The sequence below is a fragment of the Dipteris shenzhenensis genome, chromosome 1, assembly GCF_047967505.1.
Source record: "Dipteris shenzhenensis isolate YYH24624 ecotype China chromosome 1, Dip_SZ_1.0, whole genome shotgun sequence".
Classification (NCBI taxonomy): domain Eukaryota; kingdom Viridiplantae; phylum Streptophyta; class Polypodiopsida; order Gleicheniales; family Dipteridaceae; genus Dipteris; species Dipteris shenzhenensis.
This window is the reverse complement of record NC_141596.1, coordinates 63,020,316-63,092,404: the sequence shown is the minus strand read 5'-3', so window position 1 is coordinate 63,092,404 and position 72,089 is coordinate 63,020,316. Positions and strand designations below refer to the sequence as shown.

General features: G+C 40.9%; 2 protein-coding genes and 1 pseudogene across 7 annotated transcripts; 2 read left to right on the top strand and 1 right to left on the bottom strand.

Annotated features, from left to right (window-relative positions):
- Window positions 1-25,250: 25,250 nt before the first annotated feature.
- On the top strand, window positions 25,251-33,895 carry LOC147906181 (ABC transporter C family member 14-like). 6 transcript variants are annotated; one of them, XM_087376954.1, is made up of 12 exons: window positions 25,251-27,022; window positions 27,350-27,513; window positions 27,671-27,991; window positions 28,083-28,169; window positions 28,868-29,494; window positions 29,914-30,078; window positions 30,228-30,519; window positions 30,630-30,853; window positions 32,200-32,505; window positions 32,608-32,671; window positions 32,908-33,147; window positions 33,292-33,895. In XM_087376954.1, exons 1-12 carry the CDS (start codon window positions 25,456-25,458, stop codon window positions 33,393-33,395), a joined length of 4,161 nt encoding a protein of 1,386 aa, XP_087233080.1. In that variant the 5' UTR covers window positions 25,251-25,455; the 3' UTR covers window positions 33,396-33,895. The 6 variants fall into 6 exon arrangements, with proteins under 6 accessions (XP_087233080.1, XP_087233070.1, XP_087233062.1 ...); XM_087376944.1 differs by having other exon boundaries at window positions 25,251-27,129; window positions 27,241-27,513; XM_087376936.1 differs by having other exon boundaries at window positions 25,251-27,513; window positions 30,630-30,844.
- Window positions 33,896-36,367: 2,472 nt separating this feature from the next.
- Window positions 36,368-37,813, top strand: LOC147906180 (uncharacterized; annotated as a pseudogene).
- A 20,315-nt stretch (window positions 37,814-58,128) lies between these two features.
- Window positions 58,129-60,293, bottom strand: LOC147906179 (flavonoid 3',5'-hydroxylase 2-like). Its single transcript, XM_087376915.1, has 2 exons — window positions 59,149-60,293; window positions 58,129-59,062 (listed from the first exon to the last, which is right to left on the bottom strand). The coding sequence occupies exons 1-2, from the start codon at window positions 60,022-60,024 to the stop codon at window positions 58,400-58,402; spliced, it is 1,539 nt and encodes a 512-aa protein (XP_087233041.1). The 5' UTR covers window positions 60,025-60,293; the 3' UTR covers window positions 58,129-58,399.
- Between the last annotated feature and the right edge of the window lie 11,796 nt (window positions 60,294-72,089).

Below are 72,089 nucleotides of genomic sequence, written 5' to 3'. Positions count from 1 at the left end.
TTCTCACAAGTCTCTCTTGCTTTCTTCAGAATGGCAATAAAAGGCTAAGTTCAAGACAAAAGGTAAAACCTCTCGTAAATGGAAAAAGGATTTGCAATAAGACATATCACAATATTACTGGATTATCCCATGGTACATATTGGGATTTAGTCACCAAGGCAAAGGGCGGCAACAAATTTAGCATTCACGGTAATAGAGGAAGGTCCAAATCAAGAATCTCAACTGTCAGGGCAGCAGCAATTTTGCAAGACTTCATACATGAAAATGCTTTACCTCAACCCCATATATCTACCAAACTCCCTAACGGTGACGCGATCACTAAAATGCACCTTCCAATGGGCTTGACAAAGCTCGAAGTATTTGACTCTATTGCAGAAAAGCAAAGGCAAAGAGGGGATGCCGTAGCTTCTTCTCATACTTTGTATACTCTTTGGAAGAAGAACTTTGGATATGTTAAAATCCCAAGGAGGCAAAAAATGTCAAAGTGCAATGTCTGTGATGATTTAAAGCAAGCGATTGAGAGTGCAACATGTCCAAATCAAAGGGAATTATACAAAAAAAACCAAAAATCTCATCATGACCTTATTCGACATTCCAGACAGAAATATGCATTTTGGAAGGAGCAAGCTATTTCGCATCCCGATGACTACATGTGCCTTATTGTAGATGGCATGGATCAGAATACAACAACATTGCCTCGTTTTGTTGCCACTCCACCTAAATTACAAGGAAAGCACTTTCTAAAGACACATTTATGTGGAGTGTTAGTGCATGGAATTAAGTTCTTTGCAGATATATGGATTGATTCCTTGCATCTACATGATAGCAATCAAGTTGTAACATCTATTATGAAGTCAATTCGCAATGTACATGCAGAAAAAGGTCGCCTACCACCGACTTTGAGAATACAAGCTGATAATTGCTGGCGAGAAAATAAGAATGTACTCATGTTTGCATTCTGCTCCATGCTAGTTGCTCATCGAATCTTCAATGAGGTCGAATGTGGATTTTTGTATGTTGGGCATACACATGAGGATATCGATCAGGTTTTTAGCACAGTCTCAAGGGAGCTTAAATGCAAGGATGTGGAGACAATAGATGACTTGGTAAGAAGATGTGGCAGGCAAGTTGGTGGTCGTAAGGAGAGTACAGTATGTGAGAGGCTCGAAAGAATGTATGATTGAAAGAGCTTCATTCTACCTTTCATACAAACGGGTGGTGATGCATTGACAGATCATACCAATCCACACTACTTTCGTTTTTTTTTAAAAGATGAAAAACGTGTAATGCAATGGCAACAGTATTCTCATGATACAAAATTGGAACGTGAAGAACCTTACAGTCTCTTAACTTCAATTCCCAGCAAGGAAAGGTATCCAACATGGGCTCCTATACAAGAACTCAATGAGAGGTCTAACTGTGAAATAGAAGGATTAAAAGCATTTATTACATATAAAGAGGAAATGCTCCGAAGATATCCTGATTCGAAGCCTACTTGGAGAGAACACACTACCACTGTAATTAACAAGACATGAAATTTAATAAAGGACGTTGAGAGAATGCGAGGCTCAAAGGATGTCAAGGAAGAATGCAATATGTTTTGGCGAAATGTTCATAACGATTTGCGCCCAACTCCAGTCTTTGAAAATGAATTTGTATCATTACTCCCACGTCCATATTGTGGACCGAAGAAGAGAGTTTATGCCACAAGTAGATATAGAGGTCGATTGTTTTGTTGTGGTTCGGCCATCGGCGGATGATGAATATGAGAATGTGAAGTTTTGGGTTGCAAAAGTAGTTGATGTGCAAAGAGATGACCAAGGGAGAGCTACAACATTTACAGCGATATGGTATGAGCCAAAGGGCAGGAAGGAGAATATGGATAACAACACATTGTATACTAATTGTATAATGAAGGAGTGGGTCCCAAATGATGAAGCGGTCTCTCAAGTTTCGACGGAGACAATCATAGTGTCTTGGCATTCAAGGGCAAAGAAATCAAAGAAGCGCATGGGATATGAGGTAGAAGGAAAAATAAAAATACCACAACAAACTATTTTGTATATACACGAATTTTTAAGGATGCTCGCCATGGAAGAAGTAGAAGGAGACATCACAAATGAAGAATGTCCATGATTAAAGCTTTGTATTGAAGTCCATTGAAGGATTTTATTTGGGTACTAGGCAAGAAGCCAATCGAAGACAATTATAATCAGAGTCATCACCTCCTATGTCAAATGAGAGTCAAAATATGCACTGGATGTCACCCAAGGGTCAAGGCTTGCCAAGACAATAGGGAGTTAATGCAGATGGCACCTGGCAAGGGACTATCACATTGAGAAATAAGACAATGGGGAGTCAATGCACCCAAGGGGCAAGGCTTGGCAAGACAACTTGTGGGAGTTAATGCAGATGGCACCTGTATTTTGCACTAGATGTCACCCAAGGGTCAAGGCTTTGGCAAGACAATAGGGAGTTAATGCAGATGGCACCTCGCAAGGGACTATCGCATTGAGCAATAAGACAATGGGGAGTCAATGCACCCAAGGGGCAAGGCTTGGCAAGACAAGTGGGAGTCAAATTATGCAGATGGCACCTGGCAAGGGACTGTCGTGACATTGAGCAATAAGACAATGGGGAGTCAAATTATGCAGATGGCACGAATTGAGGCTCTTTAAGAGCAATAATTTAAATTGTAAACATATGTTCAATCTATATCATTTTGGATATAAAGACTCTAGCTGAGAGCAACGTCTCTCAATGTAATCATATAATAATAGCTATAATTACTATTATACCTCTTTGGTTCAATACAAAACTTGGGTCTTATGGCATCATATCTTTTTTCTATTTATTAAAAGTTTTAAAAATTTTGTGCATATTGTGAGTGACAATGTTATTTTCATGAAATATTTAAGTCTTCTTTCATGGATTTATAAATTTATCACGTCAAGGAAAAATATTAAAAATAATTAAATCAACAAATAACTTAGATATAGCTAGAATTTCTAATATAGGATTATTTCAAATTCTTGCATGTTGGTGCAAAAGTATAGATTGAAAAAACAATATTTTTATGTGAATATGATAGTGCCACAAAGTGAACTTTTGATTTGGGAAGAATATCTTCAGAAAGTAAAATTTTGATTTGGGAAGGATATTTTCACAAAGTAAAGTTTTCATTTGGGAAGGATTTTTGGGCTTCGTCCAAAAACAACAGAAAAAGTCCAAAATTAATGAAATAGGTGTTAAATATACAAATATACAAATATATAAATATGTATATCTATACATATACATACATACATACATATGTGTGTGTGTGTGTGTGTGTACCTACCTACTACTTGCCAAGACCTATCCTTTATTAAGAAGGGTAAGATTGAACTATGTCTTGTATATCTCAACGAGAGAGAGAGAGAGAGAGAGAGAGAGAAGGGGGGGGAGGCATAGCACTTTGCATTTGTAGTATATACATTTTAGCAATCTCCTCAATGTGAATACAATATACAAAGTACTACGTGTCAAATGCAAAGTGCTATGTTCCAGAGCAAGGGTACGTTCCTTTATCTTATAAGTTTTGGAGAGGAAACAAACGTATGGTTATGTGTTGAATAGGAAGTGCTATGTAATAAATGCAAAGTACTATTTCCTAAATTCAAAGTGCTATTCGATTATCAAATACAACAACATGTACTCTTATTTTCACTTCTTTTGAGCAAGCCATGGGAAAAGAAAAATGGGAGAAAGCCATGGATGAAGAAATGGATGCCTTGGAAGCAAATGCTACATGGGAATTGGTGCCTTTGCCTAAAGACAAGAATGCGATTGGCTGCAAGTGGGTTTATAAGGTGAAGCATAATGCATATGGTTCTGTGAACAGATACAAGGTAAGATTAGTTGTCAAGGGGTATGCACAGACATATGGCATTGATTATGAAGAAAGATTCAGTCCGGTTGCAAGGATGGCAACCGTAAGAGTAGTCATTGCTATGGCTGCATCAAAGGGATGGTCTTTACATCAAATGGATGTAAAGAATGCTTTCTTGCATGGTGATTTGCAAGAAGAGGTCTATATGGAGTAGCCATCAGGTTATGTGCATGCTATTCATCTTGAGTTTATTTGCAAGTTGAAGAAAGCCTTTTATGGTTTGAAGCAAGCACCCAGAGCATGGTTTGACAAGATAGGACAGTATCTTGTCACTATTGCCTTTCAGATTTCCAAGGCAGATTTCTCACTTTGAAGATATCCTTCATGTGAAAATGTTGTTGAAGCAGAAGTTTGAGATGAAGGATTTGGGAGAGCTGCATTACTTCTTGGGCATTGAGGTGATTAGATCCACAAGTGGGATATGACTCTTGCAGAGGCAGTATGGATTGGACATGCTATCCAAATATGGGATGACAGGCTATAAGCCTATTTCAATTCCTTTGGAGTAGAATGTGAAGTTGAGCGTAGATGCAGGTGAGCTTCTGGAAGACCCTACTATGTACAGACGCATAGTAGGAAGTTTGATTTATATGACTATTACCAGGCTATATTTGAGCTATGTTGTTGGGTTGGTAAGTCAGTTTATGCAGGCTCCAAGGAAACTGCATTTGGATGCGGCTAGATGCATACTAAGGTATGTGAAGTCCACATTGCAGTACGGACTATTTTATGAGACTGGGGTTCAGATACAGTTGCATGGATACACTGATGTTGATTGGTTTGGTAGTATTTCTGATAGACAATCTACTAGTGGATATGAGTTCTCTTTTGGGAGTGCTGCAGTCACTTGGAGTAGCAAGAAACAACCTACAGTTGCCTTGTCGAGCACAGAGGTTGAGTACAGGGGTGTAGCAATGGCTGCATGTGAGGTAGCTTGGTTGTGTAAGCTCCTTTATGATATGCATCAGTCTACAGATGGGCCAGTTGTCATTTATTGTGACAACATGAGCAGTACACACTTGGAAAATAAACTAGTCTATCATGCTAGGAGAAAGCACATTGTGGTGCATTATCACTATGTGTGGGAGAAGGCTCTAGTAGGTTGTATTGATCTAGTTTATGTCAGCACAAAGGATCAGGTAGCTGACATATTCATGAAGGCATTGGGCGCAAAGAAGTTGCGCAAGTTCAGAGACCTGCTTGGAGGTAATGATGGCTAAATGGGGGCGTGGTAAAGCAAAAGAAGAAGAAGAAAGCAAGGAGGAAGTAGAGGAGGAACATCAAGAAGAGGAACGCTGTATTAAGAAAAAGAGGGCATGTAGAAGGATAATTAGCCAGTCAGACTTTCCTTTAGGACAAGGCATTAGAAGCTATGACTTGTTGTCCAACCTTAAAGAAAAGGAAGCTCATATCACCTTTGGTCAATTACTTGCTTTGTCTCCAAAACTACGGAAAGAATGGGGAAAGCTAGCAAGCACAAGAGTGTCAAAGAAGAAAAAGAAGAAAAGTGTCATGTTGTTAAAAAGGTAGATATAGATGTTGGTGATGATGGACCTGTGGTTGATGTGATCATTGATGGTCAAGTGATTTCAGCTGTGTACATTGATGGAGGTGCATCGATTAATGTCATGAGTGAGAAGACCATGATAGATACTAAATTAAAATACTCTAATACTACCTCTCCTTATCGCATCAAATTGGCTGACAACACTAGGGTTAAGACCTTGGGAGTTGTGAAGAATCTAGAAGTGGATGTATGTGGAATTTCTGTGCCGACTACTTTTCAGGTGATCCCTACCAAGCCAGATGCACGTGCCGATCCATTGATTTTGGGAAGGCATTGGTTACGCACGGTGAAGGCTATTCAAAAGTGGGATACTAGAGAATTAATTTTGCAGGGAAATGATAAGAAGGTGCGGTACAACATCAGAAGCTGCAAAAAGGAAGTTGTCAAGGAGGAGTCTTCAACATCAGAGAGTTCGAGCTCTGACTTAACCGATGAAGAAGAAGAGACAGGGTGTAGCTCCGAGGAGTCCAGCTCAGAGGGTGAGGTGGAAGGAGCTCAGGGGGGTCACTTGTCATATGTAACCCTATCACGTGAGTTCAACAGATGGGTTTTTATTAATTCAATTACTTACAGAATTATATATACATAAGGAAGTAATTTAATACCCAAAGGTTAATATACAGAAGGGCATTTTATATTAAAAATTATCTAGAAGCTTGCAACATGTGACATGGATATTTGCGTAGAGTGGCTTATGTCATGGGACATTTTGAAATGCTAGTACTGGCATTTTCCTTTTGAAATGAGTAAGCGCTCCTCTTGCATTTTCTTGAATTCTAGAGAATTCTAAAAATCTTTTCTCTCTTTATTGCTCTTTTTGGCCTTTGCATTAGGATGAGATAAGGATACTATGCTTTCTTGAATTCTAGAGAATTATAAAAACCTTTTCTCTCTTTATTGCAAGTTTATTGCTCTTTTTGGCCTTTGCATTAGGATGAGATTATGATGCTATAATTTTCTCTCTTTATTGCTCTTTTTTGGCCTTTTCATTAGGATGAGATTAGAATGCTTGAATTTATTTTTTGAAGTTTTTAAATCTTGTCATTCTCTTTTTTTTTCTTTCTATCCACAGAGGGATTGCATTGAATCAATGGTGGAGGAGTATTTTGAAGTTTATGCCTCTTATACTTGATTTTCTTAAGTTCTACTCAGTCTATTTAGCACTGCCTTTGTAAATATCCTTCTGGCTCTCAAACAATTGATCTATTATTTAAAAAAAGATAGATAGTGAAGAGCCACTCCTATAATTAAATCCATTGGATAAAACCTATGAGAGTAAAGAAGTAAGGTATTTATTTTTAGATAGCCCTATTCAAAAGGATTCTCCCACTTGGAAAAATATAGGATCCATATAGCAACAAGGGATCAAAAGCAAAATGAGAATTTGTCATTGAGTGAGAATCCCATTATGCTTGAGGGTTTTTTATGCACTTGTGCCTAGAGTTGTAGATCAACAAGTACCATGAGCATCACTACCAGTGACAGTTTGAACTAGAATATGGTAAAAATGATGAATTCAAAGTAAATGAAAGAATAAAGCTATTTCTAGGTTAGGAGAACATAAGCCCTTGTGTCTGCTACATTGAGAGCTAAAGAAGGCTCTTATGTATGGTATCTTTAAAGATTAAAGAAGACCCTTTCTAGCTTCTTTAGACCGTATCTTTTCTTGAGGTATTATATACGCTATACAATGCCTAGAAATGTCATCTTGTTGTTTGCAGCATATGCTACACAATGCCTAAAAATGCCTAGAAATGGCATCTTGTTGTTTGCGGCATCTAGTGGTGGATTAGTTATTAGAAGGACAATGCTAAAATTTCCCCAAGTTGTCATGGATGTGGTTGTACATAGGTGTTAGCATGGCGTTGGAGCATAGGTCCTAAATGCAGTTATATTATAGTCATACATCCGATTAACACAATGTACAGTAATAATGAAACCTAGCATAATTTAACAAGAAGTAGCTAACCTAATGTACACAGGGTTGAGGGGGGCACAAGGAAACCTGTTGAGCCACCTCCCTTTCACCATAGCTAGGAGTCTTGGTGGATAGGAGGGCAACCACATGGCTAGGCGAGTTGAAGCAATGGATGAGCAGAGGTCAGTGTAAGGCAAAGAGAAAATGCTCGCCAAGAGGGCTACTATTTCCACAAGGCAAGGGGAGGCACAAGGTGTTGCTAGGAGGACTAGGAGAGAGTGGGGCAAAGGAGGCCAAAGGGCATCCAACATGGTTATATGCCTATGAAAGGGAAAAATAATTTTCACAAATATTTAGTGTGCGTGGAAACTATGGATTCCACCCATTACAAGCTATGGATCTTATGGGTTGGAATCTATATTTGCTAAATGCCTACTGCATCTCCATCCTCTTCCCTCTATTATCTCTACACCAATGATAATGTGACTCTTGTGTTCAGAATCTATTTGGCATCATCGATCACGAAGTTTCATTTCTTTGGCTAGGCCCTAGCATCCATTGCAGTGTTCCCCAAAAACTTGCAAAGCCTTACAATGAAACTACAAAGTTTTAGGTTTCACCTTACTTTTTTCTATTTGCAGGTTTATGGAAATTGTTCTTGTAAGTGTTTCATAGGTATTACACTTGGAAGATTAAAAATGCAAATTTTATGGCTTTTCATTCATAAAACATGCCTGTTTTTTAGTCGACTAGAATATAAATGGAGGTTTTTTAAATGTGCATGTTTTCATATATAAAAACGTAAAATTTATATAGCTTTAGATATATGGGTTTTAGTTGAATGAATTATGGTTTGTGGAGGAGGATCAAGACTTCTAACCTATAAGGCATTGCCACGTTTGGCTTAGTCTCCTCTTCTTTCATTAGTGTACAATTTGCCCCAATTCAGCACCTCCTCCTCCCTCTTTTGCTTCCCTGCTCAACCCCCCCTCCCTGCCAACCCCTCTCTCTCTCTTGTGTTTTGTAGCTCCTACAACCTCCCCTTCACAGTCTCTGCTCTCATCCAGCATTACTGGGTGCCCATATATTCTCCTCTCCTCACTCGAGCTCATGGTTCACCTCCCTTGGTGCCCCCCTTTGGATAGAACTTCTGCCGTATCTCCCCACCCTTTCTCAAAGCCCAATTCTTGCAGTCTAAGGAGGAGTGCCTTGAGTCTACTGCGTCAAGCTTAATGCAGTAGACTAGTCGATGAAGGTCCGTGAGCACTACTACACGGACTGCGCCCAAGTCAGGGTAAGGGCAGCTGCCTACGCATGAGGCTCAGGACTTGCAGCAATCGCTGGCAGGAGCCCGTGGAGGTCATCGATGGAGTTTGATTGCTACAGAGATCTACACAAGGTACAGGTTGGCGCTGCAACCCGTTGGCTATGTTTGTGTTTTGTCCATCGACTGGGTGTTGTGAAGGAGCATCGCTCGATTCCGCTAGTCCCCGTTGGCTGTGTTTGTGTTTTGTCCATCGACGCTAGTCCCAGTTGGCTGTCCTGTGAAGCTCCATCTCAACGTTAACACCTCCTCGACATGCATCTATGACAAACGCCAGAGTACCGCAGTGATGTGACAGACCATGGGCACCAACAACGCCTAGGCCATGGGCCTCTACAATGGTGGCCGACACGGCTGTGAGCTTCGTTAAGCTCCAAAGTGCCTCCTCTAGTCCATCTTCAATAGCCATCATGACATGACTATGAGCTCTATCGAGCTCCAAAGCACCTCCCTAGTCAATGACCAACGAATGAGCTTCAACAGCCATCACGATGGCCCAACACCACACAACGGCTCCTCCATGCAGTCAAGTTACTCCTAGAAGCCACCGTCTCCAACGATGACCAGCCTCCTATGACTCTCTATAGCTACCTCTCAGCTCACAAACGAGCTCGTCTCCAGATGTAGGTCGCGCGATTGGTCGAGACACAGTGGATACCTTATCTGCCACATGGCAGATCATCCACCCACGTCATCACGGTAGTCTTGCTACCACATAAGCATTGGCCATGAAGGCATCCTTATCCCCTTTGGCCATGTCCACTGACCTGGAGTACTGCCATGTCAGCACTTGGCCCCAGCTACCACATCAGCAATGTGCCTTATCTACCATGTGGCACGAATGCCACATCAGCTTGCTACCATGTTAGCGGCCCTGTATGCCACATCATTGTGATAGATTGCCACATCAACATCTCTGACTACCACACCTCTACCACATCATCGATTGACACTGCAATGCCATGTCATCAAAATGCTCCAGCTACCATGTCAGCACGAACCTGACAAAGACTCAAAACTCAACAGGAAGTGATCCATGCCATTTGATGGGCTTTTTTGGCTCTACTGCAGCTGCAGAGCTTTTTCAGCTGAGTGTGGTCTTTAACTTCTTTTCTTTTATTTGTATTTCTGTTGAGGAGCATTTGGAGAATAATTTCTCGTCAGGTGGTGGGTTTGCTTTCTAAAGTGTTCTTCTCGGTTTACTTAAACTGAGAAGCAATTCAAGGCTAATACGATCGGAGTTCTGTGGTTATGTAATATCATAAGCACTGGGTTGTTATTTAAACGTTGCCAAGTTATTAGCAGGCTGCCAAGACATCTAATAAAACATGTATTTGCTATACTTTAGCTTTGTAATGCTGTTTTTGCATTATTGGATATACAGGTACTACAAATTCTTCCAACTACTTTCTTCTGGTTTCTCTAAAAGGGGGTTTCTTATGTGTTGTCTTTCGTTTGTGCAGTGACGGTTGCTTTGGGGCAGCTCCTTCTTTCTCATAAAGCTTCAGCCGGAGTTCTAGTCAAGTGCCGGGCAAGTTTTTTGTACTTATTATGATGTTTTTTTCCTCAGTATCAGGTCTGTTTTTTTCTTAGGCCATCTTTGCTTCCTTTTTACCTCATATGATTGCAACCTGATTGCTGCATTTGTTTTTTTTTGAGAGCTTGAATCTATTCTTTGACCTGCATGAACTTTATGCTAAATAGTAAATGTAGAATTATTGATTCAACTTTCAACTGCTTGTTGTTTGACCCGAATTTTGCAAGCATCTAAGTAGTCATTGCATTGCAATATTTTACAGATTTACACCCAACCATGACTCAAAGACAAACAACTCTTTTTTCTTTTCCTGGAATGACCAGATTGATCCCTCCCGTGAAAAGAAAGAGTGTGAGAAAATCCTTGTCTAATGTAGCATCATCATCTCATGTGACATGTGACTCAAATCTAGAAGAGATACCAGGACCGGTTGAAGAAAATGATGTCTTAAGAATTAAAAATGCTTATTTGGCTTGGAATGATTCTTGGGCTATTTCTTTTGAATGGGCATTCTTTGACAAAAAGCTTGGGCATATTTTTTGTACAACATGCCAAAAAATGAGAAAATGTCGCAGTGAATTTGGCACTATTGGATCGGTGAATATTCAGCTTGGTGCGATACGATGTCATGCCGCTTCAAAACAGCACAAGTGGGCATCATACTCACAAAACTATGGGAGAAAAGCCCTCCATGAAGGTATCCAACGGCAATTAGGGGATGTTGATGCTGGAATTCTGAATATATTTCAAGAGAAGCTGTTAATTTTGTGAAGCGTACTCCAGATATGGATGATGTGACTTATAAGATCAAGAAGAGTACAGCAATAAGACAAAATCGACTCCGGCCTTGGCAAGCTCCAGAAATAATCGACCCTGAGAACACCAATTCTTACAGTAAAGAATCAGATGTGTTTGCCATGGGATACATGATTAAAGAGGTTATTAATTTTTATAAGGAGTGTAAGGAATACTACTTCAAAGAGGATTACACAAAACAGTCAGCATGGAGTGGCAAGTTGCGGCAGATTTATTTCAATGCAACTAACTATATGTTTGTGGAAAAACAAAATAGAATGACACTGGCCGAGATGAATAATCGACTAGCAAGATTTAACACTCAACCCCATGCATGTTTGCGGCCTGCAGTTGAGATGGTGCCTCAGTTTTATTAATCCGATTTTATTATAAAGCTACTCTTGGACAATTATGTTTATAAACTATAATGTTACTCTTTCAATGCATTTTGAATACTAGTATATGCATCTATACTATTTGAATTTAATAAAGTACTATAATATATATATTTTTTAAATTCTCAAATTTTTATCTTCGTGCTGTAACTTCTTGCATTTTGAATACTAGTATATGTGTTTATAGTATTTGAATTTAATAAAGTGTAAAGTGTCTTAGAATGTATTTTTTTTTTTTCAAAATTTGATATTTGTGTATTAGAATTGTGTATTAATTTGGGAAGAGTTTGTGTTTATTATGGTTAAACTCAAACCCATGAGTCATGCATACAAATTTTTATTATAATGATTAAATTTAAACTCACCAGTATGCACAAATTGGCAATCTAAATTTTGCAGGTCATGCACACACAGGTGGAGGGGGGTTATAATTAAGGTTCTCATTTTATTTTGAAGTACATCGGTCTCCTATCATGGCATCTTTTTTCAGGATTCAAGTGATTGACTATGATAATAAGGAGGAATTAGGTGTTGTTAGGGTGACAAGAGACACAGGTCATCCCACATTCTCTCATGTTCGTGAACAAATTGAAGGTGATGAGCTTCTATTGGAACCCTTTGAGTTTGTTGAGGACGAATATATAATAACCAAACGGCAAGAGGAACGATGGACAATCAATGATCAACTCTTAGTGCACATCAAGAGAAGTCTATGCCGCATAGAGGAAACTCCTTATCCATGTAAAAGACATTGCACTCAACTAGTTGATGACATAAATCTTGATGCCCAAGTGCACATGTCTTCAAAGCTTTCTAGTAGATTACTAAGCCCAACTATTCTTGAATGTTGGCAATGTGAATCTGATAGAGTTAGATCAAAGCTAAAGGAAATGGTAGTGTCAAGGGATGATAAGTTTGAGTTGCATTCTGAGGACTTCAATGGGGTGCCCCATGTGCGAATTTGGTGTCATGAGTGTAATGAACTTTATGGTAAAGGATTGATAGAAGGCAAGCATGCATCATACAATTGCTTCTCTAACTTCATGAGATTTCACATATTGGAAAGTAAAAAGCATGAGCTCAAGTATATGGTTGCTCGAGGACTACGAAAAGAAGATATGCCCAAAGTAGTGCATCAACCGACAAAGGATGACAAAAGAGAGATAGAAGATGCGATAGAGAAGATGAAATCTTTTATGTCCACAAATGAAGGTATTATTTGTTCCTTTATTCCTTCACTATGAGACAAATTTTATTTCCAACAAAATGTTCAAGTGAACCAGATGCAGCCATGTGCTGTGCTACTGCCCATTTCAAATGAAAAGATAAATGAATATTTATCATAAAAAGGCAAAACCAATATATGTCCAACCATAAGGAAAAATCTTATTTATAATTATTAATTGCCCTTTCCAGGATATCCAAAGCAAATAGTCCCCGATCCTCATAGGTGTGAAACAATGCCATCATATGTTAATTATTGTGATAAGGACCATGTAATATAAAAGAAATTCCAATCAACTTGGTTATCTCATAAGTTTTACGATTTCTTATATAATTCATTTCATAAAAAAGTAGGGCATACAAGTTCCTCTTCCATATTGGAACAATTGTGAGCTAATTGGGTAACTTAACTAATTAAAGGTGAATTTTGAAGAAATTCCCAAATATAAAAAATCCAATAAAAAAGGTTCCTTCATTTAATCTTCTTAGGTAATACTCCTAAGTCAAGCCAGATATGAATCATTGCAACTCTATTTTAAGATAGGGCCTAATTCAAAGGCACATCATCCACTATGGTATAATCCAAGGCATTTTCCATAAAGGCTATTTTTTTGTTTTTTCTTTACTCTCCTTCATAGAGGTGGCTTCCCAATAACATCCTAAATGTAGAACATTCTAGTACCAATTCCAATGGGACTAACCTTTTCTTTCCACCCAAGAATTAAAGGAATGCCCATAGAGAATGGCATAAAGCAAAGAAGTAAGATGTATGAGGAGTTAAGGAACAAAGAGGCCCTAATTATATTTCCTCACAAAGGAAATTTTCCTAACACTGCCAAATCACAAGATCATATATATATATATTATTTATTTATTTATTTATTTCTAACAAAGGGAACATTCCTAATTACTTAGGAATTTCTCTAACACAAACTTTCTAATAAAGAAAACTTTCCTACTTCCGAGAGCAATCATAATCAATAATATTCTTCTTATAATGTTCCCATTCCTTTGAAAATTAAAAGAAATACTTTCCAAAATAAATGGTCATACTTTCTAAATTATACGTAAATATACAGGGAAATAATGAGACAAAATTATCTTGCTTCTAGCATGTCAGCATGATCAATCCATTATGCTTCATATTCTATCCAAATCTTCCCACCAATGGGAATATCATCCTGCAACAAAAATTCAAAGTAATAAATATGTAGCCACTATTACAAAACCATGGCAACAAATTCTAGAGGCCATGAAAAGATAGCTCCATTGAAGTGTATTTCAAGGAAGAAGCTTGTGAGGTCCATAGTACCTAAAATTAAAATCCATCAATCTCAACTATAAAAAAGTAATTGTAAAAGGATCAAGCATTAGTAATCTATCCTTTTTTGCTTTATATCTTTTGGTAAAAGATCTACATTGGAGTTAAAAGGATCGACAATTATTAGGGACTCCTCTCATTATTCATATATCCACTCTAGGCTTAACTCATGACATATAATCATAAATAGTCATCTACTAAGATTTTCCTTTGATACATCCTAGCTGGTGTAGAAACACACCATTACCTTTGGGTCTTATCACATAAAAAGGACTACCTTTAGGGAAAAAATTAGGGGCGAATTTTAGCCCAAGGGCTAATTTAGAGGCTTCCCAAGGGTGTTGGGCTAATATCTAGAGCTTTAAATTTGATAAATTAGCCCAAAAATAAAGGTGGGCTAATTTTTAGAACCTCAAATTTGATAAATTCACCCTAAAAGTGGTAGCAGGGCTAATATTTATAACTCTATATGGGGAAAGGTTCACCCATTGCCTTACATTGTCATTGTTCCCTCCTTATTTTTTACCTTGACTACCTTTTGAAATAAATGGTCATACTTCTTGAAGTATATATATTAGGAACTCCCATAGTACCCATCTAAAGAAAATTTTCTCATAGCCATACTTAGGCAATGTATGCTTTAGAAATCCATGAGATGGACCTCTAAAGAAGCTTAATCATGTAGAACATGTGAAAAACTCTTAACCTATCTTTTCCTCCATTTGATGAAATAGTATCTATTACACCAAAGTCATTTTTAGTTCTTGCTTATCCATATATACGCATGAGCCCTATGAATAAGGGATTGTCCAAGGGAGTTTTCAATTCCTATAAAAAGGAATATAAGGGCCATCTAGTTAGTTATAAGGGATTTCCCAAAGTCATGCAAGAAATTAGAGGGGATTGCAAATGGGGAATTTCAAGGATCATAGAATTCTAGTACGCTTTCCAGCCAAAACGTACCATAAGAGTGGACAAGTGCTCATGCCTTTTTTGAAGCTTTATGAGTCCAAGGACTTAACGTGCACTGTAAATGGAGCCATATAATGACGCTAGAGTGAAGGAGTTTCATGAACTTTTTGGTTCTAAACCTTTCCAGAGGCAAAGAAGAGGCTCTGATATTTTGGTTCTCTTCTAAGGAAATTTCCCGTAGTAGGATTCTTTCAATGTCTCTACTGGAGATCATTTTCTATGCAAAACTCAAGCCCACAAGTGGAGGGTCCTTAAATTAGGCTTCATGGCTTGGACACTGCTAGCTCCAAATTTGTATTATGAGGTCTTGGGTGGCAGACTGTTCTCATCAGGGCAAAAAAAAATAGTATGTATGTCACTGTAGGTCAGTCAGACGATATCGACTAAAGGGTGAGTGAAGCGAGGCAAGACTGCCAATTTTCATGATGTGATGCCATGGATGGCTGACTTGGGAATTATTGTGCTAAGCACTCTTTGCAAGCTTTCTGGAGGTAGGGAATGAGACTTTGTCTCCGACATACAAGCTTTCGTAAGACATCGTCCCCACCAAGTACATTATGGAGAGTACAATGTACGCCCCAAAGCTGCTACATGGCATCGCACGAGTAAAAGTACATGAGACCTAGGGATTTTAACCCTCATATTACATGAGTATGCCTACACCAGTGTCCCCTCTATAGGCACCAGGAGGCAACTTTTGTGTATAGGTATTCCACGATTGGATTAAGGAACAAGGGAAATTACAAGAGGCACCTCTACATAATCCCACTGCAATTCTCAATCATTCTGTTTTGCCAGAGCAGAGCATCAATGTATCCTACAAAGTCTCCCCATTGAGTAGGTTGATATTATACATAGAAACAATCTTGGACAAATCGACTGGCTACTATTGTCTTAGTTTCGCAATACTATCCAATAGAGCTCAATGCAAACATATTGTAGTGTACTGGCTACTATCGTCTTCATTCTAAGAAAATGCATTAGTATCGGTAGAGGAGACCGGTAGCAACCCCACTAACCTCGAGCTTGCAGGTGCAGGGCTGTGAAGATCACAGGCCCAAAACAAGCTGCTAGAAGAGAGGCTATGCGACAAGACAAAGCAAATGGTTCCACCATTTTTCACCCTATAAATCTCTTTCAAAACAACAAAGCAATGTAGCTATGTGGTAGAGGGCTTTGTTGCAGTGTTTGCTTGTAAGGTAGCAGTGCCAAATGAATGTTATTTTAAATCTTCAACTCAGTTTAATCGAAATCTTTCGTCTCACATTATAATCCATCTGCTCTATGTATCTAGTTCTACATCTAGAATACCCTAAGCATAGTTAGAGAGTAATCCAATTGCTACACCACCCTTGCCCTCCTCATGGTCAATGAAGAACCATTTCCTTCTTTTGTCAATAATAGTCAGTCTCTTCTCTAAAGAGGGCCCGGAAACTTTAACTTCTTGCAAAGTAAGGAAAGTAGGGGAAAGAGCATTAGTTCTCAGCCAATAAGCTAACTCTTCTCCTTTGCCAGGGTCAGTAAGTCCTTTGACATTGAGGAAGAGGATGGCTATTGGTTTACTTGACATTCTTCTTAGTTCCCTTTCTAGCCCTAGGATTGGGGCTGTTTATCTGAGTTAAGGGAGTTTTCTCTTGCTTTGTACCTGCAAAAGCCTTACCTTGGTCAGCAGTATCCTTTTCAACTCCCATATCTTGATCACCCTCTAGGTCTTCCTCACTGATTTTTGAAGAGGCGATCTCATCCTCTTTGTTTATATCCTCTTCAAAATCTTTTGACTAGCTTGGTTCTATCTGAGAGTCGATGTCTAGGTTCTGATTTTTCTTTATCCACTCCTCAGTTTCACTCTTTGCCAAGGTGTCAAAAGCATTGTTAAGAGCTATGGTGTCATCAATAATCCCTTTGCCTTTATCTTGGGGAGCAAGGGTTTGATAGGGTTTTTCTTCTAGAGAAGGGATTTTTCAGTAGAAACTAGCTTGGGGATCTCTTTTTTAGCTTGTTTACTACTGGTAGGTGCAAGATCCTTGGGCTTAGCTTTGGTCCTCCTCTGTGGGCAATTCTTAACTGCATGACTAGAGAGTCCACACAGGAAACATGAGTTTGGAATATTTTTATAGAGAAAGGGTTGTTCCCTGTACACACTTCCATTCCTATTCACGATAACCAATGTGTTGGGAAGGTCCTCAGCAATATCCATCTTAATACAAACTTGAGGGTTAGCTCTAGGATTAATGAAGTTTTCCTTCTCAACTCCAACTACCTCACCCAAACCACTGCACAAAGAAGCTAATTGGTTGTAGAGAGAGAGGGGCAAATCTGGGAGTTCAACCCACATAGGAGTAATAGTGGATCTAAGGAGATCAGGATTAAAGTTCTGCTTCCACTCCTCTAAGTAGAGATGTTGGTGTCTGATAGTCTAGAGGGTGCAGTTGAGAGCCTTGGAGGCCATGCTGGGAGACTCAAAGAGGAAGACAAAGAACCCCTTCCTTAAAAATCTAACATTGGTGACACTAATGCCTTGTCTAACCCAGTTTGCTCTCACCCAATTTTCAATGAAGGCTAGAGGAGGTCTAGGCCCTTGGAGGAATTCAATCAATGCCTGGGTACTAAGCCATTCAATGGAATTAGAAAGCAAGTCTTCATTAATGAAGGCAGCGATCTGCTTACCTCTTAGAGACTCTTGGCCCTCACCACAAGTAGACTCTTCTTCTTCAACAAGTTTGGCGCTGTCTTCTGGGGTCTATGAGTCATCCTTTTCCTTCTCGTGATGAAGGGCCTCCTTGTTTCCTTCTTCTTCTCCTACTTGGGGTCCATCGCTCCCGCTTTGATGGGATTTGGCTCTTGGAGTTCTTCTATCTCCTTCTTTACTTCCTTGAGGGCTTCCAAAGGTTCCTCTTTCACCCCCTTCGCTGCGCTTGAAGGGCTTTGAACTGCTCTAGGGGTCTTTGATTTCTTGTGGCTTGGGGTAGAGGCAGAGGTAGAGCGTCCTTCTTTGACCTCGTCTGTCCTTCCTGAGCTAGCAAAGCAAGTAGTAAGCTCCTTTCTCGCTGGGAGGGAAAAGAACCCTCCCCTAGCTTTCTGAGAAGCCGTCGAGTAAGATACCATGGCACCACCCGTCTCAGCTCTGAAGTCTGAGGATGCATGTCCATTCTTTTCCTGCGGTAGAGGCTTTTCACTCAAAGTGGGAGAAAGTCTGTCTTGTCTGAGGGACCCTGAGCCCCTTTTCAGGCTCCACTGGCAAAGGTTAGCTGCAAGAGTTCTTTCTCGAGGGAGTTCAAGAAATGCATCTTCAAAGGTCACATTAGAAGACCATTTTGGATGGGATCGATGATCCTGTCGGGTCAGGCCATCAACTCTGTCTGCTGATACCATGTCATCATCATAGTCATTTCCTAGATCATGTCCTCTGTGAGCACTCAGTGGTGGGTGGGGATATCTAGTGTGAAATCTTCCATCTTCCTCACCCTCTCCTTCATCAATTTCCATCATTTTTTCCTCTAATTTTATGGATGTTTCTGCTTGAAAGAGTGTCATATAACATCACTTCTTTCCCATTTCCTTATGTAAATGTTGACAAATCTCATACGTCTTTTTGTCAAGAATGTATGTTGTGATAATTATGAGCTGTTGTCTGGATTCCTCTTTAGAAAAGGCATTCAACATCCACATGATTTAAGTGATTTCTTAGCAACACCTCTAGATTCCCCTTTTGTAAAAGGCATCCAACATCCACATGATTTAGGTGATTCCTTAGGCCCACCTTTAGATCCAAGCCATGCAAAGATAAAATTTTATGCCTCCAAGGATGTGGTAAACACTGCGCTTCAATGCTTATGAGGACCAAACTTTAATGGCTCAATCGTTGCTCTAGTAAGCATGTATGGTTTCCTTGGTGGGTCATGGGTCATGGTCATATCCTCTCCTTAAGGCATGCTCATGCGCCCCTTAACATGCCCTGTGACTTTAAAATTCTTGGAACATCCTCCACACATTGCCAAGGCATCAAGTGTCCCAACTAAACTTGAACATCCAGGTGTACCAAAGTAAGCAAGTTACCATTTGACCTCACTTTTTTTTGCAACCTAGCTCCTACTTGCCAATATTAAGAAGCGTAAGATTGAACCATATCTTGTATATCTCAACCTTATCTATCTATCCATATGTGTGTGTGTGTGTCGGGGGGGATGAGATCCTATTTTGAGATTTGGAAGTTAAGATGAAAAAATGAGAGAGAGAGAGAGAGAGAGAGAGAGAGATGATGAGCACCACAAAAGAGAGAGAGAGATGTTGAGCACCACAAAAGACACTACGAATGATATGCGCGCCACCTCCAGAACAACAACGCGCAAGATTTCGAACCCAGCATTGATCAGCCATGTGGACTAAGAATGGTGCTGGCTCCCAAGACATCCAGCCCATTTCTTGGCATGTCTTCAAAGTGACAATATTGACCCCGAACTGCCATCTACCTCTTCAAAACTGGGCATGAATTAGCTTGACATAGCTCCACCTCTTCTGGTTCCGACTCCGTGTGCAGGGAATGCAACAATTGTCAGTGGAATCCCAGAACTAGATTAAGCAATCAGCCCAATGAAATTTGGATCGGAGCCTCCAAAATGCACTCCAACCTCGGCTCCCTTTGCGGAGAATTTGCCCGCCTCTTAGCTTGGTTAGTGACCAACAACGGATTTGCTTTGATCGCCATTGAACCATTTTTTGGTAAGTGTAATTTGAATTTGGCTTGAGTCTCCACCTCTGATTGAACAAGTGGTTTCACAAACTGCACCTTTCACACTTCACTGGGCGTCACTACTGACTCTAGCAAAGACATCAATGGTGGCTCCTTCGTCACCAACTCACAGACTTGGCAACGCACATGTTCCTGAGCTGACCAATCCAGCATCTTGTTGCCGTTCTTGGGAGTCGGTCCTCGTAGCTTAGTACCAGCACGAGTGATTATGCTAATCTTTGGGCACACCAGCGGATCATCATCAACAATGTGTGCCATCAAAGTGCTAGGCATTTTCCCGACCATCTTTTGCCACTCCGTGCATTGCTGATCCCATTCATGAGCCTCTAGGCATTCGTTCAGCCAATGGCCTTCGCCCAAACAAAATAGACAGGTCTTCGGATGATTCTGACCATGACCCCCGCCTCCACGTCCGCATCCGCGGCCATTGTCGCCTCTGCCTCGTTGGAACGTCTGTTGTTGTGGCTAGAACGCTTGCTGTTGCAGCTCTTCTTGCACAAAAGATGCAGCCGCATCTTGCTGCTAACCAACCGCTCTTTGGCCGCGCCCATTGTAATGGCATGCCATCGTGTTGTGTATTAGTCAAGCAAATCGCACACCAATTCGTGTTAAGAGCACACTCGATTGCGAAGTGACTAGGATTGCGGCAGTAAGTACACCATATCCCCTTCAAGCCTTTAGGTACGGATCCTTCTCCGGAAGCCACTGGCACGCCCTTACCTCCTTTAGAGGCTCTCCGGGTCTTTGTCTCTGCTTTTGAGTCAGAATCCTCAGAACTGGTACCTTCTTGTGGACTGTCTCCTCCATGCTCAAGATCACTGTTGTGCCGCTGCAACCGTGTCGTCAGTGTCAAGGGATCAGGAGGTCCTTTCAAGCGTGTGTGCATGCATGCCTACTGGGAAGCCAATAGCTACAAAATGCACTGCCACGACCACCGGCGGATGAGGTTCTTCACTGGAATTTCCGCACTCGCTTGACCATAAGCAAGATGCTAGGGGTCAGATTGCATCCGGTGGAGTTCATCTTGAAACCCATGGATGTGCCTTCTCACCGCAGCAATCTCCTCCTGAATCTCCCCCGGAGTGAGTGCAACTGCATGCAAACCTCCATGTGAAGTGCCTCCTCAAAGACGACAAGGAGTGGATGACATGAGCGCTCAATTGCCCGATCGCGAACTCCTTGAGTGATGGTAAGAATGCGCATCGTGATCACCAATGTGTAGCACCATGAATGCACGCAAACGCTATGGAAAGCAATAAACAAACGATACGTGCAACATCCACGAGAACGAAATACAAATATGCAAGAGATAGAACATTGAAGAATACTGTATTCCGGAGCAATAGCTCGCACAATATCTGTGTACACAATGATCTCGGAATGCTAGTAATAGCACGCGTACAGAACCGTCTGATGGTTAGAGAAACAGCCGTTGAAGACTACAACCGCTTGAAGATCTGAACTATCAACCCTTGCGACTAACCTACCCTCGCACACCCCTCTAGGTCACTACTGCTAACCTGCATGGTTATGCAATAACAATGGTGAGGTAGTGCTATCAGGTTATTGAAAGAGATGACCATGGTGTACGTGAGATCAAGGATGATAAGACAAACATTCATGTGATTGTAGTCTAGCTCATAATACCCTAAAGGTTGTAGTGACAATTACTTCCATGTTACCAAAGAGATAGCTTACAACCTGATGCAAGCAATGCCTTTATCATGTATCTACTAGGCTTTAGTTCCTAACAAGTGCATATCTTTTGGACATCACAAACTGAATAACGAAATCATTACCTATGATATTTGTAGGGAGGATCAAGTTCGATGGACCTTGTATCGTGTCTTGTGTCCATGAAACACACACGTCTATACATACATGCGTGCACACACATGCATGCACGCACGCGCACATGCACACACGCATGCACACACATAGGCACATGCATGCATGCGCATGCACACGCATGCACACACACACACAAAAGGTAGAGTTTATGCTCTAAATTTTAGCAATTATGTGCTCCATAAACAAGGTTGAGCCTATAAGACTCAGGATTCTATCAACAATTGAATGCAACAAGATGGAAGTGTAACAATAACACAACTAGATGAGGCTACACTATATGTTTCATTAATGTGGAATAGGTCTTGAATCACATCAAATAGCACACTTTGTGATTCCATAAGGTTGGGGAAATCATTTTAAATTATGGATATTTGTGCTTGAAAGAGTGTCATATAACATCACTTCTTTCCCATTTCTTTATGTAAATGTTGACGAATCTCATACGCCTTTTTGGCAAATGTATATTGTACTAATTATCAACTATTGTCTAGATTCCTCTTTAGAAAAGGCAATCAACATCCACATGATTTAAGTGATTTGTTAGGGCCACTTCTAGATTCACCTTTTGTAAAAGGCATCCAACATCCACTTCTAGATTCACCTTTTGTAAAAGGCATCCAACATGATTTAAGTGATTCCTTAGGCCCCCTTTAGATCCACGCTATGGAAATATAAAATTTCACACCTCCAAGGATGTGGCAGAAAATGGGATTGAATGCTTATGAGGACCAAACTTTAATGGATCAATCATTTCTCTAGTAAGCATGTATGATTTCCTTTGTGGGTCATGTATCATTTACATATCCTCTCCTTAAGGCATGCTCATGTGGCCCTTAAACATGCCTTGTGGCTTTAAAAATTCTTGGAACATACTCCACACATTGCTAAGGCATCAAGTGTCCCAACTCAACTTGAACATCCAGGTGTACCAAAGTAAGCAAGTTACCATTTGACATCACTTTTGTTTGCTACCTAGCTCCAACTTGCCAATATTAAGAAGTCTAAGATTGAACCATGTTATGTATATCACAACCATATATTAAGAAGTGTAATATTGAACCATGTCATGTATATCTCAACCGTATATGTCTATCCATATGTGTGTGTGTGAAGGGTTGAGATTATATTTTGAAATTTAGAAGTTAAGATGATACTAAGAGAGAGAGAGAGAGAGAGAGAGAGACAGAGAGAGAGAGAGACAGAGAGACAGAGAGACAGAGGGAGGGGGGGGGGAGAGAGAGAGAGAGAGAGAGAGAGAGAGAGAGAGAGAGAGAGAGAGTCATTTCTATGCAGACTATTCAAGTGTGATCCGCATCTAGAGACTTCCTTATCATAGAAAGGTAAGGCTTTCTTCCCTATTTGTTTTTCTTTTAATTGAGAAAATTGCTAAAATGCATATACTATAATGCAAAGTGCTACGTGTACTGAACGCAGTATACAAAGTGCTTTGTGCCAAATCGTGCCAAATGCAGGGTGTCGTGTTCCAAAGGAAGGGCACGTTCTTGATCTTATACTTTTAGAAGAGGAAGCATTCCAACTCTCGTAGACAAATGTGTGGTTATGCGTTGAGTACAAACTGCTATGTAATGAGTAATGTGCTATGTGCTTAATTCATGATGTTTTTATCGAACTTACACTTATATATTAATATAAAATCTTGGCAAAAGTTTATCGAGCTAATTTTTTCAAGTTTCACAATATTGATAGAGCAAAGTATGATTTTATATATTTTCTTCTAAATTTTCAAGTAAAAGATGTAAATCTTGGCGAAACTTTAAATTTTTTTGCATAAAAGTTTTAAATTTTGGCGAATGTTTAAAACATTTGTTTTTATTAAGGCATACAAGCTTTCAACACCAATATAAAAGTTTCACTTATTACCGAAACTAACATGAAAAAGTCATCCATGGCTGAATTCAAAGTGCTATGTGATCATATAACACAATAGCATGTGCTTTCATTTTATTCAATTAAGCTCACTTTGTTGTACTTAACTAGGATGTGTCATGACAATCTAACCATCCCTCTCCATGTTCTTGATGGTGAGGTGGTGTTGCATGGTGAATTGAAAGAGTTGACCATGGTGTATCTGAGATCATGGATGATAAGACAAACATTCATGTGATTGTAGTCTAGCTCATAATAACCTAAAGGTTGTAGTGACAATCACTTCCATGTTATGAAAGAGATAACTCACAAGCTCATATGAGCACTTCAGTATTCATGTATCTACTAGGCTTCAATTTCTAAAAAGTTCCTATCCTTTTGGCCATCACGAACTCAATTACAAAATCACTACCCATGATATTTACAGGGAGGATCAAGTTTGATGGACCTTGTGTCACGTCTTTTGTCCATGAAAAAAATAGATAAAGAAATATATAAATATAAAAAAAAGAATAAATAAATAGATACGTGCGTACGTACACACACACACACAAGATTAAGATTCTATTTTAAAATTTATCAATTATGCGCTTGATAATTAGATGAAACTATAAGGCATAGGATTCTATCAACAAGTGAATGCAACGAGATGGAAGTGTGGCAATAATGCAACTAGCAGAGGCTATCATTATGTGCTCCATGGCAAAAAAAACGACAAAGTTCAAGTCTTAGAATTAAAATAATACAACAAGATGTGAATGTATTAAATAACTCAGTTGAAGTTACAATGGAATAAAACTGTAACCTAATATTTAGCATCACATACCATTTCTTTCAATACAAATTTTCACTAAAAACCTTTTGCAAGTCTTTCAAAATTATAGTTGCCTCTCAGATCTTGCAACTTTTTTATTTTTCTTGTTTATATAGAGCAAGTTTTTCTTCTAAGCTCTTACATTGGTACCTTTGTATTTGCGAAATAAGGCACCATTGCATGGTCATCTACCTTTTCAGTTGAACTACCAAAGTTTTTTTTTTTGGGAGATCCACTTTTTTAATAAAGTGCCAATAGTGCGCTAGGGGCATACCAAAACAAGGTACTGAGTAGCCCGTGCAAGGTAACTTTTAAGGGCGAACCTTCACCCAAATGCGAATTTAGAAGGTTCTCCTTAGTGGGGTGAATATATAGATCTTCAATTTTGATAAATTCACCCAAAAATTAACATAACCATATGAGGTTCAAATTTAGCCCTTCAAGTACTCAAACGGATTGGCATAAGACATCTAGAGCCACCTATAGTTAGAATTCTCAAATTCTAGTGTATAAAAAACATGTATATGAACTTGAAGTATACACTAAACCCATTCAAGCCCTGAAAATGGTAGCATGTTCAAAAGTTTCCACTACAAACATTATATTCATCTGAAAACGTAGGATTTGCATGTGTGGAAAAGTGAGCTTGAACTCTCCTTTTCCCTCAAAAGTTTCCACTATTTATCCTCCACAAACACAAGGAAAAGAGTGCCTCTCTTTACCCAATCTCCACCCCAATACAATCCAATCTCCACCCCCTTTTCTATTTACCATCTCCAATGCACATCGGACTAGTCTTGTTTTTCGTTTTTTTGGATGTGGGCAAGCCTTACGAATGATTAAATATCATTCACCTTGTTGCTTCTACTTTTCCACAAACACAAGGAAGCCTTTCAATGTCGTTGTACACTCAAATATCTTTTCATCAGGATTTGATTTGAGGAAACGTAAGCTTGAACTCTCCACTATTTGCCCTCCACAAACACAAGGAATCTCCTTTCATCGTCGTTGTACCGGTGGATCGCACACCAACATATGAGGATCTGAAAACGTAGGATTTTCACTTCTATAAAGATGAGGAAGCTCAGGATTCTTTGCGCCACTCTCTTCAATCCTCTGTCGTCAAACCACTGGATAGCTGGGTGGGACGGGACTCCAAAGCTCTGGCCATGGCGTGGATGCACTCCCTGTCTTGCTCTGGACCCGATCATCTTTCTGCCAATCAGGTGCCTGTGCTCGAATGGATCATTTATATTTTTTTCTCGGCTTGCTCTCAACATATCCTGCAAGCTGCATTCCATCTCTTCTTCTGCTTTGTCTTTGCCATGTCTGTCTCCGCCCACAAAAGAAAAACCCATCAACAACAGAAGGATGAGCTGAACAAGACCCAATTCTCTGCAGCTGGACCTCTTTTCATCACCACTTTTGCGCTCGTAACCCTCATCACCTTGCTTACTTTTGTCTCATTGGGTTTGCACATATGGTATGCTTGGGCATCCTCTGGATGGACCCAAATCGCCCCTGCAGAGGTGGTCTTCTCGGCGGTGCAAGCCCTTGCCTGGACTACATTCACACTGGTGATCGGACATGAGTTGCCCAAGAGATCGGTGGAGCATCCGCCCCTCGTCCGGGCATGGTGGTTCATCATCTCCATCCTCTCCATCCTACAGTTTTCTTCAGCAATCCTCAGAATTGCACGTTATGGCTTCTCTTATACCATCTCTCTCAGAATGGATGATGTTGTTAGCATAGTGATCTTCCCAGTCTCTCTTTTCCTCTTGGTGGTTTCTGCAAGAGGCGCAACTGGTCTCAGAAAGCATACAGAGAGTGGCCTCTCAGAGCCCTCTCTCAATGGAGAACCAGACGCAAATAAGCAAGCCAAGATTACAGGCTACCACACAGCTGGCTTGCTGAGCAGATCCTTCTTTCTATGGTTAAACCCCTTGCTCTCCAAAGGGGCTAGAACCACGCTCCAGATAGAGGATGTCCCTGAGCTGTCCCCTGAGGACAAAGCAGAAGGACTTTACACATTCTTCCAGTCACGTTGGCCAAAGTGCCAGACAGATCATCCTGTGAGGGCAGCACTCGTAAGATCCTTCAAATGGAAGCTGACTCTTACTGCAGCCCTTGCCTTTGTCAAGACCATATGTATGTATATTGGACCCTTGCTCATCCAGAGTTTCGTTAATTTTCTTGAGAGTCATCCGAGATATCACAGTGAAGGCTACATGCTTGTATTCATCCTTCTCTTGGCCAAGTTTGTGGAAGTGTTCTCCACCCATCAGTACCAGTTCTTATCTCAGAAGCTGGGCATGACTATCAGGTCATGCCTCATCACCAGCATCTACAGGAAAGGTCTCAGACTATCAAGTTTATCCCGGCAATCCCATGGTGCTGGCAGAATCGTCAACTACATGACCGTGGATGTGCAGCAGATCAATGACTCCATTGTCCAGCTACACAACATATGGTTGCTTCCTCTTCAAGTAGTTTTTGCTCTCTTCATACTTTACCGTGCTATTGGCATATCAATGCTAGCTGGATTCGTCGCAATGCTTGTGATTGGGGCTATCATCTCTAAGATCAGCAGTCTCTTGCGGACCTACACATTTGAAGTCATGACCCAGAAGGATGTGAGAATGAAGGCTACTACTGAAGTTCTTAACTACATGAAAATCATCAAGTTGCAAGCTTGGGAAGAGCACTTCTGCAAGAAAGTAGAGGATTGTCGGAAGGGTGAGTTTAAGTGGCTGCAAAAATTTCAGTATGCTCTGGGATCCAACATTGGCATCCTCACTGTGTCGACTTCTGTGGTCGGCATTGTAACCTTTGGAACCTGCCTGGTAACTAATATGAAGCTTACAGCAGCGAATATCTTCACTGTGATTTCCACATTCAATATTCTCTCCGAACCCGTCAGAACTTTTCCTCAGACAATTATCTCTGTTTCCCAGGCGTTTGTATCTCTTGATCGACTTGACAAGTATATGCTGAGCAACGAACTAGAAGGCTTTGTCATCACAGACTCTCCTTGTAACCCTGAGTACTCTGTCGTTGTTGAAGGTGGTGAATTTACATGGGATGACGAGTTGTCCAAGCCTATGCTCCATGGGATCAATATTAGGATTCCCCAAGGTCATTTGGTTGCCATCATAGGAAAGGTGGGGGCTGGCAAATCTTCACTGTTAGCATCTCTGCTTGGTGAAATGCCCAAGTTGTCTGGCACAGTAAGGATTCTTTCTTTCCTCAGGTGTTTCTTCCTTGCATTATGAACTCCACCTCTTCAAAAACCTATCATAATCCATACACGTGAAAGATTGCCTTTGTTGCGTTGAGTCGTAACACTGGTAGATCTTTTTCAACCATCTTTTCTGACTGTGGCAGGTCCAAGTATACGGTAGAACTGCATATGTTCCACAAACAGCATGGATTCAGAGTGGCACTCTGGAAGAAAACATATTGTTTGGAATGCCCATGGACCGCTCCAAGTATCACAAAACCCTCAAGGTGTGTGCCCTTGAGCAAGACATTGCACTTTTGGAGTTTGGGGATCAAACGGAGATAGGAGAAAGGGGTATAAATCTCAGCGGTGGACAAAAGCAAAGGGTACAGCTAGCACGGGCGGTGTATCAAGATTCAGATGTGTACTTCTTCGATGATGTCTTCAGTGCAGTTGATGTTCATACAGGCTCTGCCATATTCAAGGTGCAATGAAGCCCTTTCAATAGCTCACCTCAGACGTAGTTTGGTAAGCCACTGAATTATACTCAAGGTATATATGTTTGTGCTTTCACAGGAATGCTTACTTGGAGCCTTGGAAACGAAGACAAGAGTTTTGGTGACACATCAAGTGGAGTTTCTACCCAAAGCTGACCTTATACTGGTATCCTCTCTCTCAAAATATGCTCACAGCAGCATGCATTTAGTTCCTGCTGTCAACGAATTGTCGTCCATATTCAATACTGATATCAGACGAAGAATGATTTTTGGAAATTGGCTTACGTCAATACTGTGACAGAACAGAGGTCTTCCGGTTGGAATTATGATATTGTTTCTCCTGAAATCTCAGATTGCTTAGAGAGCCAAACTTCAGGCATTCTTTCATTGGTCTTAGTTTCATCTATATATTAGAAGTCCACTTCATGCTTTCCTAGACATATGTTCTACCAACTTCAGGCATTCTTTCATTGATCTTAGTTTCATCTATATATCAGAAGTCCACTTCATGCTTTCCTAGACATATGTTGTCTCCCTTCTACCACCACACAACTGCTTCAGATTTAGGAGCTTCTATAGAGATGCAGGAGTGCCCCCACAGGATGTGGAAGTGGACAGCCTCTATGCAGGCCACTTCTGGCTGTCTTCATTCATCCCATTGCTACATATGGAAGGTTACATTGATCACTTTATCATTACTTGATTCTGTGTTTTCAATTTTCCATTGTATACTCTCTTCAGGGATACATTTGTACCTACTGGGTCTCGTTGTAACAGCTTAATGAAGATTGATATCATAGTTTAATCCATGCAACCAATATGGCATATGTGCAGGAAGATTGATGGTACAGTTTGTGACTGCAGGTGTTGCAAGATGGGGTAATACAACAATCAGGAAAGTATTTGGATCTCTTAAATGCGGGAGCTCAGTTTGGAGAATTGGTAGCAGCACATAAGAAAGCTATTGGGACAGTTGATATGAAGGATCCTCAAGGAGAGCCTGTGGAAGTGGAAGAATGGAGTGAGATCTTTGAGGAACTTGACAATCTGTCAAGCTCAGGCCGCAGAAGCTCAGGCTCCTTATCATCATCCATAGTGAAACAAATGCCAGGGAAGCTCTTTGAAGCTGAAAAGAGAGAAACTGGCAGAGTGGGATGGAATGTGTATTGGCTTTACTTGACAGGTGCTTTTGGGGTCTTTTACATTCTGCTAGTGTTGGCAGTGCAGGCCATCTTTCAGGCCTTTGCCATAAGCAGTGATTTTTGGCTTTCCCACAAAACATCAGGGGCCTCCTTTAATGTGGATCTGTTCATATGGGTATATGCCCTGCTATGTGTAGGAAATTGGCTATTTGTGGTTGTTCGGACTGTTCTTCTGGCTCTCTTTTGCTTGAAAATCTCTCAGAAATTCTATCTTGACATGCTGAAAAGCATCTTCCGAGCCCCTATGAGCTTTTTTGACACAACACCGACAGGAAGAATACTAACACGAGTAAGGTTCTACTCATTCCCTTTTAATCTATGATGTGGTCAGTAAGGTTCTACTCATTCCCTTTTAATCTATGATGTGGTCGTTTGTACAAGATGCTGTCACTGTCGAGCAATTGTCTGAGATGACAAATGAAGCCGTGCATGATTCAATCCATGGCGCTAGAATTGACAGTAACCCATTACAATGCATGTATTGACATAGTGAATTGTGGGCAAGTTTTCCATGGTGATGGAATTCATTGTAACTCAACTTAGTAAATCATACAGGAGTTGTCCATGGTTATGGATAAACGGCAACCCTTCACAATGCTCATGCATGCCATGATATGGTCTTCACTAGAGCAACATCCAAGTTGCTAGTAGTGTGTCATGGACATTATGTAGCTTTCACTTACATGATCTTTGGTTGCATGTGTACAGTCATCAACTGATCAGGCAACCATAGATATCATCTTGCCTTATGCTTACATGGCAGCTATGATGCTCTACTCTGCAACAGTTGGTATTCTGATTGTGACATGCGTGGTCACATGGCCAGTGATATTCATAATATTGCCACTAGGATGGGTGTATTTTCAGTACCAAGTAAGTACGCCCACCATCCCCTCTTTGCTTCCTCTCTTTTTCCCACCATCCCCTCTTTTGCCCCTCCATCAAAACTCGAGAAGAATCTTTTCTCGACACAGAAAAAGTAGTCTAGAAGTATATCATGCTAAAACCATTCATTTGAACAGGCCTTCTACATCAACTCATCGAGAGAGATCAGTCGGCTTGACTCAGTCACAAAAGCCCCAGTCATCCACCATTTTACAGAGACCATTGCTGGGTTTATGGTTATCAGAGGGTTTAGGAAAGAGGAACAATTTGTTGGCACAAATATATCTCATGTTAATACCAACCTTAAGATGGACTTCCATTTCAATGCTGCCAATGCGTGGCTTGGATTCAGACTTGAAACTATTGGTGCAATCGTGCTTTGTGTGGCAGCCTTTCTAGTTGTGGTTCTTCCTGGCTTTATCACACCATGTTAGTCGGTTTTCTACCATTTATAACGTAAACAATTCTGCAAAGATTACTTTCTTCAAAGGTTACTTGCTGTCCTGTTCTAATATTGAAAAGTATATGATCTTTTGCAGCATTGGCAGCTCTCTCTCTTTCGTATGGGCTTTCTTTGAATACTATATTAGCAGCATCTGTCTTCTACAGTTGCACGATTGAGAACAAAATGGTTGCGGTGGAGCGTGTTGCACAATACACAAGGATTCCAAGTGAGGCCCCATTGGTTATAGAGGGGAGTGTGCCATACAAAGACTGGCCATGTCGGGGGGACATCAGCATTAGAGATTTGACTGTAAGCACGGTGGCTTTGTTTTCTCTTAACCAACATGTCTCCGCAGTGTTCCAGTTTTTAACTTGTTAATTTAGCTACATTAGTGTGTGAGCTAGTGGGGGATGAATTGACAGAGTCATTGGATCGGTCTTTTGGATGGTGCCTCAGTCTAGCCCTTATGTAAATGGTCTAATGTTATTCATGAAGAGTTGAACATTAAAGCTGGGCATTTGTCTATGGTATAAATCTATGACCTGTGTGAAATGTATACCTGGCTTTTGGAGCCCAGCTTGAGACGAGTTGGGGGGAGCCCTTTATAGGCACCTCCAGCCAGCCTGGTCAGCCAGCATGGCTGGCTATATAGCCGACCAGCAGGTCGGCTGACCCGAGCCAACCAGGGTCGAGTTAAGTCAAGGTGACCTGATCAGTTAGGTTGTGTAGCCTGAGGTCCAGTTTGGGATCCCAACTCAGCCTACCAGCCAGCAGAGCTAGCCCAAGCAAGCGTCGACCTATCCTATCCTCTTTGGGCAGGTACACACCCACAAAGAAGCTCTTTCTCTCTATGAGATGCCATACTCCACCCTTGTTGTAGCTCATGGAGAGCACAATGATTTGAAGAAGACGACGATAAAGATGCAATCATGGGCCCTCCAGTAGCGTGCATACTGGATTCACTTTCGAGAGAACCAAATAGCCGGGTTCCTCGAACCATAATGCCACCTCGAACAGCAAATGAGATGTCCTCAGAAGTGATTTCCCATGCCAGTCTGCACTAAGTTTCCAATGGCGTATAATGACCTATGGTACATGTGTAATCCGATTCCAATTAGACTCAATTCAAACACATCACGTATAGGAACTTAGAACACTCCAAAACACACCGTGTCCATCGTCTTTGTGACATCACGTATAGGAACACATCACATCTAGGTTGTGTAGACACACACAAGCCATGGTCGCAAGGTAGACTCTTGCACAAAGCCATGGATGCAACAAAAAGTTGAGGATGGCACAGACAGTGGCTCAAGTGGACGTAGAGATTGGGGTTACTTTCCTATTGGAGATGGCTTATCATTAGCGCCCACTCAGTCATGTAGATCGAGTCCGTTTGGAAAAACGCCTAATAAGAATACTCTACTTACAACGAACACCAAATACCATACCTAAGCAAAAAGGCCAGTTTAGTTATGTCCTTTAGATGCATCATACACAAGTTGCATATGTGTGAAGCTTATATCTTATCTACAAGCGATAGGTTTCTTAGTACATTGGACATTTGGGTAGATGATTCAAGTTGTTCATGGATGTTGAAAATTTGTTCATGAAGTTACCATTCTCCCGAATCACTCAACATGAAATTTTAATGGGCTATGCAGGCCAGGTATCAACCAACCATGCCCTTGGTTCTCAAAGGGATTAGTCTAGACATTGTTGGTGGAAAGAAGATAGGTGTTGTTGGTAGGACAGGAAGCGGAAAATCAACACTAATTCAAGTTCTGTTTCGAATTGTTGAACCGGTTGGAGGGTCGATTTTGTTTGACGAGGTGGACATTACCTCTGTTGGGCTCCATGATCTAAGATCAAGATTGGGCATCATTCCACAAGATCCAGTGTTATTTGAAGGCACTGTAAGGACAAACATGGATCCCTTGGGTGTCCACACAGATGATGCAATATGGGAGGTATGTTATAGCCCTTGGTTAGGATTTTATTGTGTTCGTTGCCATTATTTAATTTGCATGTATCATACTAGTTATGCATTTGGTATTGTGGTTAATTCTTAGGGGCTACACAAATGCCAGTTGGCTGACATTGTTGGGACAAGAATTGAAAAGCTGGATGCAATTGGTAAATGATTCCCCTTTGGTTCTTCTCTTTGTGGAGTGCTTATGCATTTTCTCTTAATCGAGAGGTTGTTTAAGTCCCATTCCTTGCATGGTGCCATCGTGTCAATAATCTGGGGTCTGTTAGCTTTGAAAGTTTCGTCTCAATCTCTCAAGGAAAAACATATAATGTTGTAAGTTGAACAGGAAAATGTATGATGTATCTTTTGGAGATTCTTTTGATTGATTCATGTGATGCAGTTGTTGATAATGGGGAGAACTGGAGTGTTGGACAGAGGCAGTTGCTATGCTTAGGGCGGGCACTCTTGAAAAAGAGTCGAATTTTGTTCCTAGATGAAGCAACTGCATCCGTGGATACTCAGACTGATGCTATGCTACAGGAGATTGTTAGGGAGGAGTTTCGGGATAGTACAGTTGTTAGCATTGCCCATAGGATACCCAGTGTGATGGATTGTGACATGGTCATGGTACTCGAAGCAGGTATGGACCATCACTAGTCATTAGCCAATCATCAGGCTTTAGATAATGGATTATTTATGTATATACATGCCACCGACACGTGCCTCCACGATCGCATGGGCACATGCATGCACTTACTGACTATCAGGTTAGTGTATCTGGCAGGTTTTCTAAAGGAGTATGATAGCCCAACAAAGTTGCTAGAGGATTCCTCAACAGTGTTCGCATCTTTAGTTCGTGAATGTATCATGCGGTCATCGTGCGGGTGACGATGTGATGGTCTTCCATTCACGAGAGGATTACCAAAAAGCGAGCGAGCCAAAAAAAGCAAGCGATACAAAACATTAGAATATTTATAGATTCCCTATTTCAGTAGCAAAAAAATATAATCTATTGAAATATCCATATGTTTCCTCAATCTTAGAAGGTTAAATACGCATATAACTTTAAGTAACTAATATTAATTTCACATAACCCATAAGAGAGTTGGTATGTTTTGTTTGCCAATTCATCATTAGTACCAAGGCAAACCCTAGTGCAATCAAGTTCTCTCCTTCCACCATAGTATCATCAATGCAACCTTCCACACAAGTGGGGCATTTCCAACAAGGACTCCTTGAATGGATTTGTCTACATTCAATGCATATGTAAATGCTTAGATTTTTTACTCTATTCACTCTTGGAACCAAATCCATGTCTCTTTGTTATTGCAAAACATCCCTCCCTAATGATTCACTCTTACATCCCACTATTTCAACCAATGCAATAAATTGACCACTACAAATTCATATTTTGGTGCTTGAAAGGTTACTAGATGGTGCAAAAATGCATCTAAATCATGCTTGTCCATTTGCTTTGATATGTAACATGATCTCATTTGGACTTGTAAATAAAAAGTTATAGGGATGTGAAAATGCCATCTTTTGGGCCAAAACAAGGAGCGTGTTAACGCGCTCCTTGTTTTGGCCCAAAAGATGTCATTTTCACACCCTTGTACCTTTGCAAGTTATCCAAATCTAGTTTTTTGGCTCAAAAAATGAGTTTTCGACATCTCTGCATCTTTTTATTGTGAAATGCAAATGGCATAATGTTACAAATGACAAGGCGTGATTTAGATGAATATCATGTCTTTTTGCATCATCTTTAAAAATTGCATGCATCAAAATATGAAATTTATGAAAATTTGTCCAATTTGTTGCACTAAATTTAAATCAAGGTTTCCATAATAGAGAGTGAGAAGACACTGTATATTTTGGCAAATAAAAATTAACATCCTCTGCCTTCTAATTATGTTCGAGGGGTCACTCTTCATAAACCCATAAAGCATGTTTTTTAAATTATCCCTATTCTTTCATTTTTACATTCTCTCATGTACTTGGTTAAAACCTTGTTCGTGTTTACATTTTCAATCTTAAAATTGTGAAACCCCTTCATAAATTAACATATATAAATTACGTTAAGTTGCTATTTTATAAACCCCCTCATGCACATAAATGGCATGTAAGTCCCCCTAATAAAAAAATACCCCTCAATGCACTAAAGTGCTATGTTACATGTTTATGAGTGACCCCCCCCCTCCCCGCCCCTCAGGACCCAAATGGGCCACATTAAAATAGTCCTTAACTTTGGACTACTCAATTTCATGAAATGTGACACATGAACTCCCTATGCATATAATGTCAATATTCTCATCTCATGCATTTATGTAAATACAACGTGTCTCATTTGTTTGATCGTAATCATGAACGAATCTCTCTCTCTCTCTCTCTCTCTCTCTCTCTCTCTCTCTCTCTCTCTCTCTCTCTCTCTCTCTCTCTCTCTCTCTCTCTCTCTCTAATCCTTGGAATCTATGTTTGATAAGTCCTCTTTCAGCTTTTTGCAAGTGCTCGGGCGTTAAAGATCTCTCTCTCTCTCTCTCTCTCTCTGTGTCTCTGTCTCTGTCTCTGTCTCTCTGTCTCTCTCTTAAATCCTTGGAATCTATGTTTGATAAGTCGTCTTTTAGCTTTTTGCAAGTGCTCGGGCGTTAAAGATCTCTCTCTCTCTCTCTCTCTCTCTCTCTCTCTCACACACACACACACACACACACACATTATGATGGATATAATGGGATGAGCGGGAGACAGCAGTATCTCAGATAGTTTATATCTATAGAGTTTCTCCCTTCATTTCATTTCTACCCCTAGTAAGAATAGAGTTGATTCTAGTATTGTATTTTTCCTCTTTCATTGATGAGACTCATTAGGAAAAAGTGGAGCTCATTTTGGGGTCCTGTAAGAAATTTATGTTTTTTTATTTTCTTGGCCCAAAATTAAAAATTTCTAGAGTGAGAAGCACAAATTTATACGGTCAAGCATTCAATTGGAGATATAAATCGCGAAACAGATAAATTGACATTTTGAAGTTTTCGCTCGAGCATTTTTTAGTGTGTCATAAATATTGTGTCTACGAACCCAAATGGTTTTCTACAATTATGGTGCAAAATTCAGTGGTTTTAGCATCACCATTGTGTTCGGAGTAGGCAAAAATCCTTTAAAAGACTTTTGAATCACTAAATTTGGCCTCCTGGAGGGGTCTGAACGACCAAAACAAGCGCCTGAGAGGAGTGCGCTTAAGAAAGCGATTTGGGCACTTGGCTTGGGGCCAATTGCCCAAATCGCTTTCTTAAGCACATTCCTGTCAGGCATTTGTTTTGACCTCTCTGGGAAGACATTTATGACACACTAAAAAATGCTCGAGTGGGAACTTCAAAATGTCAGTTTATCTAATTCGGGATTTGGTGTAGCATTTATGAAACACTAGAAAACAAGAGTGGGAACTTCGAAATGTCAGTGCGTCGAGCATCTCTAGAGAGATAAAGTCTTTAAAAAAAAAAAAGAAAAGCATTTCCAACGTAATGTTGGCTTCTCTCTCATTGGAGGATGTCTATTTTTTGTCTAACCTAAAAGGCCCCAAAATGAGCTCTGTTTTTTCCTAATGCCATCAGTTATAGATGTATTGGTTTTGGTCTCACAGGCCACTTTGGCCTCTTGTAGACACTAAGATACCTCCCTCCATCCCCCCCCCCCCCTCTCTCTCTCTCTCTCTCTCTCTCTCTCTCTCTCTCTCTCTCTCTCTCTCTCTCTCTCTCTCTCCTCCCTCCCCCCCCGCCCTCCTCCCCCCCTCTCCCAGCCACCTCGGTAGCCCAGCAGAGAAGTAAGTGCTCTCTAAGTGGGAGAGAAAGAACTGCCCATGGTGGCTCGATATGAAAAAAGGATGTTGCATCGAGGAGGAGGTAGAGCTGTACACACAGCATAAAAAGGGAGAGATGGGTTCATCAAGCTCAAATTCAGTCCACGAGGATGATGCAGTCATTGAGGTTCAAAAAACACTTGAGAAGATGACTAAAAAGGACAAGGATTCAAGTATGGAACTAAAGAATGGTGGTAGGCCACCAAAAAATCCTAGTACTAATAATGGTAAGTTCTCTTGATCTTTTTTCAAGCTGTTATTTGTTTGTGTAACATATGTTGTTATCACTTTGTGTCTTTACATATGTGGTGTGGATACAGATGTGCAGGTACTACAGCCTACACCCATTTTGAAAGGATGTAAATGGAAAGATACGTATATCCGCTTTTTGTACATTCCATTGACCTCTCTAACTTTGAATCGGAGTGGCACATGTGATGCTTCATATTGCAAGGTTTGGTGCTATGATTATGTCAAGTTTGGGAAGCAATTGTCTTTCTCAAACTTCACACAAGCCTATATAGACATGAAGGAATACTTTGTGGGTCTTGGAGGTGAAAGGAAAACAAGAAATGGTAAGAGTGTTGCTTGGGCGGCATATTTTTTCATTCTTGATCTGCCTACACAGCTAGAAGCTCTTGGAGTAGAGGATTCCACATCTCCATCTTGGAATTTATTAACAGAGGACCATGTACGCTACTCCTTGCTAGTAGCGGCCACAGTTGTTTCAGATTCTGGTTGGATCCTAGTTATGTGTGCTCCTCATGTTCTTCATTTGGTTGAGCGTTATGCTAGGATCAGTAGATTGGAGTTTGCATGTCGAATGTACATGCAATGCTTGGATGCATATTGTACAATCAAAGTTGGTGGTATTGAAATCATAAGGTGAGACAATTGTCTTACAATGACCTGTTGAAAGAATTTATGCTCTTGTATAATGAAATGGCTTGTACTAAGCATAAGTTTAATTCTTTTCTTGTCTTTAGGTGGATGTTGTGGTTTTATGCCTTCTTCATCGGGCTGGTATGTCTTGTGTTTGTAATCCTGGAAATGCTTCTGTGGTTGGTACCAAATTGCGCATTGCTTTTGGAAGTAGTTTGTTTCATCATTATTTACCAACAAGTGAGCAGACTATAAAACATGGAGAGAGTATTCCATGGAGAGGTGCATTGGAGAAGGCTCCATGCATGATGTTGTACTTCTTGGAGTTGTTGTGTCCAATTTCTGGTGTCCAATTTCAGGACATGTGGTGGACTTAGGTGTTGGGACTGGTTCTATGCAAAAAGCATGCATCCATTCTGGGAGAGCATGCTTATCTATTGAGAATGATCCTGACATTTGCAATTCTATATTGCAACCATTTTTTGGACAGAAAGGAAAGGGAAATGTGTTAAGAAACTATGGGACTGTAAATGATTCCGAAGATGTGGAAATGGTTGTTAATCTTCCAGATGACTAGTAAGTATGTTACTCTCGTGTTTTATCTTTTTAAACCTATTTGTTGGAGAATATTATTATCAATGAGGCATTGATATTGAGCGATCTATTTTAGATTTTTGCCTTCTTATGTAGGTGCTATGCTGAGATGATGTATAATGACATTGCATTCAATGCCCCCATCAAAGAGAGAAGGCATCATCACAATATCTATGTGGATGACATTAGTAAAGAAGATTGAGTCTAGTGATTTGACATGAGTTTTTCCCTTCAAGCAATTCATTTTCCTTGTGATGCCCTAGTATTGAACATGCATAACTTTTGTGGTGTCTTGCACCTATTTCATTTGCTAGAGATGTAGTAATCATATTGAAGAACTATTAGTACATCATGTGAGTACCCATGAATATTAATCTCAATATCACATATTCAATTTGAGCATGTTGGTTTCATAAAACTTTTTCTATTTGCTAGAGATGTGACAATCATGTCATATCTTAGTTAAGGTTTGCATGTCAAAACTATAAGTTGTGTACAAATGATCATCATGGTGAATTGAATCTTAAAGTATCTCCTTGATGCAACTAATAAATGTTTCGGCATAGATGCATGCAAATTTGCACCCTAAATTCTTCACCATGTGACTTGCAATCATTTCATCGATAAATCACTATCTATCATGATAGTATGAATGATGGATTATATAGGTGGAGGGTGTTGAAATGAAGTAGACATGAAAAGTAGTTTTGTGAATAAAGGGATCTTATAAGCCCTAAATACTATTGGAAAGAAATGTAATTAAATGTATATAGCATCTTTGTGGGGTAGTTTTATGACTAAAGGGTGTGTGATGTTGTGATAAAATTGTCTACGAAATCACAATATAGGCCATGCTTAGAAAAATGTGCTCAGACCAAGACGCTCAGAGAAAAGACATACCCCCTCACTCTAGCTTCCCCCCTCCTCCTCTTATCCCTGCCATACTCCCTTCGTTCACCTCCTTCTACCTCAGCCTCACTCCCTCCGCTCATTCTCACTTCCTTACTTAGCCATGCCTCCTTTCTCTCCTCCACTCAATATCTCTCCCTCACTATCTCACTCAATGGTAGGAGTGACGAGATGGGAGCTGAGGTAGCCTTATATCAACAAGGGCACAACATGAGATAGTTGGAAATTTTGCAAACCAAGAAGATTCCAGACTTTGAACCGTGTTGCCTTAATTTTCCATAGGAAGCCTATGTTAATCATTCATATACATGACACACTCCCCACTCCTATTAACTAATAACCATTAAAACTCATTGTGGTCACCTATGGGCATCATGTTAAAGAAGAAGGCTAAAAGAAAAACTTAGACCAAAGGATGACTAGGCAATATGTTGTCCACCATATAGAAAGAGAATCAAGATTTGATTCTAAGACAAAGACAAGAGTCTAGCCAACAAGTGGAAATTGTCCAACCTCTAGTCTTAACATCTTACAAGAAACAAACTGTAAAATGTGAGGAACATGGAGGAGCTACATTGTAGTAGCTACATCAAATTTGTAATAATATGAAGGCAAATTTTTATGTGGAAATTTCTAAGATCTTTATGTAGCTATAAAAATAAATGTGTTGGTCCCCTTAATATATAAGTTTGATAACCTCTTCATTCAAACTAATAGGAAGATCCCCATAGGTTGTGGCTTCCTTTTGCAAATCATCAAGAATAATTGGACTAGAATTTTAGAAAAGTCCTAAGAAAGTTTTGCTATCATGATACCAATCCCAAGGCTGGAAATGTTTATGGACTCAATAGTTTTTTAAAGTTCTTCCTTGGTGAAGTCATACTCTTATAATCTGATAGAAGTTATTTGTCAATGAGGTCATACTCTAGTGATCCCATTACAATGGGGAATCAAGTATTTCCTACAAACTCAAATTCGATGAGAAGATTTTATTCTCTTGTTTGAGTTAGAGATGATGATATTTTCTCAGATTCTAGCACAATTTACAAGTTACCTTTGCTAGTTTTATCTTTTGATCTAAACTCACATAGCAGCAATGGGAGGTGATCTTTTGGTTTTTTCTTCTTCAAAATAGCAAACATTTATTGGTGGGACAAGAACCCCCCCCCAACTTACAATCTGGTATGTTGGTAGTTGATTTCTTCCTCTCACAAAAGGTCAACTTTGATGAGGAGGTAATCCTTCTAGATTCCTTCATTAACGAGGATTACCAAAAAGCGAGAGAAAATAACCAAGCAAAGTAATTGAACCGAGTGATGAAAAACGAGCAAACCATCCATTATATGAGACATTATCAATTCATAAATTTAATTGAAGCTCAATCAATATAACCAAAGTCTAACTTTCCTCCTCCTTTGCTCAAACATACAAAATCTTTATTGAAAGTTGTTGGCACCTCTCTTGCCTCCTGGCCTCCTATTGCCTATTGTAGCTACCTTTCTTTATTACCTCTTGCCTCTAGGAGTGGAATCTCTATTTCTTTACACCTATTCCTCATTTAGAACAAATGGTAGCGGCACCAAAAGACCTCAATTCTTTATGTTTTTCTCATAACCTCTTCTCTTTTTACCCCACTTCGCATGACTCTGAAAATACATTTTTCCTTTGCCTTTTCATCATAAATAAAATTAAAAACTAGAGGGAATTATTTTGTATTATTTTAAGGATATCCAATTTTTTAAAAAATTACTTAGAATCCATAGTCATGTATACCTTATCCTCTACACCACTTCAAGGTCAAATTTCAACATGGAACTTGATGGGTGGTAGAGATAGCATATTAATCTATTGTGCAAAGATGGTCCTAGAAGGCTCGGAATCTCTGCTTACAGAGGCCATAACTCTTGCTAGAGACCTCCGATCGAGATGATTTAAAAACCAAAATTGTAGTAATCAACTCATCTACACCACTAGAATTTCATATTTCAACATTAAGCTTGAGGGTTGGTAGAGGCCGCGTATTAATACACGGTGCAGAATGGTCCTAGAAGGCCCAAAATCTCGCTTGTAGAGGCCATAACTTTTTCTATAGAACTCTGATCGAGATGATGTAAGAACCAAAATTGTAGTACTCAAGCTCATCTACACTATTCCAAGGTCATATCCATATCTCATCGTAAATATTAAGGGGTGGTAGAGACCAAATATTAATATGCAGTGCAAAATGGTCCCAAAATACATGGAATCTCCGTTTGCATGCAATTATTGGAGTGGATCATTGTGTGTTGTTCTAGATAAAATTCTACATGGTTACCTAAATAAGAAGGAGAAGATATGTTGTTTAGAAAGCTCCTTTGAATCATTGTGTGATGCAAGAGATCAAATATACTTGGTTTTATGATGCATTTAGGCCATACACGTCCAATATTTACTGTATATATTGAACTTATCTTTGAGAAGCTAAATATACAACAAATGAGTAACTAGTGGACTCATTATCAGGCTTGAGGTATAGAAGGAACCTGGAGCATCATCCACCATGCATTTTCAATAAAAAGCAAGGGATCCACTAGTTTCATTGAATGTAATTTGATCCTTTTGTATCCTCTAGGTGGCCTATGAATGGAGATGGGATGTGTTATTGCACCTCTCATCATAGAATTCTTGACAAATGGGCATGCATGCTTCTCTTTTGATAATAAGTCTATGAATGGAGATGGGATGTGGTATTGTACCTCTCATCAGAGAATGCTTGACAAATGGGATGCATGCTTCTCTTTTGATAATAATACTTTGATTGAGGGTAGTGTTGGGAGCCCCTTGTGTAGGTTGCCAGTGCCAAGAGAGCTCGATTGGATCTTGTTGATTAGGATGGTAATGAGTTTACTATTGAGCCTTTCAAACACCCATATGATTCATGTATATATGCACTCATGTGATATGATATCACATGAGTGTACGATGGGGTTTTTTAAAGATGAGGCATGAGCTTATAAATTAGGTATGGATGGCCAAGCTTTACTTTTTCCCAATATTTAATATAAGTAATTATGGGGGCCATTCCATTTTAACAGTTGGTGCTGTCATGTACCAAGTGTATGCATCAACTAAGCAAGAACTATGGCTAGTTACTGTAGGCCATGGTAGGGGGGAAAAATAAGTTTGAATATTAGTCCATTATTAAATATTTGAAAGTGGTCTAATTAATATCAAGAGGATGTTATCGAGATGTTATCTAACTTACTATGTTCTATTGAGAAAGATTGGACTTTTGGTAGTATCTTTATAGGCTTAAATGGGGTGCTTTACCATCCTACATGGATTGCATGTAGGAGTTTTTCTTGAATTTCATGCATGCAAGTGATGTTCACCTTTTATTAAGAGTGTATCCCCTAGGAAATCCATCTAATCTTTTGCCATTGGTCGAGGTTAACACTAGATTGAAGACCACATCAATTGGTTCACATTGCATTCTAACTAGGATTTTGAGGGAAGTTCTCACAATGAGGAATTTTTCTAATGTATCTTTGCCAAATTTATGTTAAATCCTCACATATGGATAATCTAGATATAAATTTACAATAGGGACTCTCCAAAGATTAGGTTATTTCATGCATAGAAATATTGGGTAATAATTCCTAAGCTAGCATAGATTCACATTTAAGTTCTTAGTCTGTGGGGTTCTAGGCATGGGTTTTATATCATATGAAGTAATAAGGTTTTCAACATAGATTTAGATTTAAGTTCTTAGTCTGTGGGGCTCTAGGCATGGGTTTTATATCATATGAAGTAATAAGGTTTTCAACATGAATGTACATAGCAAGGACTATTAGGTCAATATGCATTGGGTGTTGGAAAAAATAAACGTTATTTTACTGGTGGATTTTCAAAATTGTAATGTGTATAAGGACATGCACATTTGACCACTATTTTTTGGCTATCATGATTGTTTGTTGAGGCATCCAAAATTTTAGAGGAGAAATAATTTTACTTAAAAAAGTATTTCCTCTATGTCAACTAGGCTAAAAGAAATCTAAAAGGACCATTTGCATACACAAATGGTCATAACCTAGATTGTTTACTTGCTATACCTCTGATGTTAATATTGGGTATGAGTCCCATCATTGTTTTGTAGGCTCCAACCTATGCTTGGACTTTGTCAAAAAAATGAAGGTCTCCTCCTCTTAGTTAAACCCATGCAATGCTTTAAAAGACAACATTGGAGTGTATTTTTTAATTGGTCTAGTCCACTAACAAAAATTCTACTAAAACTTTATGCAACCCATAAAATAAGGAGATAAAATCCATATATTCTTGTTAAAATACTAATCTTTGTTTGTGTGTGTGTGTGTGTGTGTGTGTGTGCATGGGAGAGAGAGAGAGAGAGAGAGAGAGAGAAGGAGAGAGAGAGAGAGAGAGAGAGAGAGAGAGAGAGAGAGAGAGAGAGAGAGAGAGAGAGAGAGAGAGAGAGAGAGAGAGAGAGAGAGGAAAATCTAATAGATTGAGTAGTTATCCTTGGTTGGAATGGTGAAGAATTCTCGTTTTTCTAAGCATTTTTTAACAACCATTGAGCATGCTAACAGATCTAGTTAGTCCAAACCCTACAGGTTCTGAGCTAGAAATGGCTCAATTTTGAAGTAGTCACTAGGATCGCCCCAATTGGAAAGGATAACACAGTAGCCATTTGAAGACAAAGAGAAGGTTGGTCTTTAATCAGCATATGCCTTGGCACCATATGGGCCCAAGTAAGTGTAGCAAAAGAGGGAGAGTGATACAAGGAATAGGATTAACCCGCCCTTAAAAAGTTGACATGTATAAAAGGCCAAATGGTTGACTTTGGCCTTCATTGTTGTATGCAACCTTTGAGAAATACAAGCTCTCTTCTTGCTCATGTGTTGAGGTTGAGTTTTCTTTCTCTTCTTGTTTGCCTTTAGTGATTTCCATGATCCCCCTTCACCTTCTTCTCCTTCTCAATCCCCTTTCCTTCTTCCTTGCCCTTGTCCCTCTCTCTCTCTCACCTCCTTCTTCTCGGTGGAAACCCCATTGCAGCGATTTGGTAGGAACTCGAGTGACACAAGTGAATGCTTTACTACATAATTCTCCCAAAAGGAGTAGCATGGGAGTGAGGAGCACATGGGCACACTTCTAGCATCCCCATGACACGTGTGTCTCCACTAGACAACACATCTTTGTCATTGTTGCTAGGGAGATATGAGGTATGCTTTTGCATTTGTTTAGATTGCTCCCATAAAAAACCCATTGAAAATGTCCTTAGGAGTTTTTACTAGAGATTAGGGGTGGATTGGAAGACGAGTGAAGAAAGAGTGAGTTTAGAGTAGAAAATCTCAATTTTCAACTTTCTGTCCATAAAGCCATTTTCATGCATTGAGCTTGTCTTTGATTGTTTTTTTATGCTTGTTTATACAAGAAGGTAGCTATGATGATTGCTAAGCTAGTTGTAGTGTCAAATCTAGCTAAAAACACTTGAAAATGAATATTGGAGTGGAATTTTAAAGTGGTTTTGGGTGCTTGATAGTCCAACTTATAGAAACCACTCGTTTGTGTGCCAAAAGTTATTGTTTTGTGATGTTTTTTGTTTGTGGTAGGTAGGTTAGTTCCTTAACAACCCTCGTATGGACACAAACCTAGACTAGATCTTGAAGGACCACCGATAATCATGAGAAGAGAGTCAATGGCACTATGTGTTCCCATACAATTCCTATCCTGATGACCCATCGCCTTAGCTTACTATCCCATTGACCCACTGCCTTAGCTCTATCCCATCAACCTGACACATGTTAGTCACCTAACCCGTTGCCTTATTTATGATGTGTCAAGGTTTGCTATCCTACTGGCCTGGTAGGTATTGACCCATCACCTTAAGGCTAACCCTCCACCCCATCAGCATAAAGCTAACCCTCCGATCGTTGCCATTCTGGTATCCCTTCGAGGCAAGCCATCCCATCGGAGGTCAACCCTACAATCGTTGCCATATTCCCATCCCAGTGACTATAGTATCCCGTTGCCCATTGCTTTAACATTAACCCATCGATACAGAGGCATATTAACCCCAACCCAACTCGTTTCAAGACATGTGTCCTATGCTATCCCACTGACCGTCACCTTAATGCTAACCCTCAGACCCATCGGCATATAGCTAATCCTTCGACCCCCCTCGGCATATAATTAACCCTCCGACTGGAGGTATACCTAATTAACCCTCCGACTCGAGGTATAGCTCTGGGAAAAAATTCTCTGATAAAAAATATAGAACTAAATTTGAAGTAGGGTGTACCTCTGCATGGATATCATACATGCACTTGACGTGTGTTGTCCAAGGAGCCTGAGATCGAGGACAACATTTTGAACGATATGCATCCCACATTTTTCCCCAGTTTTGGTTCAGCTCCAACAAGGAGTTCTATTCCCCGCTCTCACTCAGTATTAGGCCATCGACGTAGTAGTCCCTCCAACTCATATGAGACCGAAAGCTTGAGCGAGGGAATGCAAGAGCCCACTGGCCTGAGGGCCTCCAAAGACCCCTACACCAGCATAGCTCCACCTCATTCCCCTACTCCTTCCGTAGCCTCCAGACTAAGGGGGACTACATCCAACATGTTTGAATGGTTAGGCTGAACAGGTTCAATAGAAATGGAGAACCCTTTTGCCAACATGCTCACAAAAAAGGGAGGCTAGTGAGACAATTAGTCCTTGAGCCACGGGCAGGGATCGAGGCCATTTTTGTGGACTCAGGTCCCACATTATTCATGGGACACCCTGACCCAGAATGCATCGAAGAAGAAGCCCCATGGATGAGGGACTTTCAAAGACAAAACCCTAGCCTTGGAAACTCATGAGACTTCCAAGGGGGAAACCATTATGAACCTCCAACCTTCTAGGTGCCCCAATTTTGTCGTTAGGCCACAAGCCACAGGCTATGTGCTATTGCAAGTTCGACCCTACAGACCAATGCAAGGAGCATCCATGCAGATGTCTGATAACCCGCTCCCTTAGTGAGTCCAACCATTTACTCCCATAGTTACAACCTTTATGTTCAAGGGAGTAGGCTTCATAGCCCCAACGTTGGTACCACCAAGCCAATGGACCCCACTACTAGGGCAAAGCTTGAGGTCCGCTTCTACGTCCTACTAGGCCCACAACACTGCCACCTCCATAAGCTTCCTAGACAGTGCTATTGAATGAGGCAATGCACATCTTGGTGGATGTACTAGGAAGAGGGGCCGCTCCACCCCAATTTTCAGCAAGGAACACCAATCCCTCTAGGAGATGACCCATAGCCATCTCCAAGCTGATAACTAAATTTCTTAGGGAAGGAGACCCGGTCTCCCACGTGGAGCAATTTGAGCAAATATGTGAAGTGTTTGGTGATCTTGGAGATTTGGAAATGGTTAATGCATTCAGCCTCAGCTTAGATGGCAAGAAAGGAAAATGGTAAAGGGCCCTCAGCCCAGTGGAAAAAGTCAACTTGGAGGTGTTGAGAAAAAGCCTTTATCGTAGGGTTCGCACTAGTGGTCACAAGTGGAGTCTGATTAATCAATTGTATGAAGTGAAATAGAAGGAGAAGGAATCCTTTCAAGACTATATCGCTAGGATCAAACACCTCAATTACCACTGCTAACCACATGAGAGGATGAGTGATGAGTGACTGTTGCCATGCTCCATCACCAGATTGGTGGACCCAAAGCTGCATGACCACTTAATGGTTATGAACCCCACTTCTTTCAAACTCTGCAGCAGGGTAGCCATTGGATAAGGATGTCAAGGACCAAACTACAACACCGTCCGAGGTATCACAATCGGTAAGGTCTTCCAACACAGAGCCTACCAAGAAGGAGGATAAAGAGTCTAAGGGTTTAGATATGGCCAAGTTGGCATCTAGTCTACTAAATCAGCTGGGCCAACAGTGGAAGGCAGGATCCTCCAAGGAAACACCAAGTAACGCCCACATATTCCCAAGAAGAGACATTGTTTGGTGTGGAGTATGCAATGGAAATCACCCTTCAAATGAGTGCCCTTTAGAGAAAGGCAAGACCTCTACTGTGCACACTACTATAGATGGGGGAACCATGACACCTTTCAGACTAAGTGCCAATTTCCAAAGGTCCTTCCCCAACCGATCTACTAGATGAGGCCCCAATTGGCCCTGATGGCCCTACCCAACCCGATGAATGTGCAAGGAGCCCCTCCAACAAATCCAGGGAAATATTGGGCACAACATGCTTGTTGGAACACTGAAAGGAAAGAGTAGAGTGGACATAAACTTAGAATACTTGCTTATAGAATGAAGAAGAGTGAGGTCCTTAAGTAGGCACCTCATACATGCTCACTGACATCACTGATGACTTCAAAGCTCCAAAATCATCTCCTCAATCTGCTCCTAGATTCTCTCAATCATCCTATGTGGCTCTTCCACCACCTAACTGTGCTTGTGGGCACCTAGCTGTGCCTCTAGCACTCACACATAGAAACATAAGGTGTGCCTGAGGCATACACCTTGAGATATCCCAACAAACCCCCCCTCAAGGAAATGCCTCAGGCTATGTCAAGGATACATCTAGTCTCATAGTTTCTCATGCCATCTCATGGTGGTCAAGGATAAATCTATGGCTAGGTTCTCATGCTAGCAAGGGTTCCCTTGGGTGTAAGGTAAACAAAAAGGGATACAGAAAGACCTTCCAATGGTTATCTCCCCTACATGTACATGCACACAATGTCTGCAGGAGGTACCATGGAACAAAACATACACATGCCTACATCATAAGGTGACCAGAGGTGTTTACAAAACACACACAAACACAATAGTTTATTTCATTCATTTTGGAGGACTATCCAGGCTGAGTACCTTGACATAAAAAGAGAGATCTGGAGCATACATAGAGATGTTTAAAATGCATAATCTTCAAAGGATGCCTCATCTTGTGGAGGCAAAATATCCATGTCAAGGCAAGGTCTTACCACATGGGCAGTGTCTAGTGCCTTATAAGATGGTACTATGATAGAACAAGTGGATCTGAAAATCATATCCTTCAAGAGAATAATTATCTTGTCATCTCCATAGTTGTGTAGAGAAGCATATCTTAGGTATTCGACCTTCATCTTTTTCTTGTACTTGGAGTCAAATAAAAGTGCCATGAGAGGGTAGATCTTTGGCTTTGTAGTTTCTTCCTTTTTGGCAACCATTGTTTTGGCAATCTTCAACAAGGAAGTCAGGTTGACATTTTCATCCTTTGTAGCATAACAAGACATTGCTTTATGTTTTGGCTTTTCACATATTTTGCATAAGCAAGCCATGAGAGGGTCTAACCTAGGTATTGGGAAGTGTCTTCTCTCTTATAGGGCTTAGAATAACAACTGAAATGCTTCAAAATATAAGCATTTAATGTAGCAAAGTCTTGTGACCAAATTTCAAACAATGATGCTTCTTCTTACATGCTTCATAGAAGTGGCTAAAATGAATACTTTCCAATCAAAACCAGGTCTAGCAATTCAAAAAAAAACTGAAGCCACACTTGTACTGAAGTTATTGAAAGTTTCAAAAAACCAGAAATGCTAGAGTAGCATTTTATGTAGCATCATCTTCAAAAACTTGTCCAAAACTGTCAAAACTAAAAGACTGAACTTGGAGGGCTTGTAGCTCACTCTTTAAAGCAAAGGAAAGAGGGGTTTCTGAGGCAAAAGAGAGCTGGTATACCACAGAAGATCCTTTGGGAAGAAGAGGCACAAAAACGCGTCAGGTCACCTTATCTTCCCTCTTCAAAGTCGACTGGTTTTTCTTTGTTTTCAGCTTGAATATGCAGCCATTGCTACTCAAATTTCAGCACAGGATAGCTCTAGGTAAGGACCAGCTCCCCCTGAAAGGAATTAGAGAAGTATGGAGTGTTCTCAGAGAAAACGCAGGAAGGAGGATCGACGATCTGCGTGAAATGGCGATGAGCAGAGGCGACAATTCGTTGATTCCTTTCAGCCAAGGGTTTGCCCCTTTGAGGTGGATCTCCAGCAGAAAGGGCATGGAGAATGGTAGAGAAAGGGAGGAGAACAAGCTTAAGCAAATTTTGGGAAGAAGAGGGAGAGACGGTGAAGAAGAAGATGAAGAAGAAGATGATGATGTGGCAGAAATGGGCTCAAGGGGGATCAAATGGCTCTGATACCATGTTGGAACACTGAAAGGAAAGAGTAGAGTGGACACAAACTCAGAATACTTGCTTATAGAATGAAGAAGAGTGAGGTCCTTAAGTAGGCACCTCATACATGCTCACTGACATCACTGATGACTTCAGAGCTCCACAATCATCTCCTCAATCTGCTCCTAGATTCTCTCAATCATCCTATGTGGCTCTTCCACCACCTAACTATGCTTGTGGGCACCTAACTGTGCCTCTAGCACTCACACATAGAAACATAAGGTGTGCCTGAGGCATACACCTTGAGATATCCCAACAATGCTCCATTATTGCCACCCATACTAGGTCCACAACCACCCCCACCTCGTATAACTCCAGTCAACCAAGTATTGATTAGTCATAGGGCCTGAGTAGAAGAGATGCCGCAAGTATACTCACTCACTCTCATTATCGCATTGTTGATATTTGGGTTGAGTTTTTGCAAACACTCAACCTTGCATCTCTGCATAGTGACTAACCTCCATATCCAGTACTGAACCATATATCTTGGACATGACATGCCTGATCATAATTGTCCTATAATTACCTCGACTCATGGGATCCCCTAGGATATGCTGCCAAGTTGAGTTCTCCTCTCCCCTACCCATGGATAGGCATAGAAAAGGCCTCATGTGCTCAGGTAGTTGTTGTTTCTCTACCACTATAGGCTGGGTCTCCACCTCTTCATGGCTGTCTCCAAACACAACACCAATACGAGCTTTTTTCCATCAATCTTACTAACCAAAAGAAAAAACATTCGCTACTTGAACATGGCTATGGCTGGTGGAGTGTTTCAGGATGGAGAGCCAAGGAAAACAATGTATCCCATGACTTGGTTAGCATTATGAAGGAGCATCGAGGTTCCAGCAGAAGATTCATCACAGGGGTGGAAGGGGGCTTGGAGAGCATGGAACAGGGTAGGGGAGGGAATTTCCTGGGTGCAGTGAATTGTTTCTCTGGCCTTAAGGCCTTTATATACCTATACTTGCCATCCTCCCACTCCTAAACCCTTTATTTCTTATTTCAATTTGTGCAACTATGGGTGCCTATCAGTGCTAAGAGCACACAATCCACCTGTTGGATTTTGCTGGCCATGACGTGCGATTAGATGGTTGCCATGGGAGAATTTCTCGGTCGGAGCCAAGATCATAATAATTCAATGGGATGAAGGAGGAGGAGCGGTGACACGTGCACCCAGTTTGTTAATAGCCCAGCCTAGCGTAGGTGGTCATATACATTATCGTCTAGCCATGACGTGTGATTAGATGGTTCCCATGGGAGAATTTCTCAGTCATCAGAGCCAAGATCATAATATTTCAATGGGATGATGGGGGAGGAGCAGTGGCACATGCACCTAGCTTGCTAATAGCCCAGCCTAGCATAGGTGGTCATATACATCATCGTCTAGCCATGATGTGCGATTAGATGATGGTTGCCATGGGAGGATATCTGCATTAGTGTCATCACATTTGAAGTATTGGTCTAACTTATGTAAAGAGAGTGGGAGAGAAGGAAGGAGTCTCACTTGCAGCTTTCTCACATACACAATGGGGGAATATACACAAAGGTGGAGACTGAAAACAGTTTTTTTCTTCTTAGTTATGAAAGCCAAAAGAACTCTAAGTACAAAAGAATAGGTGAACCCTATATGTGGGTCTCAAACCAAACTCAGCTAACTAAGGTGGCATACTAACTGAGCCACTAACTAGAGTACATAAAGATAGCTATCATCCAGCTATTATTCATGGGCGGTGTACCAAGCACATCTGCAGCTAACAAGTCGGTGACATAAATGCACAACGGTCACCCTAGCATATCACGAGTGGAGCTCGATATCTCAACACTCCCCCTCCAACTCAATCCCAATTCCTGCACACCAAGCAGGTCTCTAAACTTGCATAGCTTCTCTGCACCCAATGCCTTCATGAATATGTCAGCTACCTAATCCTATATGCTGACATAAGCTAGATCAATAAAATCTACTAGAACCTTCTCCCGCACATAGTGATAATGCACCTCAATGTGCTTCAAGTTCTAGCATGATAGACTGGGTTATTTGCCAAGTGTATACTGCTCATGTTGTCACAATAAATGACAACTGACCCATCTGTAGACTGATGCATATCATAAAGTAGCTTATGCAACCTAGCTGCCTTACATGCAGCCATTGCTGCACCCCTGTACTCAGCCTCTGTGCTCGACAAGGCAATTGTAGGCTGTTTCTTGCTGCTCCAAGTGACTCCAGCACTCCCAAAAAAGAACACATATCCACTGGTAGATCATCTATCAGAAATACTACCAGCCCAATCAGCATCAGTGTATCCATGCAATTGTATTTGAACCCCAGTCTCATAAAATAGTCCATACTGCAAAAGAATGGAGTAAAGAAAGAGTCCAGCAACAACGCACAGGCAGTACCAGTAGAGCTGTTCGTAGCAATTGAGGAGATTTGCATGGAGGCAGTTCATGTAACTGCGGATGAACCTTGGATTATTGACAGTGGTGCATCGCGCCACATGACTAGTTGGAAGGATTAGTATACCTCTCTACATCTGGTAGGGAATGACATCCTGGTAGCAGTCGGCAATGATGCAAAATGTCCAGCAAAAGGAAAAGGTACGATTGCTCTCAAGTCAGATGGAGTTGTAAAACAGTTGTCCAATGTTCTTTATGTGCCAGATATCAAGAGGAACTTGTCCATTTCTGCGATCACGGATCGGGACCTCAAAGTTCACTTCGATAAGATTGGCGCACAGATTTTGGATCTTCAAGGGAAGGTCATTGGTAAAGGTACACGGCGCAACAACATCTATGAACTCTCAGCTTTCAGTGCTCGAGCCGATGTGAGCAACACTAAGCTGTGGCATGAGAGGTTCGGTCATCTAAACCTTAGTTCTTTAAAGGAGATGCATAAAAGTGGAATGATTGCAGACCTACCAGAAATTACAGATCTACCCTTTCCTAAAGAGGCCAGCAGGGCAAAGGTTCCTCTAGAGCTCGTTCACACGGACCTCTGCAAAAAGATGGAGATAGAAGCTTTGGGTGGTTCCTACTACTTCATGATGTTGATCGACGACTACAGTAGAAGGATATGGGTATACTTCCTGAAGACTAAAGATGAGGCTTTTAGTAAGTTCAAAGAATGGCATGTAATGGTCGAGAAAGAAACGGGAAGGAAGGTAAAGAAGTTGAGATCAGACAAAGGTGGTGAGTTCACATCAAGTGAATTCGAAAGTTACTGCAAAAGTCACGGGATCAAGAGGCAGGAACCCCCGCCACATACATCACAGCAGAGCGCAAGATGCGCGTCATCTACAAAATGGGCAGGAGTATGATGAAAGGGAAAGATTTACCAAAGTCTTTCTGGGCTGAAGCATGTAACACGGCAGTTTACATTCTGAATCGTAGCTACACGAAGGCTGTGAACGGGATGACTCGACTACAGGCCTTTTCTAGTAAGAAACCTTCAGGTGCACATTTCAGAGTTTTTGGATGTGACTGTTTTGTGCATGTCCCTGATACTAACAGGACCAAATGGGAACCGAAGAGCCAGAAGTGTATTTTCTTGGGCTACAGTGAAGAGGCGAAGGGTTACCGTCTCTATAATCCTGTTACCAAGAAGGTAATAGTAAGTCGCGATGTGGTCTTCTCAGAACAGCCGCATCAATTGGAGGAGGATGTTTCCTCCCTAGACAACTAGGACCAAGATATCCATCCAGTACAACCACCAACAGCAGACCGAACTCCCCCAATGGTGCTTGGGAGGATTCAAGATAAAGAAGAGGAAGAAGAGCCTATAGAACCACAATGGCAACGGCCATTCCCAAAGTGGGTAAAGCAGCTTTTGAACAGCAGAGAACCTCCATCCATTGAGGAGGAACCATCCGAACACCACCGGTCCAAGAGATTAGAGGAGCAAAGAAGGGCACAGGAACACTTGGTCAACTACACTTTGATGACAGAGGTGATCCGTGCTGAAGAACCCAAGTGTCTTGAAGAAGCACAGGGTGATGATAGGTGGATGGAGGCTATGCAGTCGGAGTATGGCTCCATAATGAAGAACAACACTTGGGACCTTGTGGATCGACTACCAAAACGTAAGGTAATCGGCACCAAGTGGGTGTACAAGACCAAGTACAAGTCCGACGACACGGATAAGTACAAGGATCCGGCTCATGGCAAAAGGATTCACACAGGTACATGGTTTTGATTATCAGGATACTTTTGCTCCCACAGCTCGACTAACCACAATTCGCAGTGTTTTGGCTTTAGCAGCACAAGAAAGTTGGCTCGTGTTTCAGATGGATGTAAAATTCGCCTTTCTGAATGGAGATCTCAAGGAGGAGATATACGTGGAACAACCATCAGGTTTGTGATCCCCGGTTCAGAAGGTAAAGTCTGTAAATTGAAGAAGGCACTTTACGGGCTGAAACAGGCCCCACGAGCGCGGTACCAGCAGATTGATGTCTACTTTCTGCAAAATGGGTTCAAGAGGAGCCCATCTAATGCAAATTTGTATATCTACAGAGAAGGAGGCAGGTGTATGATCGTGGTCCTTTATGTGGAAGACCTTGTCATAACAGGGAACCATGAAGAAAAGATCTCGCAAACAAAGTAGTTGCTAGGAAGAGAGTTTGAAATGATAGACCTCGGACTGATGCATTTCTGTTTGGGGATTGAAGTTTGGCAAGAGCCAAAATAGATCTTCATCTCACAGCTGAAGTATGTTGGAGAGATACTGAAGGCATTTGGCATGGCCTCGGGGGGGTCAGTCATCATATGTAACCCTATCACGTGAGTTCAACAGAAGGATATTTTTAATATCTAAATTTTACAGAAATTAATTTACATAAGGGAGTATATAAATTGATTTTGGAAAAAATTTACAGATTTATATAGAAAAAGGGTACATTTTATTAATGGAAAAATTACAGATAAGGGATTTTAGAAATAGGCCTTGAACGCACGTGATATTGAGGGTTTATACATAGTGACCCCCCCCCGAGGGCATGGCTGAGTGCAAGACAGTTGGCACCCCTATGGAGGTTGACGTGAAGCTCTCAAACGAGGATTCATCACCACTGGTGGACGAAGCGAAGTACAGAAGGCTTGTGGACAGTTTGATTTACTTGTGCAACACGCGACCGGACATCAGCTTTGTGACTGGTGTACTAAGCAGGTTTTCCAATAAGCCCCGGGAGAACCATTGGAGGGCAGGGATGCGGGTGCTGAAATACATCAAAGACACACTTGATTATGGCACCACCTATACCAAGGGCAACACCTTGACCAGATTCTGTGACTCAGACAGAGCTCTCGCTATCCATACAGCTGCATCTGCTATCATCAGAAGAAGATGGGTTACCAGAGTCCTTACCCTTACCTTTCTTTTCAAGATCCAGCCGAGAAAGCCGAATCTTCTCCAGTCCTCGTCTTTTCACACATCTCCTCCTTCAGAAGCATCGTACTGAAATCCTAAAAGTTGAGGGGCAAATTTCTATTCTATGTATTCAGTGCCGTAACAAGACCGTTGTACTTTGGTGGGAGAATCGTGCTAGATTCTCGCTGGTGATGGTGATGCCAATCACAGTCATCTGATCGCGCAGATTATTCACCCTGGTGATAAACTTCTCTGCCATTTCAAACTCAGACAGCTTTTCATTTGCGAGTTGAGTCTCTAGATTCTGAATCCGCGTTTGATTCATGGTCTCGTACTAATTTTTCAAGACCATCCATGCCTCCTCCACTGTGGTGACATGTTGAATTAATGCCATGATAGAATCACTTACATTGCAAATAATAGAACACAACGCATCTGCATTTCTTCTTGTCCACGCGAGAATCTTATCTGCAGTTGGTACTATCTGTTGTCCTACATTGGCTGGATTCGGTCTCGCAATCGGCTTCACGTCCACCCCAGTAGCAGTATCCCAAAGCTCGTATGCGCTTAGGATGGTCTTCATATTGAACTTCCAACCAGAGTGGATAGTTAGTGCCGTCCAACTTTTCGCTTTCGCCGAACTGTGGGATTCGCAGACTTGCAGGCTGGGCCATCTCTCATAATCTACTCGCAAACAGAAACACACTACCAAATCTTCTTGCTAGAGCCCAAGCTCTGATACCATGTAAGAAAACAATACGTATGTGCTCAACAGATAACAGGATCTCGTATGCAAGAGAGAAAAGTAGATAGTATGGAGAATCTAAATTTTGATTACTGTAAAACTGATACAATAAATGGCACTGCCTCCCAGCCATGCGCTCCTATGTGAGAAGCTTCGATGGCATGCTGGAAACAGTAGAGGACGGAGGCTGGATGCTAAGGAATCAGGGTTGCTGTAGCTAGTGATGATTATGGGCTTCACGGGCTTGCTCTTATATAGCCACCAGTTGTAGTCGGTTAGACCCAATTGGGAGACCGACCTAGTCTACCCAAAACGACCGACTAGAGGTTGGTCCCAAAATAGGCCACCGACTGGAGGTCGGTCCCAAAATAGGCCACCGACCACACGATAGAACCATGGTGCAGAATAGAGCAACTGACCTATGGTTCTCCGTTCGGCCCAGAGCCATCCGGGATCATCTGGGGCTCCAAACAGGCCCCGCAACCCCAGAGTGGGCTGCCTTGAGAAATACTCCGTTTACCCTCAGTGCGGTCAGTCATGGGATGCCTTCCCGTACTTGCATGTAGCCTAGTTGGCAGTGTGCCAACTCTATCTGAAGCCGTCTAGCCATCAGGCCACATATGGCTCCCATCAAGTGTCCAAACCAGGACCTACCAGATAACCGAGCTACTCAAATGCCTTCTCCTCATATGGGGGGCTTACAAGTAGAGTTAGCTAGTTCCCGCGTAGTTACACAAGAGTGGAGCATTGATATCTAACACTTTGATTCCCTTTAGCTGACTCCTCAGGGGCCTACCCCTGTGACTACCCTGACTCCTCTCAGGCCTAGCATGGTGACTACTTGGGGAACTCGTTTGCTAGCAGTCCATGGCTTCTTCGAGAGTCCCGACAAGTTTATCGCATTTATGAGCGATGCGGACACAGCGAGATAATTCTCTCTGCTGTCCCAGAGGACCTCAGCTATTCCTACACCCCTTCGAGGGTAGATCAGGGTCATCGACGGCGACTGGATCTACTTGACAACTGTCCCCTCTAGCCCTTTCGATCGAGGGGTCATTACCTAGGCGTACCCATCGTAAGGAAAGGAAGAGTAGGAAGGATCGAGGCTGCTCTGGTGACTCGAAGGATGTAGACAAGTCAGGACACTCACATCTCTATAGGTTTTCACTTGGTCATGAGACCCAGTATCACTCAGGTCCCTTGCCCTCTCCCACTCCCACTCCCTCTACTACTCACTCTGTAAGTGCTCGCAGTACCACCTCTCGCTCTAGCTCTGCTATTACTACTTCCACTCCCCCACCCCCGCCCAAGGACATGTACTATGACCTCACTAGGGATAAAGAGATCATAGAAAATAAAAAGGACAAAGAAGTACTGACCACCATGAGGCGGTTGATGAGCCACCATTTCAAGAGTGGCATAACAATTGACTGACGGCATCAGGATGACGAAAAGAAGAAGGCAATCATCAAGAAATTGAAAAGATAATACCCTAACCCCTCCAATTGGGAGTTCAAAGATAATTACATGCGAGAGCAGATGTGTGCTGTCTTGAAGCATCACAGGTCAATCTTGAGAAATGCCATCGTAGCAAAGAAGCCTAAATCCAACTAGGTGAAAAAAGCTGATCGTAAGTTTTTGAAGGAGTACAAGGACAACTCCCGAAAGTTCAACAATCAGAGGACTACAAGGAGATGGCTGAATACCATAGGTGTTTTGCACCTCGGTAGTGGCAAAACGGACGCGTTCGAGGTATGGGCGATAAGTCTACTTCTCATTTAATTTATTGTTATATTTTATTTTATTACATATTGCATGCACTTTATCTAACTCTCATAATTTGAATCCACAGCAATCTGCGATTGGTCGCCTTTCTACAAACAAAGAGAAGATGCACATTCTGCATAAGAGCGAGACCGTGGTTTATTGAGATAGAGACGCAAGGAGTCACAGTCGATTGGGATGCAGTGGCTGCTCGCTCGGGTATAAGTCTACTCTAACTTGTAATCTCACTTTTTAAATTGTTTTATTCTTTAAGTTTCAATTAAAATGGTTTCACTCTTAGGGTGCAAGCTCGAACGTCCCATGAGTGGATATGAGCGGTGATGATGAGAAGGCAATTCTCGGGAGATTTGTCTTAGATGACTTTAACAAGGACCAAGGATGAGACGGAGGTCACGAGGACCATGGACCATACGGAGGCCATGAGGACTAGAACGATAACAATGACGACGATGACTCCGATAAGTCGGATGAGCAATAGTAGTAGTAGTAGTTTGTATATGCTTTTGTCTGTTGGCTCGTTTGAGCGATTTTGTATCACCTTTTTCGAAAGGAAAATTTTGTAACAAACAAGATTGTATATAGTTTAACATATATATGCTTTTGTTTGTCGGCTCATTTGAGCAACTTTGTATCATCCTTTTCACATGAAAAAGTTTGTAACAAACAAGGTTTGAAAGTTTCATCTCGCCTGTTTGCTTATAAACATTCTTTTGTAATGCAAAAAAATAAATATTAGTGGGACAAAATAAAACCACCGCAAGCATGTTTTGCCCCACTATTTTTTTTAAAAAGTTTTGTTAAGGGTCAATATATACCGACGCTCTACCGGTGTCGGTCTATACCGACCTTTACCAACGTCGTTATATACCAATGCTTATATAGCGATGCAAGTTTTTCGATGCTAATAGCGATATAAATATCGACCTTTGCGTCCGTTTAAAAAAACTTTTTAGGATTAAAAAGATTAGTATTTATGTCAAAAACAACCTATACCTTGTGGTCCATGAGCCCTCAATACATTCATGATTAACTAAGCTCCAAATCAATCATTATCATCAACAACTTAGGCCATGAAGTCCCTAGTGAACTTGCAAGTCACATGTCCACTTCGATTATTTTCATACTTCTATGCGGGTGAAATAGTTTGAGAAGGTCTCTCCATACCTAGAGAGTAATCAAAAGAAATACCCTTGAATAGTACAATCAAACTTCAACTTCACAAATTATTAGATTAACGCTAGTAGCCACTCTCTTTTGAATACGGGAAACGCACAACTCTCTCTCTCTCTCTCTAGGAATTATATATATATTTATTTATTTATTTAAAAACCTTACACTCATATACAATATCCATACTTGGGCCATGAGCCCTCAATACATTCATGATCACTAAGCTCCAAAGCGTTCATGATCATCAACAATTTCGGCCATAAAGCCCCTTTGGCACTTTCAAGTCTCACGTGCACCCTGGATTAGTTCGATACTTCTATGGCGGGTGAAATTAGTTTGAGAAGGTCTCTTCATACACGGAAAGTAATCAAAATACCCTTGAAATAGAAATGTACGCCACTAGTTATGTAGTACGGGAAATGGACAAGTTGCAAACATCAAAGTGTGGGATTCATAGATGTGTGTAGGTACCCTGGGTGTTACACTCGGAAGCAGGGGCTCCATCTTGGTGATGAGAGATTCATGACAGTGCTCGGACATATCAACCTCATGGTCCACAGTCCAATTAAAGGTCTGCACCAAGCTTGCGAGAAGCATTTGCACATTGAGGAGGCCCAAGGTCCAGCCGAGGCACCTTCTCTTGCCTGCTCCAAAGGGTAGGAGCTCGAAATTTTGGCCGTGCACCTCCATTTTGATATCTAAGAACCTCTCTGGCCAAAACTCTGAAGGTTTTTCCCAAAGCTCAGGATCTCGGCCTATCGCCCATGTGTTTACATAAGCCTGGGTATTTGCAGGAATGTGATAGCCAGAGATTTGGCAAGGCTTCGTTGACATAAGGGGGATTAAGAATGGTAATAGCGGGTGTAATCTCATCGTCTCCTTTATAACAGCATTCAGGTAGGGCAGGTTAGGGATGTCTGACTCTTGCACCCTGCGTCCCCTTCCAACTACACTATCCAACTCATTTTGTAATTGCTCCATCTTCATTGGATTCGCCAGCAGCTCTGAAAGAGCCCACTCCGTCAAGAGAGCGGATGTATCAACCCCTCCTCCGAATAGTTCCTGTTGGATGAAGCATCACAAAATTAAGTTTGCTAGCTACCTTATTTAAGGCATTACAAATGCGATAAGTATCCATATTCCGTTACCTGAATCACCGAAATAATATGATCGTCTGTGATTTGGAATTGTTGGGGGTCATTCAACAGCAAAAGGTCCAGGAGATCTGCAGGGGGTTCATACTCTCCACGTCTTTGCTCCCGCCTGCGATCAATGATTGCTTGAAAGGCCGCTTTCCTTTTGGCGCCAACTACCTTGCTATGTTTCACGTGACCCTGAATGTCCATCCAATTCAAGAATGGGATGAAGTCGCCCAAATTAAAAGCGCCCAGGACTTCAACCACTTCGAGCAGCACAGGCAAAACGTCCGACGTTTCGCCCAGAACCATTCTGGAGATGACATTGCTGTTGGCGGTACGCAGCTTGGATCGGACAGAAATAAGCTTGCCGTTGTTGCTGTCTGCCAGGATAGATCGCAACAGAGCACCGAGTTCATCCATTCTCATGGGCATGAAGCTGCTCGTCCGTTTGGCGGTGAAAAGATCCGTGGCGCAGCGCTGGCGCAGAGACTTCAAGAATGGACCAGTCTCAGACAACGTGAAGGCCAAGTTGGGGCCGTAGATGATATTGGAGGCGGTCGTATGCCAACGGGATGAGAAGACCTGCTCGTTGGTTTGCAAGATCCGCCGTGCCATCTCTGGCGTGGAAGCGACGATGATAGGGACGGAGCCCAGCCTCAGGAACATAAGAGGTCCATAGATCTTGCTGAGTTCGGCCAAGGAACGGTGAGGACGGCGTCCCACCAAGTGGAGGTGTCCTATGACAGGCAACGATAGAGGTCCTGGAGGCAGTTTCTTGCGAAGCGCTGCTATTCTTGCTACCACCACACAAGTTACAAGGCTGATGAGCAGGACCAGCAGCCATTCTGAATCCAACCTCCACAGCCACCACCAGAAGCACCTCATGAGAGCAAAGCCTCTGCTCCTTCCTCCAACTTCGCCCCTCTCGAGTCTCGTCTCGTCTCGCTCACCCTCACTACACTCCCCCTCGCTACACTCTTGTAAGTCGTGCCAGCACGACCCTCCGAATGCACAAGAATCTATCTTTGGCCACAAGAATCTATCTTTGGCTACAGAAGCTTCAACGTCCGCACGTTTTTCCCTGGCGTCTGGACCATAAAAATCGTATACATGGGGGTTAATTCTGGACCTTAATTTCAGCCGGTACTTTTACACTACAAGCCGGTTTCTGCTAGCACTCGACTCCGCGGCATCGGATTGAAAGCTATTTGAGCCGTCGGATCATGTGCAGTTCTTTCAAAGACAATCACATCCTTGTACCCGCACTCGTCGCTGGCAACCTGCAAGTAGGTTGTACGTGGCTATCCACCCTAGAAGATGGTCATAAGAGTACATTCCCACGTATCGCAAAACCAGCAAAAATGCTGGAAAATGCCAGCATCTGCTTCGTTCCCACGAAATGTCTCATAGCGCCGTTGGAGACGGAATTTTTCAATCTCCAAGTGGGCATTACAGGGCTTGCCATATTCTTGACATGTCTGACAAACTGCAGGTCGCGCTTATTTGTTGAGAGGTACCCATGACGTCCCTAAGCCTTCTTCCTCCGCTGGAGAGCTGTACGCTGTGTTGGTTCCCACGATATGCCTATGCCTGCTACGTTTGTGGCATTTCCGTTGGCTTGAGCATACGTGGGAATGTGCTCTAAGTCACCATCCAGCCCGGAAGATCAGTTGAATGCTGAGCTGCCCAGCAATTATAAGTTGAAAAGAAAGCTGATGACGCCTCCCGCAGGGTCCTTGACGCACGGGGAATTGCTCGCGTATTTCCCTAATGCTTTATAATCATGTAGCGTGGATGATGAAGAGCAACCCCAAACGGCGCTTTCTTCAAAAATGCTGCCTTTTTTGGCATGCCCCTAGATTTACTGTCCATGGGCAAGTCTTATTATTGGAGATTGCTTCGAAATTCAGAATTTTTGTTTGAGAAAATTATTATCATTGGTCCACATGGAATTGCTTAGAAATTCAAAATTTTTGTTCGTGAAAATTCTTGAATTATTATCATTGGTCCAAGTTCCACTTGCTATTTTTGGTCCAAGTTGCTTAGAATTTTCGTTTGTGAAAATATTAGAATTATTGGCCTGCCCTGGAAAGAGAAATTCTTGTTTTTGTATTTATTTTATTTTTAGGAGAGTACTTGGCAACTCCACCATTTTCTCCCACTTCTTCTCTCTCTCTCTCTCTCTCTCTCTCTCTCTCTCAAGTCTCCCCGCACTCTCGATTTCCAAGCCCACATTATTGTGATGTAGCCTAGAAGCTTCACCCTTGCTCCAACTCCTTTTGGGCAGGCCTTATGAATGACCAAAGTCATTCAACTTGTTATCATTGGTCCAACCCCTCGAAATCCCTCCATCATTTTCTCTACTCTCTCTCTCTCTCTCTCTCTCTCTCTATCATTCAATTCATTATCTCTTGCTCGCACCATCTCCATTGCACATCCAATTCGTTCCTATAATGACTCCAAACGTATTTGTCAAAAAAGTTTCTTCCAAAAAGTATTGATTTGAATTGGTGGGTATTCCCTTCAGGCATATCCACAAATGGATATGCAATTGAAGATTTTCGTCCACCCATGCTTCTTTCAAGATAGCTTGAATTGATGCACCATAACTATACTTATAACATCTTTCACCTTTGGAATTTTCTTTAATGAGGTATTTGTTTCCACGAACTATAATAAACAATATCCACTTGCCATGAAATGTTATTCTCTTTGTAATGAGGCATATAGCTTCATACAATGTGGAGTTTATATGAATGATAGTTAAAACTCCACTATCTACAAGCAACAATAATAGTATCAATGCAAACTTCAATGCACATATAAGGTATCTCTATTAAATTTATTACTTGATTCATCTATCCACTTTGTTGAATATGTGTTTGGAACACTTTGGAAAATCAAACAATATGGATTCCACTTTAATAGATGTAAGAATTATTGATCAAGCATGTTTAACACAATTCTTTGCATGGCTTGTTTAAACTGAACATTGCACAAAATGAAATGAGGTTCACCTTAATTGATACATCTTCAAAAAGTTAGATTGTCAATCGCTCTAATATGTAAGATGCAAAGTAAGACTTGCTTTACATGGCTATGAAATTTTAAATAGGTGATTGCAAGTAATTAAGTTAGTGTTACCAATCCTCCCCAATATGCCATTGCCAAAAATGAGCTCATCTTAGTGTGTCAATGATATCTTGAGCATTGCCAAAGTTGCCAATGGAATTTTTATTTCCTTTCCCTTTATTGATTAAATTTGATCAAATCTCTTTATACTTTGATATAGTGCTCTGTGGGAAGAATCATGGTTCCACAAAAAACGGATCAATGCTTTCTATTCTATAATGATAGTTCTCTCTAGGAAGAATAATGGCTTCACAAACAAGATATCATTTCTACTCTAGTGGATGGATAAAATAGTATAGTGCTCTCTTGGAAGAATAATGGCTCCACAAAAAAGGGTTCGACGAGTGGATGGATCAAATGATGAATTCAAATCACATGTAGCTCCATCATTACAAGGATGCCTTTTGCAAACAAACAAATTGGTGATTCTAATAAAATCGCCAATATTTAGCATTTTCAGTAGTTTTGAAGAGATACACCTAAATTAAATACCCTCTCTATCAACTAGATTTACCTTGATTAGTCTTTGGATATGATAAAATTTGCAGCATGTACATCCCATACTCGTGATGGCCTTCCTGACTAAAAAGTCCATATCTTCAATTAACAAGGCCCTTTCACTACTAACACAATTATCATCCACCAAATACTATATCGGATTGATACCATTCAAAGGAAATGAATCTATAATTGAAGTTGTTGTGATGAGGTTTCTTCCTTCAAAGCCATTGACATCTTGGATTTCTCATCAACAATGTTAATCAACTTACGTAATACATTTCAATTTGCCTAATCTAGAGATCATGATATGAAGCTTTTAATAGCCTTAACCTAAACCTACCTTTTAATAGCCTAGCTTAAAGTTACCTTCTAATAGCCTAGCATAAACCTACCTTTTAATAGTTCACCCAAACAAAAATAATTATTTGTTTATTTACTTTGCATCTTATTAAAGCACTTGCTTACCAAAATATTAGGAGGCAGTGCCCATATGCCCTTATTCATTCTTGTATTTTGAATGAAAGCGTTCAATGACTTTCTCTAAGAACAAAATCCCACAAAAAAAATCCTACAATAAGAGAGATGACAAGGAGGATGCCAAGGAACTTTCAATTAAAAATTAGTGGAAGAAGGCGCCAATTTTATGACATAAGGACCTTCTATATTTTCAAATTTATGAATGAGTTGTCAGAATCCTATATTGTTTTTGGGGTCTTCATTTCCATATTACACCCCTTCTTTGGAGCATCACATATTGCAAGAGGGTTGGTTAGGTGCCATACTTATCAAGTTTAGATTTTCTATTATTTGGTCAATTTTGAATTTTTTATTTCTTTTATGTGACTTTAGCATGCTTTTGAAACTCTATTTTGTTGTGTGCTATTAAACAACTTGATTTTGAGTTTTGACATTAGGAGAAACATTGTAGTTACTAGTCACCTAGTTGTTACTTATTACCTTTTCGCTCATAGGTTTGGGTTAGGCAATCCACATGTGTCTTATCATGGATGATTGAAATTTTCATAATCCATTTGTGTTACCACTTTATGGTGACACACAAATGGATGGACAATCTTTGCATGCACTAAGGATTTCTTTTATGGGAATTTATGAGATAATTGTTTTCCAAGCCTTTTATGGCTAGATGAGTTGGGATCATTGTCTCAATGATATTGAGTTAGCATGCAATTATATTTTATGATTAATAATGGGGTGGTTGTAATATTGAAGAACATGCTCAAGACATATTCGATCTCCTTAAGGTCTTGTAGTATTCATTTCATCGCTTAATTTGTTTCTCATTTTCTAGTTGTTGTTTTTTTTCTGCAGTTACTTGCAAAAAAAATATGTAAGATACAAAGTAAGAATTTCTCTACATGGCTATGAAATTTTAAATAGGTGAATGCAAGTACTTAAGTTAGTGTTACCAAATCCTCCCCAATATGCCATTGCCAAAAATGAGTCCACGTTAGTGTGTCAATGATATCTTGAGCATTGCCAAAGTTGCTAGTGGAATTTTATTTCCTTTCCCTTTGCTGATTAAATTTGATCAATCTCTTTATACTTTGATATAGTGCTCTCTAGGAAGAATCATGGTTTCACAAAAAAGGGATCAATTATTTCTATTCTAAAAGGATAGTGCTCTCTAGGAAGAATGATTGGGTATGTTGACGTTCAAACAACACACATCAAAGCGTGTTTTTTTACGGGTCTGCATAACACGGAGAAAAACGGGGTTTATGGTGACTTTGACCATCCAAGTCATATCCGATGAGCATGATACTTGTCACACACCTCAACATATGTGGGTTTCATACGTGCACAAAGTATCAGTGACTATCGGGTGTGTGTGCGTTTGAATAAAACACCTCAGAGCATGTGTTTGTACATGTGTGCATAAGACTTGGTGAAAAACCGGGTTTAGGGCGACTTGAACCATTCAAAGCATCAATGGGCATGACACTTGGCATGAAACTCAACCTATGTGGATTTTACACACATGGGAATTATTGTGTCCATTGATTATGTGCACATTTGAATAACACACCTCAAAGCGTGTTTTTTGACAGTTGTGCATAACACTTGATGGAAAATAGGGTTTATGGTGACTTCGACTATTCAAAGCATATCCGATGGGCAAGATTCTTGGTATGCATCTTAAAGTAGGTGGAATTGATGCATGTGAAAATTATTGTGCCTATCAAGTATGTGCATTCTCGAATAACACACTCAGAGCGTGTTTTTTTTACGGTTGTGCATAACACTTGGTGAAAAATGGGTTTTTGGTGACTGACAATTGAAAGAGCATCCGATGGTCATGATACTTGGAACGAACCTTAGGTATGTTCTATTGATGTGGGTGAAAAGTTTCCTTCCCATTGGCAGTGGGTATGTGCGTTTTTGAATAATACACCTCAAAGTGTGTTTTTGTGACGGTTGTGCATAAGACTTGGTGAAAATCGGGTTTTATGGTGACTTTGACCATCCAAATCATATCCGATGGGCACGATAATTGGGACGTGGCTCAACATAGGTTACATTGACATGTATTCAAACTAATGTGCCCACATCAGGTATGTATGTGTGCGAATAAAAAACCTGCATGTTTTTTGATGGTTGTGCATAAGACGATGCAAAACGGGATTTATGGCAACTTTGATGATCCAAAGCATATATGATGGGTAGACATGCCTCAAAAGATGTGGCATTACTACCTATACAAAGTATCATTTATATCGAGTATGTGTGAGTTCGAATAACACACCTCAAAGCATGTTTTTGATAGTTGTGCATAACACGTGGTGAAAAATGGGGTTTGTGGCGACTTCAACCATCCAAAGCATATCCAATGGGCACGATACTTGTCTCATGCCTCAACATACATGGGATTCACATGCGTGCAAAGTATCATGGTGGGTATGTATGCATTCGAATAATACACCTCGGAGCATGTTTTTTGATAGGTGTGCATAACACGGTGAAAAATGGGATTTATGGTGACTTCAACCATCCAAAGTATATCCAATGGGCACGATAGCCTGCATACACCACATCGTAGGTGGGATTGACATGCATATTGTTGGAGCAATAATGGAAACATGATGATGAAGAAAAGCATGTCTTATGATGAGACATATGCCCAATATATAGGCACACATTATATCCAAGAGTGACATCATATGTGAGCTCAAGAGAGCATCTCTAGATCCACAATTATTTCCCAATCACACACCACACTCCTAAATTCACTCAATCACACTTACTAACTGACACATCATGAGTCACTCCTAACTCAGGCATACCTACACACATGCATGTGTTCACACACTCAGTGATGTGATCACATTCATAACCATAGACCTTGCAAGATTTGGTATGATCCCATTATATCAATTTGTCACAACATACCCCCCACAAATTGATGATCTCACCCCAACAGTAGAACATGGGAAGCTTCATGGCTTGTTCACAACTAGAAACAACACTTATGACCCCAACCTATGACTTAGTCTGGTTATGGCTCTTGGTTTACATCCAAGAGTGACATCATATGTGAGCTCAAGAGAGAATGTTTAGATCCAAAATTATTTGTCAATCACACACCACACTCCTAGATTCACTCAATCACACCTATTAACACATCATCAGACATACCTAACTCAAGCACACCTACACACACACGTGTTCACATGCTCACTCATGTGATCACACTCATAACCATAGAGCTTGCAACCTAACACATTCATAACCATAGACCCTGCAAGATTTGGTATGATCCCATTATATCAATTTGTCACAACATACCCCCTACAAATTGATGACCTCACCCCAGCAGTAGTACATGGGAAGCTTCATGGCTTATTCACAACTAGAAATAACACTCATGACCCCAACCTATGACTCAGTCTGGTTATGGCTCTTGCAGGTTTACATCCAAGAGTGACATCATATGTGAGCTCAAGAGAGAATATTTAGATCCAAAATTATATGTCAATCACACACCACACTCCTAGATTCACTCAATCACACCTATTGACACATCATCAGACATACCTAGCTCAGGCACACCTACACACATACACACGTGTTCACACGCTCACTCATGTGATCACACTCATAACCATAGAGCTTGCAACCTTTGGTATGATCCAATTACATCAAATTTTTCCAACATTTGCAAACTATTGTTACCATCGGGTATATGTGTGTTTAAATAACACACCTCAAAGTGTGTATTTTGATGGTTGTGCATAAGACGGTAAAAAATGCGGTCTATGATGACTTTGACCATCCAAATCATATTTGATGGGCATGATACTTTGCACGCTCATCCAAATAGGTGGTATTGACACACATCAAGAATAAAATTCCCATCATGTATGTGCATATAAGAATAACACATCTCAGAGCGTGTTTTTTTACGGTTTGCATAACATGGTGAAAAACGGGGTTTATGGCAACTTTGACCATCCAAATCATATCTAATGGGCACGATACTTGGCACACGCCTCAATGTAGGTGATATTGATACATGTGCAAAGTCGTGTGCCCATATGGTATGTGCATAACACACCTCCGAGCATGTTTTTTGGTGATTGTGGATAACACAGTGTAAAATGGGTTGGTTTGTATCCACTTCGGCCATCCATCCGATGGGCAAAAAACTTGGCACATGCTTGGTGAAAAATGGGGTTTGTGGCGACTTCGATCATCCAAAGCATATGAGATGGGCACGATACTTGGCACAAAACTCAACATAGGTGATATTGAAACACATGAAAACTATCATGCCCATTGGTTATGTGCGTGCTCAAATACACCTCAAATCATGTTTTTTGATGGTTGTGCATGACTTGGTAAAAAGGCTTTATGGTGACTTCAACGATCCAAAGCATATAAAATGGTCATTATACCTTGCAATTTCCTCAAAATAGGTGGGATTAACATTCATTTAGAGTGTCCTTCCCATTGAGTATGTGCATGTTAGAATAGCAAACCTCAGAGCATATTCTTTGATGGTTGTATATAAGACGGTTAAAAACGTGGTTTGTGGTAACTTCAAAATTCATAAGCATATGTGATGGGAAAGACACTTGGAACATCTCAAAATTTGTGTGGATTAACACAATTACAAAGTATCTTGCCCATCGAGTATGTGCAAGTTTTAATAACACACCTCACAACATGTTTTTTTATGATTGTGCATAAGACTTGGTGAAAAATAGGATTTATGGTGACTTCGACCATCCAAAGCACATATGATTGGCATGATACTCGAAACCTACCTCAATGTTGTTAAAATTGACACACTTTCATACTATCATGCGCATTGGGTATGTGTGTGTTCAAATAGCATACCTCAGAGCATGTTTTTTTATAAGCCTTGGTCATGCATAACACTTAGTGAGAAACCGGGTTTGTGGTGACTTCAACAAACCAAACCATATCCGATGGGCATGATACTTTACACACCTCTCAACATAGATGGTATTGTAAATCCTGAAAAGTATTGTGTGTGAAGAGAGTGGGAGAGAGGTAAGGAGTCTCACTTGCAGCTATCTCACATACACAATGGGGGAATACACCCAAAGGTGGAGGCTGAAAACAGTTTTCCTCTTCTTAGTTGTGAAAGCCAAAAAAACTCTCTCTCCAGTACAAAAGGAATAGATGAACCCTATATGTGGGTCTCAAACCAAACTCAACTAACCTAGGTGGCATACTAACTGAGCCACTAACTATATTACATAAAGATAGCTATCATCCAGCTATTATTCATGGGTGGTGTACCAACTGCATCTGTAGCTAACAAGTCGCTGACATAAATGCACAATGGTCACCCTGACATATCATGAGTGGAGCTCGATATCTCAACACTCCCCCTCGAGCTCAATCCCAATTCTTGCACACCAAGTAGGTCTCTGAACTTGCACAGCTTCTCTGCGCCCAATTCCTTCGTGAATATGTCAGCTACGTGATCCTCTGTGCTGACATAAACTAGATCAATAAAACCTACTAGAACCTTCTCCCGCACATAGTGGTAATGCACCTCAATGTGCTTTGTTCTAGCATGATAGACTAGGTTATTTGCCAAGTGTACACTGCTCATGTTGTCACAATAAATGACAACTGGCCCATGATGCATATCATAAAGCAACTTATGCAACTAAGCTGCCTCTCATGCAGCCATTGCTGCACCCCTGTATTCAGCCTCTGTGCTTGACAGGGCAACTGTAGGCTGTTTCTTGCTGCTCCAAGTGACTGCAGCACTCCCAAGAGAAAACACATATCCACTGGCAGATCGTCTATCAGAAATACTACAAGCCCAATCAGCATCAGTGTATCCATGCAATTGTATCTGAACCCCAGTCTCATAAAATAGTTCATACTGCAATGTGGACTTCACATACCTCAGAATGCGTCTAGCCGCATCCAAATGCGGTTTCCTTGGAGCCTGCATAAATTGACTTACCAACCCAACAGCATAGCTCAAATCTGGCCTGGTAATAATCATATAAAACAAACTTCCTACTATGCGTCTGTACATAGTAGGATCTTCTAGAAGCTCACCTGCATCTGCACTCAACTTCACATTCTGCTTCAAAGGAACTGAAATAGGCTTACAGCCTGTCATCCCATATTTGGACAACATATCCAATCCATATTGCCTTTGCAAGAGCCATATCCCACTTGTGGATCTAATCACCTCAACGCCCAAGAAGTAACGCAGCTCTCCCAAATCCTTCATCTCAAACTTCTGCTTCAATAGCATTTTGACACATTGAAGGATATCTTCATCACTATCACCTGAGCTCTCCCAAATCCTTCATCTCAAACTTCTGCTTCAATAGCATTTTCACATGAAGGATATCTTCATCACTATCACCTGTGATGATTAAATCATCAACATAAATGACAAGAAGCATAATACCTTTCTCTGTTTTTCTCACATAAAGTGAGAAATCTGCCATGGAAATCTGAAAGCCAATAGTGACAAGATACTGTCCTATCTTGTCAAACCATGCTCTGGGTGCTTGCTTCAAGCTATACAAGGCTTTTTTCAACTTGCAAACAAACTCAGGATGAACAACATGCACATAACCTGGTGGCTGCTCCATATAGACCTCTTCTTGCAAATCACCATGCAAGAAGGCATTCTTTACATCCATCTGTTGTAAAGACCATCCCTTCAATGCAGCCATAGCAATGACTGCTCTTACAGCTGCCATCCTTGCACCCCGACTGAATGTTTCTTCATAAAAAATGCCATATGTCTGTGCATACCCCTTGACAACTAATCTTGCCTTGTATCTGCTCACAGAACCATCTGCATTTTGATGCACCTTATAGACCACTTGCAGCCAATTGCATTCTTGTCTTTAGGCAAAGGCACCAATTCCCATGTAGCATTTACCTCCAAGGCATCCATTTCTTCATCCATGGCTTTCTCGCATTTTTATTTTCCCATGGCTTGCTCAAAAGAAGTGGGTTCTAGTTCTTGTATCACTTTGACCATATAGGCATAGTGAATGGCTGTAAATCCATCATATTTCAGCCTATCCACAGGATACTTGACTTTGGTAGACCTACGCAAAATAGGCTCACTACCAGGTGCTCTCAAAACATCCCTGGTCTTCCTTACTCCAGGTGTAACAACAGAAGGAATACCCAACTCATCATCAATGCTATGTTCCGAGCCACTGGATTCACCATCCACATAAGAGTGACCTGCATTCACATCAACCATGGGCTGATCTACTTTCTCTTTTCCTTTTCGTGATACCTGCATATGACTATCTACATTGCTTTGAGGAGATTCTCCTGATCTCAATCTACCTGTCCATGGCAAAGTATGTGAACCACTGCTAGAGGACACTACAGGTCCACTAATATTTTGTGATTCCTGCTATGAATTCTATGTAGCATTACCATTTTGTGCATCTACATCATGAACCACATTTACTGGTTTATACCAGCTACTCATCTCATAAAAAACAACATCTCTGCTCACTGTAAACTTATGAGTAGAAGAATTATAGCATCTATACCCTTTCTGTTGCAAAGAATAACCAATAAAGATGCACTTCTGAACTTTTGGATCCAACTTGGATCTCAACTCATCTGGCACATGAACATAGGCAATGCAACCAAAAATTTTCAAATGAGAAATATCTGGTTTCCTACCAGTATACCTCTCCTCTGGCATCATGCCATGTATTTCTGCAGTGGAAGTCTTGTTCATTATGTAGACTGCTGTAGCAACTGCTTCAGTCCAATAAAAATATAGCAGGTCTTTTTCATTGAGCATGGCACGAGATACCTCTCCAATATGCCTGTTTTTCCTTTCTACAAGTCCATTTTGCTGTGGGGTATGACTGCATTATGCCATGCTCCTGCAGGAACCTTGCAAACTCATTTGAGAGGTACTTTCCCCCTCCATCTGACCTTAGGCATTTTATTTGCAAGCCTGTTTCTTTTTCAACCATAGCTTTAAAAGCCTTGAAATGCCCAAGCACTTCACTTTTCTTTTTCATAAAATACACCCAAACTTTTCTGTTGTAGTCATCAATAAAAGTGGCAAAATAATGGCAGCCTCCAATAGATGCAGCTTTAGTAGTCCACACATCAGAGTGGATTAATTCCAATGGCCTCTTACTCTCTTGAACATGTCTAGGAAATGGTTTCCTTGTCTGTTTTCCAAATTGACAGGATTCACATATCTTATGCATTTCTGCAACCTTGAACTTGGGCAATGCTGCAATAATATTTTGGGCCTGCATTAATTTAAGTCGATGTACATTAACATGACCAGTGCATTTATGCCAGATATCAATATCTACAACTACACCGGTCCCATGTGCAAACATTGCTGCACTCAATTCAGGCATGTTCGCATCCAACGTAAACATCCTGCCCTTCTTCTTCCCTTTTGCTATCAAGCGACCTTTATTTTTCATATCCTCAACAAAGCATCAATGAGGATTAAATCTGACCTGCAAGCCCTGCTCAACCATTTGACTAACAAAAACTAGGTTCTTGGTGATGTTCGAAACATGAAATACATCAGACAGGTATTTCTTTTTCCCATCCAACATAAACAAAGGAATTTTACCAATCTGCACAATAGGATGTGCAGTATCATCACCAGTCTCCACAAATCCTAGTTTTTCCATTTTCCTTGCATCGTGCATCCATTATGCATGACCTGTCATGTGGTTTGATGCACCTGAGTCAACATACCACACATCATTGCTTTCTTCCTGCACTTGTCACAGAATTGGTCATGTGCTGCACACCATAAACAAATTCTCATTTCTGTC

Coding starts and splice junctions, on each gene's coding strand:
- LOC147906181 (XM_087376928.1), top strand. CDS start 25,456: ATGGCGTGGATGCACTCCCTGTCTTGCTCTGGACCCGATCATCTTTCT. Junction 30,079..30,227: donor GGGTGTATTTTCAGTACCAA/GTAAGTACGCCC, acceptor TCATTTGAACAG/GCCTTCTACATCAACTCATC. Junction 30,854..32,199: donor GAGATTTGACTGTAAGCACG/GTGGCTTTGTTT, acceptor TGGGCTATGCAG/GCCAGGTATCAACCAACCAT.
- LOC147906179 (XM_087376915.1), bottom strand. CDS start 60,024: ATGAGGTGCTTCTGGTGGTGGCTGTGGAGGTTGGATTCAGAATGGCTG. Junction 59,063..59,148: donor ATATTATTTCGGTGATTCAG/GTAACGGAATAT, acceptor TTCATCCAACAG/GAACTATTCGGAGGAGGGGT.